The sequence below is a fragment of the Leguminivora glycinivorella genome, chromosome 18, assembly GCF_023078275.1.
Source record: "Leguminivora glycinivorella isolate SPB_JAAS2020 chromosome 18, LegGlyc_1.1, whole genome shotgun sequence".
NCBI lineage: Eukaryota > Metazoa > Arthropoda > Insecta > Lepidoptera > Tortricidae > Leguminivora > Leguminivora glycinivorella.
In genome coordinates, this window is record NC_062988.1 from 5,617,714 (window position 1) to 5,672,671 (window position 54,958).

The 54,958-nt window shown below is 39.5% G+C and overlaps 2 protein-coding genes across 2 annotated transcripts; both read right to left on the reverse strand.

Moving 5' to 3' along the window:
* Positions 1 to 2,659: 2,659 nt before the first annotated feature.
* LOC125235927 lies at positions 2,660 to 7,109 on the reverse strand. Its single transcript, XM_048142568.1, has 2 exons — positions 5,899 to 7,109; positions 2,660 to 2,831 (listed from the first exon to the last, which is right to left on the reverse strand). Exon 1 carries the CDS (start codon positions 6,306 to 6,308, stop codon positions 5,919 to 5,921), a length of 390 nt encoding a protein of 129 aa, XP_047998525.1. The 5' UTR covers positions 6,309 to 7,109; the 3' UTR covers positions 2,660 to 2,831; positions 5,899 to 5,918.
* A 945-nt stretch (positions 7,110 to 8,054) lies between these two features.
* On the reverse strand, positions 8,055 to 16,773 carry LOC125236106. Its single transcript, XM_048142801.1, has 9 exons — positions 16,612 to 16,773; positions 15,946 to 16,029; positions 15,446 to 15,646; positions 14,737 to 14,877; positions 14,053 to 14,136; positions 13,553 to 13,753; positions 13,053 to 13,233; positions 11,666 to 12,007; positions 8,055 to 8,309 (listed from the first exon to the last, which is right to left on the reverse strand). Exons 2-9 carry the CDS (start codon positions 16,020 to 16,022, stop codon positions 8,055 to 8,057), a joined length of 1,482 nt encoding a protein of 493 aa, XP_047998758.1. The 5' UTR covers positions 16,023 to 16,029; positions 16,612 to 16,773.
* Between the last annotated feature and the right edge of the window lie 38,185 nt (positions 16,774 to 54,958).

Genomic DNA, 54,958 nt, shown 5'->3' on the forward strand with positions numbered 1-54,958 from the left:
GTGGTTAGCCATAGACTACAACAGGAGGGGCGGCGCAGACAGCGCTTTTTAGCACACGGGGCATTTTTTGTTCACTTGTAACCAATTTTCTCCAAAACTACTGATTGTCGCCTGGGTGATCTGCGTCGCTGATTTGCCTTCGGGGATTCACGGGCCGATGATGATGGCGACGATGACGAGATGGCCGGCATAGCCACTCGTGGAACCGGACTAGGTGCGGCACTTCGGTGGTAGGAGCCGAGGGCACCCGTGGGTAACTGGCCCGTGACGCCTGTGCCCCGAGTGCCATCATTGATCACTCGTGGTTGTCGCCTGAGTGCGGCATCACTAAGGGAGGACCGCAGGAACGGCTCTGTTACTGTGCCTGCAGCGCCTGTCCCCTAGCGCCGAGGCTATCCGGACGGCGCAGACGGCGTTTTTTAGCACACGCGGCATTTTTTGTTCACTTGTAGCCAATTTTCTCCAAAACTACTGATTGTCGCCTAGGTGATCCGCGTCGCTGATTTGCCTTCGGGGATTCACGGGCCGATGATGATGGCCACGATGACGAGATGGCCGGCATAGCCACTCGTGGAACCGGACTAGGTGCGGCACTTCGGTGGTAGGAGCCGAGGGCACCCGTGGGTAACTGGCCCGTGACGCCTGTGCCCCGAGTGCCATCATTGATCACTCGTGGTTGTCGCCTGAGTGCGGCATCACTAAGGGAGGACCGCAGGAACGGCTTTGTTACTGTGCCTGCAGCGCCTGCTCCCCTAGCGCCGAGGTTATCCGGACGGCGCAGACGGCGTTTTTTTAGCACACGCGGCATTTTTTGTTCACTTGTAGCCAATTTTCTCCAAAACTACTGATTGTCGCCTAGGTGATCCGCGTCGCTGATTTGCCTTCGGGGATTCACGGGCCGATGATGATGGCCACGATGACGAGATGGCCGGCATAGCCACTCGTGGAACCGGACTAGGTGCGGCACTTCGGTGGAAGGAGCCGAGGGCACCTGTGGGTAACTGGCCCGTGACGCCTGTGCCCCGAGTGCCATCATTGATAACTCGTGGTTGTGGTGTGTGGTGGTTCGAATTTCTGTCGCCATTTTCTCCATTTTTCGGCGTTGGAACAAGCTGTACCTGCGCCATCTTGTTAGCAGTAGCGGTTTGATATTTCCTGCAATTATTACCTTGTTCTCCATATTTTTTCTTCGTTTTTCTTTTTTCTTCTGACACCATGTATTATTATTCCTTGGCGATGGGCGGTGACCATGGATGGCTTTAATTTAATTATTTTAATGTTGGGAATTGGGAGCGCAGCTATTCAAAGTATTCAAACACCGGTTCAGACCAAAGACAATTTTTTTTTTCATCATGCGAGCACAGAACTAACCAATAACCATAGACTACAACAGGAGGGGCGGCGCAGACAGCGCTTTTTAGCACACGGGGCATTTTTTGTTCACTTGTAGCCAATTTTCTCCAAAACTACTGATTGTCGCCTGAGTGATCCGCGTCGCTGATTTGCCCTTGGGGATTCACGCCGTGGAGATGGGCCGGCATCGCCACTCGTGGAACCGGACTAGGTGCGGCACTTCGGTGGAAGGAGCCGAGGGCACCCGTGGATAACTGGCCCGTGACGCCTGTGCAAGTGTGCACCGAGTGCCATCATTGATCACTCGTGGTTGTCGCCTGAGTGCGGCATCACTAAGGGAGGACCGCAGGAACGGCTCTGTTACTGTGCCTGCAGCGCCTGCTCCCCTAGCGCCGAGGCTATCCGAACAAGGAGACCGTCTATCTTCGACGTGACGGACGGAGGTCCGCAGGGACGGCTTTGTTACTGTGCTTGCAGCGCCTGCTCCCCTAGCGCCGAGGCTAACCAAACAAGGAGACCGTTAATCTTCGGCGTGACAGAGGGAGGGCCGTAGGGACGGCGCACACGGCGTTTTTTAGTACACGGGGCATTTTTTGTTCACTTGTAGCCAAATTTCTCCAAAACTACTGATTGTCGCCTTGGTGACGCGTCGCTGATTTGCCCTTGGGAATTCAACGGGGTGGAGATGGGCGGGGATTTGGCGACGCCACTTGTGGGACTGGTCTAGGTGCGTCACTTCGGTGGAAGGAGCCGAGGGCACCCGTAGGTAACTGGCCCGTGACGCCTGTAAAGTATTAGGGAACACACAATGAAACCACCTCAGCTGATTATAGACTGATTTATTATTTTCGCTTGCATGCCGTTACCGCCTACCCTACATACAAATCTACCCACATAGTAATATGTGACAACTCCCCTTTGAAAAAAGAAAACAAAAATATAGTAAGTTTACCCATGCAAATTACACACATTTTCCTTCCTTACAAAAAATGTTTCTTTGATAAATTTCTTACCCAATTAATTTAACAATTTTACCATTTATATAATTATTTAATTTTCTATTTTCGTCTAGATAAGAATAAACTTACGCATGCAAGTGTATCTAATATCTAGTATATATTGATCTCATTTTTGTTTTTATCTTACATTCATAACATCACAAGCATAATTATTTAATTACATTATATGAATACATGCATTTTGCAATTAATTACATAATTCACTTATTTACCGTACCTATTACATGACATAGACAGGTTTTTTATTTTTAAACTATTTAATTTATTTTTGACAATTATATAAACATTGTATATAATGTGCGTTCATTAAGGAGATTTATGTATTATATTTATAACATCCATTCATATTTTTATTGTTTACAATCTGGGAAGGTAAGTTAGTTGGTAAGTAGGTACTTAATCTAATTTCGACGAGATTCGGGAACGGGGTAGGTCCACCGATCAGGAGGTCTCACCATCCTGCCAAAGCGAGTAACATAATAATTAGTATTATTCATTTGTTCGCGGTTTGGACTTGGGCCCCGGGAGCCGACGGGACATTGCGGCACAGGCAGACGGGACATAGTTACATTTATATCATCGTAAGTACGTACGCTAGGTAGATCAGAGCGCTGAGGTGAGTCAATTATCAGCTGTCTGCGATTACGTCTTAGAATTCTACCAGATGTCATTTTTATAAGATAAGACCTCGTACCTACAGTTCCATGTATAGTTCCATTATTCCATTCATTGTTTAATCTTACTTTAACTTTTTCGCCTACTTGGAGTTCTCGCAGGTGCTTAGCTCCTTTATCGTAATAATGTTTTTGTTTACTTTGACGCGATTTTAGGTAGTGTTCGACATTTCGCGGGATTTTAGGAGCTAGTAATCTTGGAGAACATGGTAAAAAACTGCGTAGTTTCCTATTATTCAATAATTCAGCGGGTGAAGGTAAATTGTTGTCAAGCGGAGTATTCAAAAATTCTAAAAAAGCTATGTTAAAATCAGATTTGTTGAATGTGGTTTTCTTTAACATTTTTTTTATTGTCTGTATTGACCGTTCAACTTGACCGTTAGACTGGGGGTAGTGGGGGAGGAAGTGACATGTTGGAAGAACCACTCTCTAGAAAAAGTTTTAAATTCAGTTGATGCAAATTCAGGCCCATTATCCGAAACTATAATTTCCGGTATGCCTTGACGTCTAAACACTTCTTTTAATTTCTTAATGACCTCACTAGAACAGAGGGATTTCACTTTCATTACTTCTACAAATTTGCTATAGTAGTCAATTACTATCAGATAAGATTTCCCATTAAAATGAAATATATCTATACCTAATTTTGACCAGGCTCTTTTTGGAGGTTCATGCTGCATTAAAGTTTGTTTAACGTTTTGTTTTCTGAACGTCAAACACGCTTGACAATGCGAAAGGTAATCTTGCAGCTGTGAGTTCATATGGGGCCAAAACATGATGTCGCGCGCTCGTAGCATGCATTTTTCTATTCCTAAGTGGCTACTGTGTGCACGTTTCATCATTTCTGGCCGCATACATTTAGGTATGACCACACGATCCCCTCTCCAAACAATTCCATAAGCAACTGATAGTTCGTTTTGATATGCAAAGTAAGGTTTTAATATATCATTAACGTCTTTTTTGTGATTAGGCCATCCTCTTTTTATAGTTTTAGTTAGTTCTTTTAATTCGTCATCATCTTGAGTACATTTTTGTATTTGTAAGAAGTGCGTATCAGTGAGCGGGTTACTTGCTGATATCGCACACACCTGCGCGCGCACGTCGAGATCGCACTCCCGTGTGTTTTCATCGTCGCGTACGCCCACCTGTACTGCACGAGATAACGCATCCGCTATATATAAGTATCTGCCAGGCTTGTATACTAGATTAAATGTGTATGGCTGTAATCTCAACAACATCCTTTGTAATCGAGCGGGAGTGTTAACTAACGGTTTTTTAATTATGCTCACTAAAGGCTTGTGATCTGTTTCGATCGTAACATCATTTTTTCCATATATATATGTATAAAACCTTTCACAGGCGAAAACACAAGCGTATAATTCCTTTTCGATCTGTGCGTAGGCTTGTTCTGTTTTTGTCAGCGATTTAGATACATAACAAACAGGTAATCCATCTTGCAGTAGGCATCCACCTAATCCATTCTTACTTGCGTCTGCCGAAATCGTAACTGGTTTTTTAACATCGTAATACTGCAGAACAGGAGGACTACACAAACATTTTTTTAAAGTATTAAAACAAATATCATGCCTCGAGTCCCAGTGCCAGTGTACGTCTTTCTTTAACAACTCGCGTAAAATATGAGTTTTCTCGGAGAGGTTAGGTATAAAATTCCCTACATATGTTATTAATCCGAGAAACCTTTCTAAGTCTTTGACACTTGCAGGGGTAGGCATGTTCATTATAGCGCGAGTGCGTGAGTCATCGGGACTCACTCCGTGTTGCGTAATCTTGTGACCCAAATATTTTATCTCCGATAAGCCTATTTTGCACTTCTCTCTGTTTAGTTTTATATTGATTTCCCTACATCTTTGTAACACTTTTCTTAGTCTAATGTCGTGTAATTCTTTGGTGTCGGCGTAAATCAACAGATCATCTATGAATAATTTTACCCCTTCTATATCGTCAAAATGTTCATATAATTTCCTATGGAAAATTTCAGACGCCGAGGAAATTCCATACGGCATGCGTAGAAATTTATACCTACCAAAGGCAGAGTTGAAAGTGCAAAGGTCACTACTAGCTGGGCTCAACTTAACTTGCCAAAACCCTTGCTTAGCATCAAGAGTGCTAAAGTACTTTGCCCCCGCTAGACTCGAAGTAATTTCATCTAGAGTGGGCAACTTAAAATGCTCTCGCTTAATTACTTTATTTAAATCTTTCGGATCAAGGCATATTCGAAGGTCTCCGTTCGGCTTTTTGACGACAGTCATGCTGTTTACCCAGTCGGTAGGCCCTTCGACCTTAACGATGATGCCTTGATCCTGCATCTCTTTCAATTTATTCTTAACTTGTTCCACTAACACAAGGGGCAATTTTCTAGGGGCGTGAATTACCGGTTGAGCATGGTCTTGTAATTGTATTTTGTATTCTCCCGGTAGGCACCCTATGCCATCAAAAACATCAAGGTACTCATCTAGTACAGAGGCAACATTATTTGGTTTACCTATCGATAGCTCATGGACTCTTTTTACTAAGCGCATTTCTCTACAAGAGTACCTACCTATTACTGGATTCGAATCAACGTCGGCTATAATAAACTCTAAAATGTAAGTATTATTTTTATACACAACTTTTAAATTGCACTTTCCCGCTATAGGTATCAAGGTTTTCGAATAACCATAAATCCTTAATGAGGTTGTGTTAAGCGAATGCTTGTCTATACCTAATAATTTCAAGTACCTTTCAGGCAAGACATTTACCTCAGCTCCCGTGTCCAGTCCAAACGTAATATTCTTATTATTAATGGATAAATTGACAGACCATTCATTATCATAATTATGTTTATTATTTACCTCATCGGTGGATTCCCCTCTTATTTCATACACGCGACACATTCTCGAGTAGTGATTTCGTCCATGGCACCTGTCACACAGCTGACCAAATGCCGGACACTGGAATCTTCTATGTGTGGAGCCACATCTCGAACAGCTATGGCCGCCAGTCCTGTTGACCTGTGACGACCGCTGCCACCTGCCGCGCGCTGGCTGGTTGTCGTGCCCGGGAGCCGCGTGCGCCGGCGCCGGCGCGGGGCGCCCGCCTCGCCGCGCTCCACGGCGCCGCCCGCGCCCTCTGGCGCTGAGCGCATGCACCGCCTTATCCTCATCTGTATCCTCATGTTCTTGTCTACAACAGCTCGGACGACCTTGGCGTTCCATCGCGATTTTGTGTTTGGAGTTGATTTCATGCACATGATGTTCCGCATTCTCCTGCTTTATATGACCGGCTTGAGCACGGGATATCTCGGCTAGCCTACATATTTCTATAGCTTTTTGCAGCGTCAAATCATTTTCTCGTAAAAGTCGTTCTCGTAAGGTTGTCTCCTGAATACCACATATTAACCTATCCCTCACAAGGTCACTGCAGAGATCTTTAAAGTCACACTTTGCCGCCATAACATTTAATTCAAAAACATATTGTTCAATAGATTCAAATTCCTGCTGGTTCCGTGTGAAGAATCTGTGCCTTTCTACGGCGAGGTTCTTTTTGGGTTCAAAAAATACGTCAAATTTCTTTAACAACTCATCAACTGTCTTTGATTCTTCTGAAAACTGGTCATATACCTCGCGGCATTTATCACCTATTATATGAAGTAAAATATTAATCTGGACCTTTTGTGATTTTTTCGAAATTTCGCAAGCTTCGTAATAAATTAGAAAAGCTTTTTTCCATTTTTCCCATTCTTTACATAAATTTCCCGATGTAACGTTTACTAGATTGTTCTCGAATTTGAACGGCAATGGCGGCTGCAGCACTGACTCCATTATAGCGATAAACGATTCTCACTATCACTCAGTACGTATTTATTAATAAGTAGCGACACACAATTTTATTACAGTCCGTACATAGTTTTACACTTTATCCGTAATTTTACATTATATAAGTCTTTTTTCCGGCTGCGCCATGTAAAGTATTAGGGAACACACAATGAAACCACCTCAGCTGATTATAGACTGATTTATTATTTTCGCTTGCATGCCGTTACCGCCTACCCTACATACAAATCTACCCACATAGTAAATATGTGACAACGCCTGTGCCCGAGTGCCGTCATAGGTCACTCGTGGAGTGCGGCATCACTAAGGGAGGACCGCAGGGACGGCTCTGTTACTGTGCCTGCAGCGCCTGCTCCCCTAGCGCCGAGGCTAACCGAACAAGGAGACCGTTAATCTTCGGCGTGACAGAGGGAGGGCCGTAGCGACGGCGCACACGGCGTTTTTTAGCACACGGGGCATTTTTTGTTCACTTGTAGCCAAATTTCTCCAAAACTACTGATTGTCGCCTTGGTGACGCGTCGCTGATTTGCCCTTGGCAATTCAACGGGGTGGAGATGGGCCGGGATTTGGCGACGCCACTCGTGATGGGACAGGTCTAGGTGCGTCACTTCGGTGGAAGGAGCCGAGGGCACCCGTAGGTAACTGGCCCGTGACGCCTGTGCCCCGAGTGCCGTCATAGGTCACTCGTGGAGTACGGCATCACTAAGGGAGGACCGCAGGGACGGCTCTGTTACTGTGCCTGCAGCGCCTGCTCCCCTAGCGCCGAGGCTATCCGAACAAGGAGACCGTCTATCTTCGACGTGACGGAGGGAGGGTCTCAGGGACGTCGCAGACGGCGTTTTTTTAGCACACGAGGCATTTTTTGTTCACTTGTTAAAGACAGAATTGCCGATGAAGATGATCTATAGACTGTAATCATAGGTCACATAGGTGTACCTTGTGGTCGTTGATTTTTAGATTTATTAGAGGCACAGACACAGCAGTGATGCAGCCAGGTGGAGCAATCAGGTGAAGCAGCCAGGTGGAGCAGCGTGGTAATCAATTATTTTGATGGAGCAGTGGGATAACTGATTGGCAGGTGTAATAATAATTGGGTCTTTATTTTACTTATCTTGTTTTATTTGTATCTGTGAATGTCCATCCGTTGTATTTGGTTGTTGTTGTTATTGATGCAACTACTCCTCCTCGCCCTGTATCGCGCCTGTGTACAGGGCCTCCAGCCACTCCCTGTCCGTCCCGGTGACTGCATTCACCAGCCATTTTGGAGGTAGATATTTTTGTGGGCAATATTTCTTGGCCGGTGTGTAAGTTTCGAAAAATCCATACTTCTCAAATGCTCTTCTTCCGGACTCCACCATCAGCCCTCTGTGTTTACTTATCTGGTGTCGCATCATATGCCCGCTGCGCGTGGCATACCCGCAGAGGGTGCACTGTTTGATTTTATGTTGATTTCGTTGATTTCGGTGCTGGTTCTGGTTATTGCGGGGTTTTGGTAATGTTATTACTATTTTTGGATTTGGTGTTGGAGGTGACGGTGATTGTGTTCGTTGTGACGAGGAGTGTGATGGTGGGGTGGTGTCGATGGCGATGGGCGAGGCTGTAGTACGGGAGTTTTAGTTGACGATGATGGTGATGACGTGGACGAGGAGGGCGAGGATGAGTGTAAGTGGGAGAGCGAGGTTGAGGATGTGTTCGTTTTTGTTGAGTTATCACTTTGTGCGCATGTCCGCCTGTGACTCCTGTCCCTTCGACCCCCTCCCATTCCCCTCCCCGTGTGTCGTTGATGAGGCTGTATTCGCTGTTGTTGTGGATGATACCACTTCTGGCTGCATCAGTCTCTCCTGCCTGACCTCCCCCCCTTCGTCCGCTTGGTTTGGTTGGTTCGTCTGGAGGCCTGGTGTCTTTCCCACCTCAGGTGTGGGGATAGTAATTTCTTGAGTTCCTCTAGCGGAAGGGTTGATGAGTCCTGCGGTAGGCCCAGATTTGGAACTATGGTGACTTCTTGTTGCTTTTCTGCATGGAGCTGGGGGCTTTTTGTGAGCGGTGAGATATTTTGTGCTTTGTTGTGTATGACTGGCGGTGGTGGCGTCGGCGTTGCTGTTCGTAAAAACAGCTCTGATGCTGGTGATAATCTTCTTATTTTTCTTTCGTTTGATGTGGCAGACGGTGTCATTTGCACCGTTGCTGTGTCCTCAAATCCCAGGTCAGACGGATATATTAGGTTCCTCGCCGCCACCTCGTTCGTCTCGCGCTCCTCCCCTCCCTTGAGATCCAGCTCGGAGTCTCGGCCGGTTGAAGTGTGGGGTGCTTCGGGTGTAATGATAACTCAAAAGTCGAGTCAATACTCTCCCTTTATTCAATAAAAATCGTGCTTAATATACTATCCTGGTCACGGTCAATAGTCATTCCCATCTGTTTTAACATTACATTTATTGTATATTTTATGACCCATAATCATTACTTTATTTTATTTTATTTTATTTTACTTTATTAGGTACACCAAACAGATTTCGTACAAAATCTTGATAACAATTAAAACTTATACTAAGTGGCTTAAAACTAGCACGAGATCCAAAACAAGTGTACTCAGCATGTTTTACAATTCAGCGGAAACAATACATATTTTAGCACTATCTAGTAAGTAAAACTACAATAGCAAACATCAGAGAACTATTAGGTAACAATTTAGCTAATACCAAATAAGGGAGTAATTAACTTAAGCTAAGGGTATACGCATTTAAACTATACGAGTGAGACAAACTTAAACATATTTAAACGGTAGAAGGAAAATTTAGCAGTCAGTGACAGAAGAAGATGAAGATGAGCATGAGGAGCATGAGGAGGAGGTGAAGAGGACGCCAGCCAAGCGCCTCTTAAATCTAGCAATGTTGGGGTCAAAAATGTCAAAATGAATATGATTAGAAGCTAACTCGTTATATTTATTTATTTATTTTCTTTATTGGAGAAACAACAGAAGTAAGCACAAACAAAATTACATTAGATACGATATACACTGTTCAAGAGATGTGCACCTACCTCCTAAGACGCTCTCACTGAGAACTCTTCAAAATATAGATAAGACACTTATATTACTACAGTAAATTAAGCTTAACGCACTTAACGGCTAAGTAATGATGGAACTAATGACGTATCTCTATTCCTACAGCTTGTATATAAACACAATAAAGTGATAGTGTATTGGCGGCACATTCTAGTAATGGGATTATAGAAAGAAGTATTGTTTTTATATACTCTAAGAGCGAAAAGTTTAGTGTTGCGACCTCTAAATCTAGGTGTATTGAAAGTAATGGATGATAATAGTGGTGCAGAGTCAATTCTAGAGTGAACTATTTTGTGTAAATTTAAGAAGTCGCACATCTTACGACGTGCTTCAAGAGTAGAGATATTAAACTTGATTAGTCGACTGGTATACGATCTGTATGTACGTCCCAACTTGAATCTAAACGCAAGAACCTTCAAAAACAGCCTCTGCACCGCCTCTATGGCATTGATGTGTACAGAGTAATGTGGGGTCCATATAGAGGAACCATACTCCAAAACGCTCCTCACCAAACTAAAGAACAATAAAATTAGACTATTCGGGTTCCTAAAGCCCTTTGTCGTTCTAAAGATAAAACCTAGCAGTTGCCTGCCCCTACTCACTATATATTCATAGTGTGGTCTAAAACTAAGTTGTTCATCGAAAAGTATACCAAGATCCTTTACGACTGTCTTTCGGTTAAGACTCTGACCGGTTAGTTTATAGTCATAGTTAAGTTTAAATTTCTTGTTAGAAAATGTTATAACATGTTATAACACAACTTTAATTATACCATAAACTTTATGATTACTTATAATTACATCGTAAAACTCTATGATCCATAACACACAGCTGCATGAGCATAGGGTTGTCGCTCTGTATGAGATGAGTTATATATCATCAGGGTTGTCACACTACACTACAACTTTCCCCTTTTTTTTGAGTCAAAAATAGTTTGTGTGCAGACTAAATGCATCACAAACGGTAAGGGTACACAACGCATTTTCATTTATGGCTATTACTCAGCTCAATACATATTTATTTGCTCAGGATACAAGAAAAAAAATTATCGCTCACACTGGCGATTACAATATACTCTAGTATATTTCATACATTCAGGCATTGCTTTTAAACGCATCACACAATACTATTTGTGTGTGTCCATAGGTCTCCACAATTGATTCTCGATCGAATCATGGTCAGCCGTCAAGGATATCGTACCTGCTTGTATCCTGGCGTACCCTGGCTATGTATCGCCCAAAGCCTCTCGGGCTACCGATGGTGCGATAGACATACCTATTTTTAATAAATTACCTTCATTTTTTCCTTTCATAAACAAATACCTAATTCAAAAACATCCATATACAAGAAGATTTCAGAAACTTAAAGTGGATCAGGCTAAGCGTTCTTGAAAATCCTGTCTGTCTTAGTTTACAAAACACTAAGTAGGTAATTTAATCTGGATGGCATTATATTAAATCAATTTGAAGTTAGAAAAAAAAAATCTGAACATTGTTATGCCGAAAAACGATTTTTTCATGACATTAAATTGAAATAACTCAAAGGGTCTTAGCTAAGATTATAATAATATATTAATATAGTATTTTTTTGCAGTTAAAAATTAAACTTTTATTTAAATATAAGAACTTATTAAAAAAGTATATAGAAAACTTAATAAGGAAAAAAAAGAAACATTGTTAGTGTAAATTGTACGCTGGTGACGTAATAATACAGATTATATTATACCGTGTGGTCCATGGCTGGAGCGGGTACGGTGCGCGGTGCTGCGCTGCGGGACGTGGGTCGACGATGCTGCGGTGGACTGGCTCGGCACGCATAATCACTTGTCGTCGGCCGCCTTGTTGTCGGTGCTGCTGGTATACTAGCTGCGGCGAGGCTTAGCGTGGCTTGGTGACTTAGCGCAGCTGGGGCGACGTGGTAGCTGGCTGATACAGTCTCAGAGCGTGCGCCGTGGAGGCTGAGCTGGCGCGGTTGTAGTTCGGAGTGCGCGGGCGGGGTGGGCTGCCTCGAGCAGATGGTTAGTGCTCGAGCAGCCCGACTGGCAGGGTCGCCATGAAGTGTGGGGTGCTTCGGGTGTAATGATAACTCAAAAGTCGAGTCAATACTCTCCCTTTATTCAATAAAAATCGTGCTTATATACTATCCTGGTCACGGTCAATAGTCATTCCCATCTGTTTTAACATTACATTTATTGTATATTTTATGACCCATAATCATTACTTTAATTATACCATAAACTTTATGATTACTTATAATTACATCGTAAAACTCTATGATCCATAACACACAGCTGCATGAGCATAGGGTTGTCGCTCTGTATGAGATGAGTTATATATCATCAGGGTTGTCACACTACACTACACGGTGTTGGTCGGTTGAGGCCAATGCTGGGGTTGGGGTTGGTGTTGTTCTTCAATTATGGGCATGTCCATGCATACGTATTCTCGATTGAGCCATATTTTATTGTTGTTTTCCCTTTTCTATATTTATTAGGTTAATTACTATATCCCTGAGTTCCCTGACCGCCGTCGCTTCGGTTATGATTAGCCTGCTCTTGAATAATGTTTTGAATTCTTCGGTGTGCTTGAAGTAATTCCCTTTTAATATTTATTCTTCCCTCTTCCATATTTGAGCCGGTTTGGATATGTTGATCCTGGGTTCTGTTGTGTGTTTGTGTACTTTCATTTACTTTCAGGTAGGTCATTAAGATATGTTTGCAATTTTTTACAGACAGTATTTATATTTTTGCCGTCGGAACTGTTTGAATGTAGTTCAAAAAACTTTCCATCGAGTAGTAGTAGTATCGAGTAGTAGTATCTAACACACCACTGCTTTCAGAGTTCTTTCTATTAGAAGCTGATGCTTATAACCGGGGGCACAGTATTTTGATCGTGACAATTATCACAACTGTCTGTGTCTACTGTCATAACAGAATCACTACTTAATTCATCCATGATTACAGAATGATCATAATAATATATTCACTAAAAGTCCCGATAAGATGCTAACAAGTGTATTAGCAATAAGCAACTGAATTATCTTATCTGATCTCTGCGGGGGCCCTTACGGATAACTTCGACCCATCGGGATCTTTTGTGCAATTACCCCCTACGATCCTAAGATTCTTCAGCTCTCGACCATCTCCACGTATCGGATGATGACTCGATCGCTTGTCCCTAGGAGCGCTGTCGGCAAAGAAAATTGTTGCCAGCTTAAGTGTGCCCCCCCTGGTAAGGGCCGTCTTGTTGGGTTGGTCTGTGATAATGTCACTTGCCGACAGAAGCTCCTGGAACCTGGAAAAAATGGAAAAGTTGTAAAACTCTCTAAGCTTTTGCTATAAAACTAAAATCACTCTTGTTACAAAACGCTATTCCGTCGCTGTTCCTTTCTTCGCTAAAAACGCTATTCCTTCTTGAGCTTACCGTGGGCCTCAGTCAATCTGTGTAAGAATGTCCTATAATATTTATTTATTCATTTATTAAAAAAAAAATGTTATAAATAATATAGATTACTGAACCGGACCGGTACGGGCGGTAACCGAAGATAATGTCATAATGTTTGTTTGACAATGTACTGAATCAAGCCAATATGAGTATGAATAAATATAAATACCCGGGCGCGCCCAATAAAACAGCCTGGTCCCCGCCTGCTTCCACCATGCCGATAAAGTGGCTGGAGTATTGGGCGTGATTTTGCAGTGCATCTGCTAGTTGGGTTAGTGTCCGCGGCACTGACGGTTGGTTTGTTCGCCTCCAAGTACGCATCGAGGACACTTTACTTTCGTATAAGAGATGTGGGGCGGCATCTGGGTATCTGAAAAAATCATGAATTCATGTTACATTCACTTGTGCAGTCCCTTTTTCAATTTGATGCAATACAAAACTTGTTTTTATTTATTTAATTTAATTTATATGTATAAGCTGAAGTCATAGGAACTTATTACAGCCATAAATAGGTGTACCTCATATTATATGTGCAGTTTCACTACAATCCAACACGCAATTTAAAAATAAGTCGTATACATTTGAATGTGAAATTCAACAGAGATTACTGTAGACCTTGTATTTTAGGCACTAATAAGGCTAAATGTAATGTATAAAGAATGTGCATACCTTGCCGCTTCCTCCAAATAAATGGTCATTAATGGGGTCGGCTCGTCCCGACAGCGTCGTTTCAGATTTTGGAACATTTGGTTCCTGAAAAAAAATTATAAGTAGATAGATACACGTTTTAGTGAGAAATAGGCTCGTCAATAGGTAATAATGTTGGAAAAGACCATCGATCGTGGCGCGCGATGCACCTGTCTAGTCGCCGCCAATATGCATGATCAAAATGTATATAACATAACCCCTCTCCTGGACTTCTAGGAGCGGCGAGCCGCCGCCGCCGCCGGGCCACCAAAAAGGTCGCGCGGATCTCATAATTTCAAGACAAAGTTTGTTAAATTGTATATTATAGTTTGTCAGGTGCGTGAAGAGCATAGATACCAGGTGACGTTGATTTTTTTTTACGAAAATCCATTGTCGGTGCGCTTATCTTAGGCGTGAGCAACGTAATACAAAGGTAATACTTTGCATATAACCCATAATTTACGAACGTAAAAACAACATTTCTATGTACTCTCTGAGAAAAACCTATTGTTTTTTCATTTTTTTAAACAATGATCTTCACGCCAGCGGCGCTGCGTCCCGCTGGATACCTACAAATGTCGGCGTGACGCCGCCGGCGTTTTTCTTGAGACACGGCGCGGACCTCTATACCGATAGATAGATCCTGTGATCTTAATATCTTCTTACCTGTTTGGAATCCATGGTTCCTCTTCATGGTCGTGTTCTCCGCGGACTGGTCCCAGGACGTCGTCATGCACGTTGAAGCTCGCTCTGCATGCTGCCGCCGTACAGCTGTAGGTCGTGGTTCCCCCTCGCCTTCGCGATGCCCTGTAAAAAAACTGTCTCTCTTAACCCACTCAAATTCACCACGGAGTTTACTTATTATTTCCATAGTATTATCAGGGAGATTAGTTCTAACTAATGGAAAAATAAACTGAATATTATGTAGAATAATAGTATCTCAATATTAAAATTTAAAGAATCTAAAAAATCTAGGGATGAGATCAAAAGTAGGGAAGAATGTAATAATTATAAGTTTCGAATGTTTCGATAGCTTATAAGGCCGTTATAGTATTGCCGAAGCAAATGAGCGAGTTTCAATTTTTCGTCTATATTTATAAGAAAAACCACAGTCACCACAGACTATAGTCCAGACAAGGGTAAATAAGTAGACTACTAAGTAGGTACTGGTAGTGGGAATACTATCGCAGCGCTCATGGTGACCATATTTGGAAACAGCACGAGCTATATAGAAACCAAGGCCTGTTAATTCTCTTAGTAAGATAAGACCCCTTGTATTGCGCATGTAGTAATCGGTTCGGTCGTTCGGCCGTGTATACCAGGAATATTTAATTGAATCAAGTCAATATGAGTATGAATAAATACATATAAATACCCGGGCGCGCTCAATAAAACAGCCTGGCCCCCGCCTGCTTCCACCATGCCGATGAAGTGGCTGGAGTATTGGGCGTGATTTTGCAGTGCATCTGCCAGTTGGGTTAGTGTCCGCGGCACTGACGGTTGGTTTGTTCGTCTCCAAGTACGCATCGAGGACACTATACTTTCGTATAAGAGATGTGGGGCGGCATCTGGGTATCTGAAAAAATCATGAATTCATGTTACATTCACCTGTGCAGTCCCTTTTTCAATTTGATGCAATACAAAACTTGTTTTTATTTATTTAATTTGATTTATATGTATAAGCTGAAGTCATAGGAACTTATTACAGCCATAAATAGGTGTACCTCATATTATATGTGCAGTTTCACTACAATCCAACACGCAATTTAAAAATAAGTCGAATACATTTGAATGTGAAATTCAACAGAGATTACTGTAGACCTTGTATTTTAGGCACTAATAAGGCTAAATGTAATGTATAAAGCATGTGCATACCTTGCCGCTTCCTCCAAATAAATGGTCATTAATGGGGTCGGCTCGTCCCGACAGCGTCGTTTCAGATTTTGGAACATTTGGTTCCTGAAAAAAAATTATAAGTAGATAGATACACGTTTTAGTGAGAAATAGGCTCGTCAATAGGTAATAATGTTGGAAAAGACCATCGATCGTGGCGCGCGATGCACCTGTCTAGTCGCCGCTAATATGCATGATCAAAATGTATATATAACATAACCTCTCTCCTGGACTTCTAGGAGCGGCGAGCCGCCGCCGCCGCCGGGCCGCCAAAAAGGTCGCGCGGATCTCATAATTCAAGACAAAGTTTGTTAAATTGTATATTATACTTTGTCAGGTGCGTGAAGAGCATAGATACCAGGTGATGTTGTTTTTTTTTTACGAAAATCCATTGTCGGTGCGCTTATCTTAGGCGTGAGCAACGTAATACCAAGGTAACACTTTGCATATAACCCATAATTTACGAAAAAAAAACATTTCTATGTACTCTCTGAGAAAAACCTATTGTTTTTTCATTTTTTAAAACAATGACCTTCACGCCGGCGGCGCTGCGCTGCGTCCCGGCGTGACGCCGCCGGCGTTTTTCTTGAGACACGGCGCGGACCTCTATACCGATAGATAGATCCTGTGATCTTAATATCTTCTTACCTGTTTGGAATCCATGGTTCCTCTTCATGGTCGTGTTCTCCGCGGACTGGTCCCAGGACGTCGTCACGCACGTTGAAGCTCGCTCTGCATGCTGCCGTCGTACAGCTGTAGGTCGTGGATCCCCCTCGCCTTCGCGATGACCTGAAAAAAAAACTGTCTCTCTTAACCCACTCAAATTCACCACGGAATTTACTTATTATTTCCATACGTCAACTTTCTCTTTGACCTCTTTTAAAATATCTTTGCTGTCTTGTCTGGGGTCAATCGACTCTAGAACGACAGCAAAGTTAGTCGATATTGGTGGAGGAGGAGGAGGGGGCGCATTAGAGCGATTTACTCTTGGCTTATGTGGTCTGCCGGGGGCTGGCGATGTTAAATCATCATCGAGAATTGTGCCAGAGGCGCCGGTTGCGGCTGCTATTACGGCTTCACTTTGCTGCTTTCTCTTGTTATTTTTCTTGTTGACAACCATGGCATACGTCTCCTCTTCTCCATTGTCACTCTTCTTCCCCTTGTTCTTTTCACATCCCAAGGCCTCCGTAACTACCCTTCTAAATTCTCTTTGCTCAGCGCGCATTATCGACATTTCTGCCTAAACGCCATCCATAATCTCTTTTTTCAGATCTGTAGTATCCATAGTTGGGCGGTCATCCGCTCGCCCCCCGCCGAGTACCTCCAGCTCAGCGGTGAACCTCATAGTGGCATCGCGGATGGCCTCTACAGCTAGAAGTATGCATTTTTTGTTTTCCTTGGTAACACTCTTGTTTTGCCGTAACTGTGTCACTATATTTTCTAGGTTGTGGACAACTTCTATACAATGCCTGCCAGCACGGGTTTTCGTTCCTGGGCTGCGGCTGACCGAGTCCCTGCTCATTCATAATCGATCCATGTCTGTCGTTCCTGAGCTGGGACTTTCCCCGGCTTCCGTTATGTCAATCGTGGGGGCGGTCGACAGCGCCGCCCCAACGTTAGCACTCTCTTTGGTTGCGAGCGGGGTGGACGTGCTGGCCGCATGCCCTCTTGTGTGAATGTCGGCTATCACACGGATTTTATTTTGTATATTTTGTGAGCTAGTACCTGGGGCATCCGGTGCCCGTGATTGGACAGCCGGTGCCGCCCCCAGGTCTGCTTGTTCGTTTGTGGGCAGAGAAGTTGGTGTGTCGGCCATGTTCCTTAAGGCCCGGGTCTCTGCATATTCGAGTGTGAACGTTTTATTTTGTACCGAATGCTGTGCCGGTGTCAGTGAGCTATCGAATTCAATTAGTTGATCACTCTTCTGTACAGTGTTTGTCACCTTCACGTGCTCTGTCGTCGGGATCTTAGCCTCCTGAGAGAGCAGGCTCTTTTTAGGAGACTGCGGAGGTGTGCGCACCGTTTTCATGATTGATTTGATTCAGAAACTAATGTTCTTAAAAAGTCTACTGTACTTACTATTTATAAGTCCGGTTCAATCCAATAGTATCACTGAACTGTGCACTAAAAGACTGAAACTTTTCATGTATAATAATAATAATTGTCCATTCACTGAAAATTTGGCCTGTTTCTGTTTCACTTTTGCACTGTTTGGTTCAATTATTGAGTTGTTGAGATGGAGCACACAAACTGGCGCAAGGATGGAGCACGCGAACTGGCGCGCAGTGGAGCACTGGCGCGCGGTGGAGCACTCGAACTGGCGCGCACTGGCGCACTGGCGTGCACTGGCGCGCGGTGGAGCACGCGAACTGGCACACTGGCGCGCGGTGGAGCACTCGAACTGGCGCTGGCGGTGGAGTACTCGAACTGGCGCAAAGGCGCGCGGTGAGCACTCGAACTGGCGCGCGGTGGAGCACTCGAACTGGTGCACTGGCGCGCGGTGGAGCACTCGAACTGGCGCGCACTGGCGTGCGGTGGAGCACCAGATGGAGCAGGGCACCGGTGCTCCAATGGAGCAGCAGTGGCGGAGCTACTGGAGTGGACGCGTCCGCTCTGCTCCACCTCCCGCGGCCGACTATACTACCCAGGTTGGCTTCACTTTGCGCTAGGTCCCATTGGTACCAAGTTGGGGTCTGATAATGGGATCTTGGTTTTAGTGTATTTTTCAAAGGTACACCTGTATTTACGCCTGATGGTAATTTTATGTGGCTGAGCTGATGATGTAAGGTCAACTCCTCAATGGTTAGGAGTTAAAGGATAATTCTTTCACTACTGTACGCATACTCGGACTGAAACCAATAATATCAATAGGAACCACTAAAAATCAAGAAATAAATAAACTTAAAAAAAAATCGCCTTCAAAAATAAGCGCATTACAAAACACGGAGAAACTAAAAAGCAAAAAATAATAAACCTTTGAATTTCTCATCAGATTGCAATAATATAAACATCTAAATTATAAATAAATCAATTATTTTTGGAGTCGGGGCCAGCCTGCGTATGGTTGCGTGGGGCAAACAGGCAATAGCAAGACGAGGAACAGGGCTGGTACCGACAACAAAAATAATTGATCTAGAGTAGTTTAAGTAAGAAGCTGGTGATGATGGGATTGAAGAGAACAAAGAGTCTGGCGATGAGGGCATGGGGGAACCGACGGTGTGGGAGATGGTTCTCGGTTTTCGGCTGTAGTAGATTCTTCGATGGGAGCCCGCCTGTTCATCTCCACATCACCCTTGGATCGCATGCTGTGGCATCCAGCAACGGCTCCAGATGCACCCCGACGATTTCCTTCGGGTAGCGCCCTCGGACGTAAAGTTCTTGATCGTATCTGCATTAATCTAGAATGGGAGGTAGAGAGACGAAAAGGAGGGAAAAAGAAGACACAATAGGACAGTTGGAATCTTAGTTTGGGAAGGGTAAAGAGAGAAATAAAACTCTTGATTATCTGTTCAATCGGACTTTATTGGAAAATCACTTCGAGGAAGGTCCTGGCATGTCTGGGGAATTCTTCTTGGACGATGATCCGCCTCCGCGAGAAGCATTCTGGTCCGCCAGAAGCATCTCCAGCGCCGCCTGCCTCAGTTTCGGGTCCCGAACTCTGAAAGGCTTCTGAGGAAAGCATCCCCCTCCAGAGACGTGGTGGAGAGGCTACGGTGGGAGACCGACGACCGGTCCCTAGTGGCTGACGGAGTCTTCAGGTGAGCCGTCTTCGCAGGTGGGGTGGAAGAATCAGTTGCCTTCCTTTTCTTCGGCTTAGGCCCCCCACTGGATCTGTAGAAGGTCCCCCCCGCCCGTGCCCTCGGTCCTGACGCGGGGCTTCGCTTTCTTCTTCTTTGACAGCAGCCCCTTCACATTGCTGAGGAACAGGTTGGTCTTCTCCAGCTCCTTCAATGCCCGCCTCTTTTTCTTCACCTTTCCTCCAGCAGGTTTATCTCTTTTCGGAGTCCCGCCCACTCCGCGACTACTTGAACCTTCTTCGCGTCCAAAGCGTCCATTGTTTCCGCTCTCCTTTCGACCCTCGTGGCCGAAATCTCTTATTATTATTATCCTCTTTATTTATTTTAACTCTTAGGCTGGGGTATTTTATAATATATGATTATAAAAGTAAAATACAAAACAACTTACAAAACAATACAAAATATATAAACACATAAAAAAACCTAACCTAGGGTTCCGCCAGCAGCGGGGATGGGCCCAAGCTGCCGGTGGTTAGGGCTGCAGATAGAGGAACCGTCAGACCATCCGCGCCGTGTCCAAGATCACCGCCTTCTGCATCCGGCCCTTGATCCATCCACCTAGCGAGAGTCTCTTAAGATGTTGGTCGAGACTCTTCGCTATGAGACCGTTCGCTGAAGCGACTCTCGGAACAATGATCGTTGAATCAACATCCCACATGGCGGTTATCTCGTGAGCCAAGTCTAGGTACTTACTGGACTTGTCCTCGGCTTTCACGAGATTCTCATCATGGGGGATGGTGATGTCAACAAGCACGGCCCGGCGTTGCGGTCGATCTGGGTCTATATTAATTCGCATAACTGAATACTCCTAATATGAATTGGCATACCGTTTATTACGCATAACGTTTAATACGCATATCATTATTTCGCATAACAGATTTCGTATAATGCTAATGCGCATAATGTAAATTGTTATAACGATGAATTGGTATAAGTATAATAAGCATAACTTTGTTTCGTAGAATGTTTAAATGGCATACAAGAAAATTATATTTTCACCACACTAACGGGTAACGGCTTAGTTTTCTGTTCGAAAACAGATAGCAAAATTGCATTTTATCCACAAGAGTGCAAAGTAATTTCATACAAATTTTAACTTGATGTCTTAAGCTAGCTGATAGAATTTTACCTATAAATGATGAAGAAATCGATGGATTTGATTTAGTTTGATGTTTTATAGTCAGTATTTTGTTCGTGTTGGGGTGGTGAAAAATTTGGTTTTCAAACTCGGTGGAAATGTTTAACGTGCCGTACGAAGGTTAATGTGCCTTGAAACCCTCGCAACGCTCCGATTCCGTGACTCTGCGATTCCACTTTTTGAACATTGGAATTTTTTAATATTGGAATCTTCCGCTTGCTCGGGTATCAGTATCGGCACGTGCGATCAGCGATAATCTGAACGATGAAATAATATTATTTAAATACTATCCATTTTCAATTTCTTTAGTAAGGTACCTACAGCGGGGCAAATCTAGACTAAAAGGCAATTGTAACTAATCCATTTTTTCCATTATTACACTATTTCCATTATTCCATTATTACATGTACCCACTGAACACGCTTACTACATAACTGGTAGACACTCTATTTTCTGAAAAAAACTTAATAAGTATTGTATAAATAAAATAAAGACTCCTTAACTCAAATAATCTTTTTAATTTAAGATTAGCAGATAAGTTCATAAATCCATGTATGTTTCTTAAAAATAAACAGTTTTTTTAAATAATGCAAACATTGTAAAACAAGGAAGAAATTGACCAGTCGAGATTTGCCCCGCTGTACCTTTCTTATCCCTATTTTTTTCATGCTTAATAAGTGAGACAGTATAAAATTAAACACTCAAAATCGAGCGCTCGAAATTGGAAAATCAGCCCCTGATTGATCCAATCGCTTGCTCCATACAGTTAGTAAGTATGGCAATTCATTTTAGGATAATTAAAGTTATACGAAATAATAGTATGCAAATTTCAATTATGCAGATTCATTGTTATGCGAAATAAGAATTATGCATTTTTAATATTATGCTTATTCAATGTTATGAACAATTATGTTATGCCAAATCTGTTATGCGAATTCAAATTATGCGAATTAATGATAGGCGAAATAGAGGGCACCCGGTCGTCTATTATCACTATGTCAGGCTACAATAGTCCTGTCAGTGATAATAGATCGATCCCAATAGAGCGTGGCATGATCATTTTCGAGAACTCGCGCCGCAGTAATAATATTTTTTATTATCAGTATTTATTTTCCTCCTTATTATTATTATTTGTATCTCCGTTTGAAACTCGTCATTTATAAGGCTTGCGTGGGGATATAGATCCTGATGCATTCTGGCTTACTGGCCATATTTATCTATGGTTTTTTAGAATAACGTTTGAATGTATTTTTTAAATAGACGTTTTTATTTAAGTTTAGTTGTGGACACTTGGAGACCTTATACATCTCCAAGATTATGTGTTTAATGTTTAATGTTTATCTTACTTTAATTTTATTGTATAAATCTATATTTCCTTCCTTTGTAACATACGAGCACAGAATATAGTGTCTTACAGCTATGTTTTATTATTTGAATATTTAATTTAGCCTGGCAGCTTAAACATGTCATGCACACTTAAAAGTCTTTGCTGCGGTGGCGTCGTTGATCGGGTCGCCACCTTCCCGAATAAAGGTTGAGGGAGGCGATGGCTGAGATATGCGTCATACTCGTGAACGGGTGCCGTCTGTGAAGACCGGTCTGTTTAAGCTTACTGGGGCTGTTATAACTTAGTAACTTTAATTCTAATTTTTATTAAATTAGGACACTTTGTTCGGTTGTCGTTTGTTTCCTTTCTTTTAGTGAATATTTTAAATATATGATTTTGACTCATGGAGACCATATACATCTCTAAGGAGAATTAGATTAAGTAGATATACATTTTATTTTTAGTTGTGACATTTAGAGTCATTTGCACCTCTAAAGTAATTTTAGACTTTTTTTTTTTTGTATTTGTACTTTTTATATTAAAATTTAGTATAGTTCTTGGTTGTAATTCGACATTTAGAGACCTTCTACATCTCTAATTAATTGTATAGAGTTAACTTTAGTTAGAACTTAGAATTAGTATATAATAGTATCAATTGTAATTTCAACTCAATTTTAAATATTTTTTTAAATACCTATGTACATGTGACGTGTAAAAGTGCCCCTGTGGCCTATTTGCTGAATAAATTATTTTGATTTTGATTTTGATTTTGACAGAACTCTGTATGAAGCCACTTCCATAATGATCTCTTGAATAAACACACGTCTCAATAAAAACGGTCTTCTCAATTAAACATGGTGTCAGAAGTGGGATTTAAGAGTCCGTTTGGAGAGCTTTGATGTCATGTAGAACGCCTGCTCGAACCCATTCACAGGTACATGAATTGATATTATAATTGATACCCGTGAACCGGTTTCAACACGCACTGGAAGCTATTGTAGATAATATGGATATGAGTATTGGTCTATGGTTTAAGTTTGGGTGAAAAAAAAACTGGGCTATTGCAAAGAAATCGGACACCTGCCATAACATTGTTAGCACAAGTTATCGAGGCAGGTTATTATTATTTGTATGTCTTTCGTTTATCTCGGGACCAGGACCAGACTGGGGCCGAAGCCAACAGCGCAGTTTAAGACAATCTAATCTAAAAGTTATTATTATTAAACTACACTCTCCCTTCCTAGTGTGACGTCACATTCAGATTGTTAGTTTAGGAAGGTAAAAATCACAAAATCACTTTGAAATTGTTTTAATAACCGTCACATTTCACTACCTAGGTATGGAGATTGAGATTCACGGACGTGAATTGCGTACCAAGTTACTGAAGTTACGTCATTTTTAAGTTATTATTTGGGCTGTTCAATGTCCAGATTGGTGTTTGTTGGTGAAATGTATACGGTCAACATTGAAATTGAACACAAACAATTGATGGATGAGTCCTAAGGCCCTAATTAATTATAAGTAATATCTAAATTATTAATTATAAATAACTTCATCATATTTTTGCGCCTCTTTTTCTTAATTCCGCTTTCAAAGCGTTCACATTCATCGCCAAAAAATATTGGCTATAATTTCACGAAGGAGATCACTTATCAACAGGTAAATTAATGAAATTATAATTTATTTCACGAAACCCGCCAAAACCAGTTGTAGTAGTACTAGTTTTTTGGACCTCATGCGGTGTCATGCTGATATGTTGCTCTATTTCAGTTATTTGGTAAGCAGTCACTTGCAGTTCCCTTAAGCTTTCCTTGTAGAAGAAATAAAAAGAATAGTTTTTTTTTTATTTCTTGGCTCATATCGACATGATCTCTCGCTGTGGATATTTTTGTCGTCGCACCGGGCAATATTCCTTTTTTTATTTCAAATACGGATGGAAATGTTGGCCAATATTAGGTATTGTTGAGGTTTTAATACTCCGAACGAAGATTAGATATTATCTTCAATATACGTGTGCGCTCTTTTTGCATCCATTATTAAACTATTTTGTATTGATTTAATTTATGTTACTTTTGTAATAATTACATTTTACTAATCAGTTAAAACATTAATTTGTTCTACAAATTAAATAGTTCCATAAATCTGTCAGTTGCAATCAATATCTTGATTTGACTATTAATTGTTCTGACATTTGTCGAAGATTCATCGCACACGGTTCCTAACACAGCCAAACCAGTAGCTTGTACATTTGTTATATTTATAAGAACATGTCTTTAGGACTTAGAAGTAAGTTACTGGTTGTCAAAAAATTCTAACCGATTTGGCCATGTTTGACTAAACTAAAACATGGTTGGCAAATTTTGCCGTTTTCACAATTCCCATAGTTTTCAAATCCATAACATCGTCTGTGTAACAAAACGAATTTGCGGGGAAATAACCACTTCATTAAATGTCAATGTGCAAAGACTAACATTTTTGACACAGTCTCGTTTACCTCCTTAAGTGGCACCCCACTGTGGGGATGCCTGACACCAGGCATCTATTTTAGAATTTCTGCCCTGATATGATAGAACGCAAAATGACTAGTTTGTTGTTTTGCCTAGACTGCAGTTTACCCAACGTGCAATCGGTCTAAATCTCAAATTGACTAAAACGCAAAATGCCTACTTCGTATACTGCCTTCATAGCACTATGACTAAAACGCAAAATGTCTGAACAGTTGAGTGCAAAAGTTTAATGATACAGAATCAAAAGATGAACCAGATGGCGTAGGTCATTAGTTATTAATCACCATATTGATGATTCCTTTTCAGATAATAAGTAGAAAATATATTTTTTGCATACAATTTGGTCACCCTAATCAATGAGACGAACTTAAAAAGATTAAACGGTGATAAGGATGCAAAATAATATCACCTTCTCTGTCTGACGTCTTAGTCTCATAAGGCCATCTCATTCGGCCTTGGTGTTATATTAAGTACCTTAGCCTGTGTATTGAATCCTACCATTATGACAAAGTATTTTTTAAAGTAGATTACAATTATTGTTTTTAAACCACGGTGGACTAAAAACTAATGGAGGCTGTAAAGCCACAAGTTACAAGTGATGAAAATGAAAATGAAAAATGAAAATGAAAAATGATTTATTGGTTACACAGGTTGTACATAGAAACAAAACAAGAACCTTCTTTTAAGTAATATAAAATACTTGTGCCAGAAGGCTCCGCTCTTCCATTACTTTGTAGGGAAGTTAACCATTATTATTATTACATTTATTACTTTGAATCTTAAGCTTATACAGAATATAAGGTGATAAAGTAATAAATTAATTAGATAATTTAATATTTTGTGTAGGTACAATGTCATGCCTATTTACAAAAAAATAAAACAATCTTAAGCATGCTTGTGGGTGAGTGAGGAGTGAGTGACTGTGTGTGTGTGTGTGTGTGTGTGTGTGTGTGTGTGTGTGTGTGTGTGTGTGTGTGTGTGTGTGTGTGTGTGTGTGTGTGTGTGTGTGTGTGTGTGTGTGTGTGTGTGTGTGTGTGTGTGTGTGTGTGTGTGTGTGTGTGTGTGTGTGTGTGTGTCTTAGCGTGTTATATTTAAATATGTTATTATTGTAGTATTGATTCAATTTCGGCGTAGTTTAATAATTTTAGCCATTCGGTCACACTTTTTTTACAGTCATATAGTTGTTTAGGATATATGTTCAGTTTATCATTTATAGTGTTGTATATTTTAACCGATTGATACTTAAATTGTCTCTTGGCAAATTTTGAGTTAGTTGGGGGGACAGATGCAGCTTTGCGCTTTCTCCTACGAGTTACACTGTTATTATTATATTTGATTGTCATGTGGAGTTTAGTGACACATCCCAGGACATAGAGCTTTCTAATCGATAAAAGATTGCATTCTTTGTATAGTTCATATGTCGGAAATGTGTATGACCTAGAGAATATTACTTTAAGCAAGCATCTTTGTGCTCTCTCTACCTGTAGGAACTTGCTTTTGTATATAGTTCAATTCATAAGTTAGTTTTGTCATTAAGAAAGTGGAAAGTTTTCAAGTAATTCTAACAATCAGAAAGTAAAAAATAAGCCGTTAGCCATACAAAACAAAGTAATCTGATCGACGAAGACGGTGCGTCGAGTCTCGATTTATTATGTAAGTACATTATGGTAAGTACCTAATTAAGCTTACTTATTGCTTTGGTTTGACGGTTGCTATTTATGAAATATCTGAACCGTTTAACCGCTTGATATAATAATCGGTTAAAATGTTAAAGGATGACTAAAAAAAAACAAGTTTATAATTCAGCGATTTAATTGTATTAAAACGATTTATATTCATTACAATGTAATTCGAGCAAAACAATTGTATAAAAAAGCAAGTGGACCACCGTTTCTATCAAGACGTGTTAAAAGGAGTGTCACATTTGTAATTAGCATTAGAACCCGCTCCATACGGAGGCCATAGTTTTATCAGGAGAGTATCATTAAAATCTCTTGTAATGCTCACGGCCACCTTGCAGTCCTTGCACTCAAATGTAACACTATGTTATACAAGCCCACAGAGAACCTCCTATAGAGTGGCAGTCTTGTATATTTGGTTCGCGATACGAGTCACCAGTGTTTGGGGTGCGAGGAGCGGGCGGGGAATGTGTTAAGCGCGCTGTGATTGGCCGTTTCAAGGACGGCGGGCAGTCGCGCCAGATGAAAAGGGACAGAAGTATGACTGTCCCTCTACTGACGCGTAAGTGGCCAATGTAAGTTGACCTATGCCGGCTCTGAATAAATTATAAATATGACTTATTTGTGGAATGTAATGCCGTCTGTTTTTAAATTTGAGCTTCTTGTTACCTTTCCACACCATTTCACACTACAGGTGGACATCTTTAAGGCATCAAAATACCCTTTTCCAATTTTTTTGTGCGAAAAACACGCGCTGCTTTCGGGTCTGTTACTTGGTCGATACTGATCGGGCACGGCGAGCGCCCGCGCTTATATCAGTGCAAATACTAGGAAGGCTGGCGACCGCGAGTCGTCTTGTAATAGATGTCTATAGGGGTTGGTCTGTGTACAAGCCATAAAATAAACATAAGGAAATCCACCGCTTATCATCAGACGGGTCGTATACTTGTTTGCTACAGTCCTATTATAATCGTAAATCGCAAAAGTTACACGTTATCGATGTTATGGTTACTCGACTGTTTGTGACTGTACTCGCAAAAACAAAAGACAAAAGTAGGCAAAATGCGTTCTTGTCGTTCTGCGTGTTGGGTAATTTGATTTGAAGTCGATCTAAGGTTTTGGCATAATGCTCGATGGTCAAACTGCAATGTAGGCAAAACAACACACTTGTCATTTTGCGTTCTAGACCATCCGCGAATAACCAGCAGTCTTTGGCGTTAGCCTGGAAATACGTACCCCAAGTCTGGAAATACCTGGTCCGAAATATGTCATTATTTGGGAAGAATTCCATTCTGGGACTGTAGATTTCAGAAGTTTAATTCAGAGATTCATAGGTATGTTTTTGCTTTTTTGTCTGGCAGTAATGCATATACCGCCGGAATGATAAAATCTATCGTACTTCCAAGGTCGCAGTGCATTGTTACCAGCTGAGTGAACGATTTAGGGCTGATTTTGAAATAATTATTCGTACGTCATTGATTTACCAGTCGGGCCACTTGTGGCTGATTAATGCGCCTCCAACTAGAAGAAAGCTGATGAGCTTCCTCGATACTTTTCAGGAACAACATAATTCTGAAAGCAAACCATTTTTTTTTCTTTTTAAACTATATGCTCAGATTCTTCAATTTCTTTGCTGTTTCCTTGCTCCCTCCGGCAGCACCGGTTTAACGCCAGGATGAAATTTAAATTACCTGACTGTAGTGAAAGTAGCACCCCACTGTGGGAATGCCTGACACCTGCCCCATTGCCGCCTGCAGGGCCAGCTCGTAGTCCGTTACGATATGCTCGGGGTGAGGGCGAACCCCCACTGGTGCCGGAACGGAAAGCTTCATATGAGATTGCTGCCGGTTGCTCATGAGAGCAACTACTGGGTGGTAATAGTGCACGTTTACTGTGAGTACAGTTAAAATTTGGGCGGCAGGTAAGTCTGCGGGTATGGTTTTAAATGTTCCGTCGGCAAGTATTGTGTCACTTGCCGGCAGAAGCTCCTGGTACCTGGAAAAAAATTGCCACTTGGGCCATAGTCCGTGGCACGTGACTACATCATCTTCCTCGACACCTTTCAAAATCAACATAATTCTGAATGCGAACTATTACGAGAAAAGAGGTGAGTAGCTTTTTAAAAAAGGATATTTTTAACAAACACGACTTTATTGGATAAACTTAAAATAATACAAAGTCTCGCAAGAGTCCAATCCGATCTGAGGGGTAATATAATTTATTGAAATAGTGTTGCTTGTGCTGATGTTGCATTGTCGCACTGAAGTCAATGCGGCAGCAGCATTCTGATCTGTACGGCCAACCCCTGCATGGCACGAATATAATAGAACGATGTGCTTTCTGGGGAAGCACCATTTCTTCTTTTTTGCTTCTTATAATTATAGGCTTATATTACTTACATATATAGGCGTCTCATTTCCCGAGTTTTTATTATGAACCCGCTCATACAGGCCAATGTACACGCCTTTGAAACAACATCTGTAACATTATTACTATCTGAAGGTTCAGTTTGCTCATCATCATGTCATAATCATAGATGTTTACGTTCTGATCACTTGGTAAATAGGGTACTGGTTTAGTCTTCTGGTGGTACTTAATGACAAGATTAAAAGAAGTTACCTGAAGTGAAGTTTCATAATATTCATACATTTCCGTTGCCATGTAAACACTAAACGCTGCACCGTATTTTGCACTGTTATCACCATTTGAGACATAATTGTATTGACTAAACTAAGAAAAATGGCTCATACTGACGAGAAGCTATCTAGTTGTAGCCCCTGTGGCTACAAGACTAAAACAAAAATAGATTTACAGAGGCACCTGATGACTCACACAGATGAGAAGCCTTTCAGCTGTAGCCACTGTCAATATAAATATCCTCACGGCATACTCAGATATGGGTACGACAGTTTTTTTTCTTTAGGTATTGAATTATATTCCCTTTCAACAATTTTCGCATATATATTGTTTTCTGACTAGTCATTTTTCATTCGTTGTAAATCTACGCTCTTTCAATTTTTTTGGGCGCCTGTTTTGCATCCAAAATAAAGTTTTCGCCAAGGAATTCATCTTTGATGTAAATTTTCAAATGCGTCACTATCAACAAATTTACCTAATTGCGTCGCAAAAATGTATGCACGTGGCTTTTAATTTCTGCGTTTATTCTTTGAGATGCATAAGTATGGTAGCCCTGAATCTCTTTTCTTTAGTGTCAAATTATTAAATTCTATTCAGTATTGTGCATTACAGCAATACGCGATGTAGTGATGGAGTGTACAAGACGGGGTAGCATGCACATTAGGGCTGTACCGCAATTTTTCCCTTGGAAAACGCTGCACCGTATTTTGCACTGAATATCACCATTTGAGACATAATTGTATTGACTAAACTAAGAAAAATGACTCATACTGACGAGAAGCTATCTAGTTGTAGCCCCTGTGGCTACAAGACTAAAACAAAAATAGATTTACAGAGGCACCTGATGACTCACACAGATGAGAAGCCTTTCAGCTGTAGTCACTGCCAATATAAATATCCTCACGGCATACCTACTCAGATATGGGTACGACAATTTTTTTTCTTTAGGTATTGAATTATATTCCCTTTCAACAATTTTCGCATATATATTGTTTTCTGACTAGTCATTTTCCATTCGTTGTAAATCTACGCTCTTTCAATTTTTTTGGGCGCTTGTTTTGCATCCAAAATAAAGTTTTCGCCAAGGAATTGATGATCAATCTTTGATGTAAATTTTCAAATGCGTCACTATCAACAAATTTACCTAATTGCGTCGCAAAAATGTATGCACGTGGCTTTTAATTTCTGCGTTTATTCTTTGAGATGTTGCATAAGTATGGTAGCCCTGAATCGTACAAGACGGAAGAACCCTGGAGTGTACAAGACGGGGCAGCATGCACATTAGGGCTGTACCGCAATTTTTCCCTTGGAAATCTTGAGGAAAAACTCTTAAAACGTTGCTTTGTTTCACGATTATCCTTATTAAGTATTCTCTGATCGCTGGTTTATCGAATTATCGATGTATACTTTTGCTTCATAGTGCCTCATAAAAAAATCATGAGTGTAGTGAAGTCCGGTGAACGAGGCATTGTTCATGGCATGCCATGGTGCTCGTAAATAATTCCGTACATCTCTTGCAAAGTGTGGGGGAGCTTCGTCTAGTTGCAAGATCATTCTTATTATATAATCAATGTGTATAGTTCCATTAATGCGCTCTGGAACTGCGTTTGTATTTCTCATTGGACTATTCAAGTTAAAATATCATCGATCATTTCTGTCAAAACATTGACCGAAAATTGATGCTTGAACGAAATTTCTCTTATTGCATGAGGATTTTCCATTTGCCACAGATGCTGGTGTGCAATGATTTGTAAAGCCCGATGTCCACATAATTTTTTATATTCTCCATATTATTCACAAATTTAAATTAATGGTTGGCTATCCCTCTGATAATAAACTTAGTCGAGGCTCTCTGGTTATCATCCTTAAAATTTCTTCTTCCTCCTGAAGTGCCACGAGTCGAACACGTTCATAGGCAGGTTGTCTGCCATGAATTAGGAGCCGGGCCTCCCATACATCTTGCTAGAGTGCGATGGTAACTTTCTGCGATATTAGTTCTGTGTTGACGTCTATACACAGAAGAACAGTCTGGAGTAATCTGAAAAAAAAACCTATCTTTAAATGACTTTTTTCTTTTTAATTCAATAGGTATATGACCAGTGACCATCCATCCTTGATTTTGTACAAGGGCAGTAATGGAACGCTGTTGGTAGAGACGCTGTTACTATTCGTCTTAGTTGTTTATTTTGGTTAATTTTAGTTGCCTGGCCATTTTTCATAGAGCTTTTGTGAAATTATAATAACAGCAGTCTATTTAATGCCTGGAAATACGTACCTCAAGTCTTTGGCAATAGCTGGTTCGAAAATTTTCATTATCTGGGAAGGATGCTGGGACTGTAGATTTCAGAAGCTTAAACGTAGTTTCATAAGTTTTTGTTTTTTTGTCTGGCGTAGATATAGGCGTTTAATTTCCCGAGGTTTTATTATGAACCCGCTCATACAGGCCAATGAACACGCCTTTGAAACGGCTTCTGTAACATTATTACTATCTAAAGGTACCTCAGTTAGTTCATCATCATATCATATTCATAGATGTTTACGTTCTGATCACCGGGTGCAATAGGGTACTTGGTTTAATCTTCTGGTGGTACTTAATGACAAGATCATAATATTCATACATTTCGGTTCGGTTAAACACTAAACGCTGCACCGTATTTTGCACTGAATATCATTTGAGACATAATTGTATTGATTAAACTAAGAAAAATGATATCCTGACGAGAAGCTATCTAGTTGTAGCCCCTGTGGCTACAAGACTAAAACAAAAATAGATTTACAGAGGCACCTGATGACTCACACAGATGAGAAGCCTTTCAGCTGTAGTCACTGCCAATATAAATATCCTCACGGCATACTCAGATATGGGTACGACAGTTTTTTTTCTTTAGGTATTGAATTATATTCCCTTTCAACAATTTTCGCATATATATTGTTTTCTGACTGTGACTAGTCATTTTCCATTCGTTGTAAATCTACGCTCTTTCAATTTTTTTGGGCGCTTGTTTTGCATCCAAAATAAAGTTTTCGCCAAGGAATTCATCTTTGATGTAAATTTTACCCTACTCATACATACCTACTCAGATGGGTACGAAAGTTTAGGTATTGAATTATATTCCCTTTCAGCAGTTTTCGCATATATTTTTTACTGACTAGTCATTTTTCATTCAAATATTCTTTGCACTCTTGTGGATAAAATGCGATTTTGCTATCTGTTTTTAAAGAATCAAAAAGTTCTTTCCGAGCTAGTGCGGTGAAAATTGTAATACACAATAATTATAAGAGCTAAATCTGGGGGTACTCCGTACTTCACAGGACAATTTTTGTGATACAATAAGAAAAGAGCTAAAACTAGGGTAGAAGGGGGCTAGGGTAGGGTATAAACGAATAACGTACATTATGCTGTTGGTGTCATGTTTTTCTGTTATCATTTGAGCAGCTGGTATTCTATGCTCTGTGGCGGACTATTATGCTGTTGTATTAACCAGAATATTATGCTGTTGGTGTCATGTTTTTCTGTTATCATTTGAGCAGCTGGTATGCTCTGTGGCGGACTATTATGCTGTTGTATTAACCAGAATATTATGCTGTTGGTGTCATGTTTTTCTGTTATCATTTGAGCACTAGTTTGTTGAGACTTGTAACGAGCTTAAGAGACTGTTTTTCTGGTGGTTACCCGAGTCTCCAGCTAAAACGCATGGCTTAGGCCGCAGGGAGAAGAACCTTGAATACCCACTTTTATGTCCGGGTGCTCTATTTTCCACCATCCACATCACGTGCATCGTCATCAGACTTCCCTAGTAAATCATTAGATTTCCATCAGCTGAAGCACTAAGAGGAAGGGTAAGGTCTTTTTTCCATTATTGCCGGATAAACACTTTTTTTGCCTTTATTTGCTAACACAGCTTGACCCCTGGGCACAAGAAGAATGCTGATTCGTGACAATTAAAAATTCGAGACGGATCCTGCAGGATATCTAGATAGTCGTTATCTTCCAGGTGCTTATGAACCCTATCAAACCAGTGTCGTATTTTTTCTTCACAGTTGCACCGACTGCTGTGGTTAAGGCTTGACCTACTGTAACCGGCTTAAGAGATCCAATTCCAATAAAGGTTTACAAAGGTGTACAAAATTCTTAAGAAGGTTCCCGGCTCCTGAAAGCGACATATGAATACGTTAATCTAATGTGTCTCAAGACTAACAAGGCAAAATAAAAGACAATTTGGATTATTAGCTCACCGCTTAAAGCGGAGCGCTCGTAACCCAATAGCAGAAGACAGACCATCTCTGTGAATAACCAAGGACATGATCAGGAACGAACACATAATGTTTCACACCATTATGAAGTTTGATCTCAACAATTCTCAAATACTCACTCAATTTGAGGATTTCCTTTATTTGCTGTATCCCTAATATATCAATAAAATATCCAAAGAACAAATCAATCGGATACTACGTGGTTTTGAAGAAAATAAAACTAAATTTGTTATTTAAATTTTTTTCTCAAATGGTAATCATTTATTCACCAAAAGTATATGTAATAATAAAACGAATAATCGTGCATAACTAATATCTCAAATAAGCCAGATGCGATTTTGCTATGACAGTCCGGCTACGTGTCATAGCCTACTTATTTCCTTGCGTAAATAATACAATATGCTATCATTTCTTTTTCACTTTTAGTAATTCTATTTTTAAATCGTCATAGCACTGCCAATTGTGATTTCTCAATACATGAGCTCTGTAATGACCCATACTGTTAAAATCTATGTTAGGATTTGAACTCGAAGGTATGAATTCAATCAGTCCTAGAAGGTCATTGAAGATATCGGACAAGTTAAGTCATCAGAATGAATAATTATGTATGTATCTCACTATATTCACTATTGATTAAAAATAACCAGGTGTCAAATATTGTTTTAAGGATTTCTTGTTGTGAACAGCTTCCCATTCAGCGCTACGCCCAAAGCACACTGTGCCCAAACCACAGACCAACCCCTATAGACATCTATTACAAGACGACTCGCGGTCGCCAGCCTTCCTAGTATTTGCACTGATATAAGCGCGGGCGCTCGCCGTGCCCGATCAGTATCGACCAAGTAACAGATCCGAAAGCAGCGCGTGTTTTTCGCACAAAAAAATTGGAAAAGGGTATTTTGATGCCTTAAAGATGTCCACCTGTAGTGTGAAATGGTGTGGAAAGGTAACAAGAAGCTCAAATTTAAAAACAGACGGCATTACATTCCACAAATAAGTCATATTTATAATTTATTCAGAGCCGGCATAGGTCAACTTACATTGGCCACTTACGCGTCAGTAGAGGGACAGTCATACTTCTGTCCCTTTTCATCTGGCGCGACTGCCCGCCGTCCTTGAAACGGCCAATCACAGCGCGCTTAACACATTCCCCGCCCGCTCCTCGCACCCCAAACACTGGTGACTCGTATCGCGAACCAAATATACAAGACTGCCACTCTATAGGAGGTTCTCTGTGGCCCAAACTCACTAAGCAAGTACGGCGCGCTACCATACATTCAAACTTGTCGCAGTGTCACGACATTGTGGCGTTACGCGTTACTCAGTGGCTCTGTGGTGCGCAGTATCGCGCGCTCATGAAGTGGTACATATTGGATGGCGTCATGCATGAATTTTGTTTAACCAATATTCTTTTTGATAGACTTTTGTATAATATTTATTTTGTTAAAATAAATATGGAAAGGTAATTGTAAGTTAATTCTTTTTGTGGGACATAAAATAAAAAAGGTAAAGTTTCATTAAAATTATTTATTTTTAAGCACTTAAGTACATATAACAACACACATACTAATACCTAAAAATTAAAAGTATATAAATAAAACTAAAGCTACGATTATGTATCTACTTAGGTAACTAAAACTCTTATAACACATTTTTGTGAAACTCTACAAAGCATAACCCCTGACAATAGACGACATAGTCCTGGCTGTTTTGGGCACTTTGGGCAATAGTCTCTCGAATCTACTCTCACCTTCTTGGTTTTCCAACACTACACACATCTTTTCCTTTTTCTGTTCTTTGATACAGGATCCAGGGGTAATTTGAAATATGCGTGGCGGTCGACAAGAGTAGGCGGGAGTCTGTTACACCTTTGTTGGCTCGAAACCAATGCCCGAATAATCGTTTGTCTAAAATCGTATAAGGGCAATGGTTTCTCACCATACCTATTGTATAGAGTGCGCATTACACATTATGGTGCTGAATATATCTACTCCCAATTTTTTATACCATTTTAAGGTCTTATCGGCTCGGGGTTATAATAGGGTAATAGTCCATCATTTGGTCGTGCTTGTCGACCCCGCCCATATTTTTATTGTACCGACTGAAGTACGACCCGGGAAAGTCTTGGTCACATTATTTGAACCCGTGTAGTTTTCAAATTCACTATTATGTTCCGACGAAATCATTAAAACATCTCGGCGGTCGTTCCACTTTGTAACACATACTCGTATGCCACTATCATTAAACATTGCCAACTTTTCCTGCTTTTTTAATTTCTTTTTTATTACTTCTGTTGGGTTACCCTTCCTGTTACTGCGTAGGGTCCTTGTGACATATATATTACGTTCTACTCAATATTCCGCCAATTCAACCGAATTATAATAGTTATCCATGTACACTGCATGCCCTACGCCAAGTTTCCTCTGTGAAAGATGTTTGACAACTTTGTTTACATGTGTGAGGATGCAGTGTCAGGACTGTCACGCCTGAATTCTTAGCCAAATCCAATGCTTGTATGCTAAGGTGTGACTCGTGGTTGTCCATGATTAAAAGAGACGGATTGTCTTTGGTTGATCCTGATCTCTTTATGAAGTACTCCATGACTTGCACAAATAGGTCAGTGTTCATCCATCCTGAAGGTGATGCAAGGATAAGAGACCCTGGTGGAGTGCCGATGGCCATTCTGGGATTTCTGGGGTTTGTCTTTACTCTGGGAAATATAACTGCGGGTGGCAGTGCATATCCATCCGCGCTTATAATGTTGCAAGTTGTGACTAGTGTTCCTTTCTCGCCACTTGTCACTCTGCACAGGTTTTTATGCCCTTTTGGTCCTAGTACTTTCTGTACCTTTTGTACAGTTGTGGTTCCGGTTTCATCCAAGTTGAAGATCCTTGAACCGTCACTGAAAGCTGGATGGCGTTGGATAACGTTTTCAAGGTTTTCAAAAAACTTATTTATGTTTTCTTTGTTAAATGCAGTAGCCCGGGCCAAACTACATGCCTCTGGTTTGCGTAAAGATAACTCTGGGTGTCTTTCGCGAAAGCCTCTTAGCCAATCAATGCCGGCCATTTGATTTTGTTCCCAGGGCCCCATTTAACCAACATAAAACATTCACCAACATAAAGAAAATATACCCAAACTGTAAAATACCAAACTAAAACAAATTCGTAAATTTATTTACCACTATGATTTATTTTAACTTCTGATTAGCAGAAACGTGTGCAATCGATGCCACTAGGCTTAGAATAAATTTAAAAGTGGAAAATGTCTACCTTGGGTGAGACTTGAACTCACGGCCTCTGGATAAATATTCCAGCGCTCTGCCAACTGAGCCACCAAGACTTCAACCAAGCCAGCGAAATTTTCCACTACTAAGGTCAATGGGACCCGTAGCGACATCTACCGTAAGAATGTTAAACTTCTTAAACGGCAACCGGAGTCATATTGGAAATAGAATAAATTCTGGATATCCAGAGGCCGTGAGTTCAAGTCTCACCCAAGGCAGACATTTTCCACTTTTAAATTCACTATGATTTATGTTTTAAAAATCATTTTAAACGATAATGCTACAAGCCGGATTTGGGCATGAAGTTAAAATTTGTATGAAATTACTTTGCAACTTTGACATTAGTCTTTGAAATTGGTGTGGTGAAAATAATATAATATGTGTCATGCATTAATGCAAACAAAGCATGCAAATGTTTATGTGAAGTAGCGTTTTACCAACCTTTAAAAGCGAATGTTAATGATTTAGCTTTTGACGTATTAATACAATTATACGTTTTTGCGGAGAAGCGACTTAGGAGGCTCATATTTAATAGCGCTTTTGATATGTTGCTTGGTAGCCATCAGTGCCGCAATTGTGTCTGTATTAAGCCGGTTACGAATATCGGTTTTGATTAATTTTAACTGGCTAAAAACTCTCTCGACGCATGCGTTAGAAAAAGGCAAGACAAGCAATAGGGACAGAACTTTTTTTTAAATTTGGGTACATAGACTCACCGCCCAAATTTTTCAAATTAAAAACGGCTTTCCAGTAATCTTCAGTATCTAAAGTTGGACTCAAATCCAATTCCTTGTGATCTAACAGGGCATGTTGACGCCATTCCGTGTGAAGGTCCTGTTCAAATATGACGTCCTGCAGTATTGGATACCTCTCTAACACGCCTGTTAGATCTTTAACTTTAAAAGACTGAGCCTCTTTAGGATCCAGAACAGACAACACCTCGAAAACAGGATCTTTAAATTCAAACCTCTGTTTGATCTGTTTTATTGTTTCGATGTAAAAAGCCAAGCAGTTTTTTTTTTAAGTTTTCAATATCGGTTCGTGTTTCCTGGGAAGGATTGCTGTTTTCTATTTCCTTTATAGATGAAGTTGCTAGAACTCCAAGATACAGATGTTCTAGAGGCATGAAGTTCCTTGGATTTGAATATTCTATGTGTAGGGCCGGTGTCGATTTAACATAATGGAATTGTAAATAGTTTGATGCTATTGTTTTTATGATCTTTTCAATTTCAGGCTTCACAGAATGTAGCAGTGGCTTTTCAGATTGAAACAATTTGTTAAAATCGTTTAATAGGTCCAAGGTATACGACATAAATTCCAAGTATATTTTAACCATTTGGTTATTCAGAGTTTCCAAAATGCTTTCTGTCGTTTTACTAGGTTCTTCAAAAACTTCAACTCGGAAGTAGGTATTCCTTGAGAGTATCGAATTGTGACAGGGTCCTGTCCACACATGCCTTGAGCGAGAGCCACCTGGTGTTAGATGGCGACAAAATTTTCAAGCAGTCAACCTCAAAAAATTGTTGAAATTCTTGTAGTTTGAGTTGTCGTTTGGTGCTTCTGCTAAAATGTGCGGCTATATTTTTGAGGACATCTTCCACCGACCTTGGAAGCATCAAACAGGCTTTGGATGCCACTAGGTGTATTAGATGGCAACTACATTTCACACACGTTATTCCTGGCACTTTGTCTCTTAGATGCGAGAACACGGAATTGTAGTCACCAACCATACTGTTGGTGGTATCGGATGCAAACCCAATAAAATTTGTCACTGGGATTTCATGTGCATTAAGCCAGTCTAACAAGGCGTGGCTTAAATCTTCGGCTTTTCCCGAACCAACTTCGTACATATCTAAAAACGACGTTACTACGTCTGTTCCATTGTGATAAATTATTGACAGCGCACATTGTTTTTTTATAGTGTTGTCGGTAGTCTCATCCATTATTATACTAAAAAAGTTTCCTGGTTCTTTTATAATTTTTAAGATCTCATACGTGCACGCTGGAGCAATCAGTTTAGTAAGCATGTTTGTTGCTTTGGTTCTACCTAAGGTGACTTTTTTGGCTATGGTTGAATCCGGGTATATATTGGTCATAAAGGGTACTATTGGTCATAAAGGGTATTCATCCACTAACGAGATAGGCAAGTTGTGTTCCGCCACAAATGCGCAAATCTTTACCTCGGCTCTTTTAACTGCGTCATCTTCTGTACTTGGAACAATCAACTTGTCTATTGGTTTGTGCGAAATCACAATATCCATTTTCTCCTTATGCTTGGTTGATCTCATATGCTTGTTTAGGGACCCCTTGTGGTTAATAAAACTTTCGTCGCAGATTTTGCAATATGGGAATGGGATCGATTCATTCGGAAAAGTTTTTTTTTACGAGCCATTTACGAAAAAAATTATTTCTTAGCCACTTATCGTTGAACCCTCGTGTCGAGGCCGTCGAGGGTTCAACGAAACCACCTTTAGGTTTTTTAGCAGGTGGCCCATTTTCGTCATCATCATCATCATCAGATGTATCGGAATCATATTTTTCAGATTCAATTGTTATCGGAAACTTTTTGGAAACATTAGGAGCGGCTTTAGAAGAAGACGCTACAGGATTATCATACGGAGACGACGTCACTTTCGTTGCAGGGGTTAATGGTGTTGTAACAGCAGAACATGCAGTAGTGGTGGTCACAGTGGTTGTAGTATTAGTAACTGTTGACGTCGTAGTAGTGTTAGAAGGGTTAGCTAGAGATTTAGTTTTCCCTCCTTTTATTATAAATTTATCCATTTTGATAAAAACACAAAGTCAAACTGCATGCAACAGGCATCGATGCTGCAAATAAATAAATAGAAGAACACTCAGTTGCAATCCAACAAATCACCAGTAAATGGAACAACAGGCCGTCCTAAATTCTTTAATAAAAAAAAATTACACTTGCATTACATTATCTTGCACGTACTTAACGAGTGCAGTGCATGTAGAGACTGGACATTTTTCATCCCCAATCCAATCCAACCTACTTCAATCCCTTCTACCAGTTCTCATTACATCTCCACAAATAACACAAGACAGCTATAAAAAAAATGTACCAATTAGAGATGGGTAACTACCCAGGTAAATACCCGACGGTGGGTATTTACCGGGTAAATACCCGATATTTACCTACCCGCGGGTAAATACGCGGGTATTTTCATTTTTCTTCTAAATTTGATGATTTAAATTGGTGTTTGGGCTAAAATATATTCATTTAAGTCAGTCTTTGTAATTGTACACATAATGTTTATGCAAATTGAGAACAAATAGGTTGCTATGAGATAAAATGTAATATCACTCCAACTTTAAAAATCGTGTAATATCATTCTCTGACATACGGAAATAATTTCAAATGCTTTTAATATAAATTATAAGTCTGATAAATTAAAACTGTAAATAAAAATATGTGAATAAAAAATATTTTAAATGTCTCTTTTTGAAGCTCATAACTCATACATAGTATGTTTTATGACAAAAATGCATATAAACTTTTTTGTAGGAAATTGTGTCTACTTTAGTTCGTACATACAATACTTTTCGATATTAATGATAGTTTCCATGAAATATGAAAAAAATACATTTTACCCCCCCTAACCCCACCATAACCCCCTCCAACCAGTACTAAGAAGTTTATCTTTATCGTATAAATACGACTATTTAATGCAATCTAAAAAGCACACATAAAACATTTTTTCTTAATTATTTTTAAAAATATACATAAAAACTTCTGTAAACTTAATTGTATATTTGACTGAACAGTTTCGTTTTAAATTGTGTATAATAATTACAACCACTAACTTAGTATTTATCTCCATTTTAACACAAATCAGCATGTGCAACATGAAATGAATCTACCCGTCAATTTGGGTAGATACGGGTAAATACCGGGTAGATAGGTATTTACCGGGTAAATACCTGGGTGGGTAGATTGGGTATTTACCCACGACCCATCTCTAGTACCAATCAATCCCAGTATGAAATGATTGCCAAATAATATCAAATTGCTATATATTATCATCTGCTGTCATAAATATACAAGTTGTTAGGCTCTTTAATAAAAGCTACGTAGCTAGCTTACCTAGTAAATATCATAAGTTTAAATTAAATAAAATCTTTATTTCATACACAATGAATATACTAATATTATAAATGGGAAAGTGTGTGTCTGTTTGTCCGTCTTTCACAGCAAAACGGAACGACGAATTGACGTGACTTTTTGAAGTGGAGATAGTTAAAGGGATGAAGAGTGACATAGGCTACTTTTTGTCTCCTTCTAACCCTCCACTTCCCTAAAATGGGGGGTGCAAGTTTGTATGAAGCATTCCGCAATTTTCGAATTTAACGCGAGCGAAGCCGCAGGCAAAAGCTAGTAATTAATAAATGAATTATTAACATTGCAAGAACCTCAACATAAAATTTAGTGTCAAGTAGGTATATGACAGCACATGTCAAAATTAATCATGCTCATGCAGCGCCGGCCCGTGCACTCGATCAGGGTAGAGCGAGTTAGAGTTTCGGCGCCTTTGGGAAGAAGTTTCACTACGTAGGAAAAGAAATCGCGAGCGCAGCGAGCGCGAATTTTTTTTGAAAATTGACGCAATACAGAATTTATGGATTTCATCATACAGAGTGCGAAAGGGACAAATGGTTGAACTTTCGTAGTCGCACCCTAGTATACTTACCTAGAGCACTATAGTGGCCAAGTCAGGAAAGCAGATTCGGAATTTGTCCTAACAAAAAGAGAAGATAATCATAAATAGTAAGCGCGAGCGAAGCGAGCGCGATTTTTTTTCCTATTGACTCGATTAATTAAGACAACCCGTCGGAGGGGAATCCGCGAACTTTCTAGCTTTTAGGTATCGTTTGCAGAGCTGCGGTCTTTGACATATTTTGGGGTATTTTGACTTCACGGGGCGCCTATGTTCTCGACTTTTAGACCTTATATTTCGCCATCACTATTATTTTTATAATACTAAGAGTTAATTAAGAGATTAACCGCGGACTCGATCGTCACCGTCGGGATGCCTTTTTCGGCATTTTGCCACTAAGTGATCTGAGTGCTTTGAAATTCGCTCACCATCTGCTGCGACTCACAGAATTGCGCCTCTCTGAGACGTTTTGCGCCTTTGGCTTTATGAGGAACTCCGCTTTGGACTATCGGGTAGACTCATATTTTTGCATTTGGATAGCGACGTAACTTTTCCGTTCGCCGCACAACAACGTGGTTCGTCAAGGGCTAGAATCCTCCTTTTTCGGCGCCCTAGCAACAGCGCCCTTATGAATGGCAATGTGGTGCAACTTTCCACTTAATCTGAATTACAAATCTAGATTTTCAATGGGTGGATTCATTCGGACTCCTCTCGCCATTTTGTGATATGTGCGTGCCCACGCAACGTATAATTTTTTGTATGGATTTTTCCACATTCTCGATTTTGGCGCCCCCTTACCATGTGGCGCCTAGAGCGGCCGCTCCACTCGCTCTACCCTTAATCCGGCCCTGTGCTCATGAATGTCATGATGCACTTGTTCAGTTATGAAACTTATTTTAATGACGCGTTTAACTCAATGACAGTAATTGCATGACATAAAATTGTACAAATGGCGGATTTAATGCCGTGAGGCATGCTCTACCACTCAACCATTGGATCAAACAGAAACTATAGTTAGTGCATAGATTCTTAGAAAAAATAATTGTATCTCACCTAAGGAAGCTTCCCTTAAATATAACGGAATTTACACTGAAATAGGTATCTTTTTTGTTCTAATATTCATATTTATTAGTAAATTATTGCAAATTTTATTGTCACTGCAATCAGTGTGGATCAATTTCTTTCAACCCGTTAATTGCTGAGGGTGGCGCTGAAACTTGAGCCACTTCAGATGTTCTGTCTACCTCTTTTGGGAATACAAGCATGAATTTCCGTTATGTTGAGCAAATACACAAATATGGACACAATTTGATAACCATTTAACCCTAGGATTGGTGCAAATTTTGTTGTGGTTTGTGGGGTCAGTTAAGATATGTCTTGATGGGGGTCGTTCTACCGTTTCGTGCCGATTTGGCGTTATTTTGAGAACTTTTTTTTTTAAAGTTATGGTCATTATTTTTATATCGCGAATGTATATACACTTAGTAACTATGTTTTAGTGAAAGGCACCTCTGTACTAGTATTACTTTAAAAAAAAAAGTAAGGATGGTAATGAAGCCGCAGATGGAAATGAAAACCCTTGGGAAGGTAATGAACCACGTAAGGATGGAAATGAAATTCGACTAGATGGAAATGAAAATGAATGGGATAAAAATGAAAGTGATTATATTTTCTAATATGGAGGCTTAAAATAAAACGAATAATACTTGTTTTATAATATAATAATCAACTCAACTTTTTGACAAATTTTCAGTCTCCGTCCTCAGTCTCATTATTTATTAGTGTTTAGACAAATTAACAGAGATGTATGTAATATTAAAGTAAATGAAATAAAATCACATCACATGTTAGCTAAAGTTATTACAATTTGCCGAGCCTTAAATGATAATTGTAACAACAGCAAATTATTTTACAATTTTAAGGCTTACAATAAAACATTTAGAATGTCATAGTGTTACAAAAAATGTCTCCTTCGACGTAAAATAATCCAAAAAATTAACGTAAGTAAAATCAAAGCAATCATAACAATCTTCTCAATTATTAGAGAAGTTTCGAGTACAATTCCTCTTTATTTCTTTCAAATCTTAGGCTAGGTTATTTATAATACGAATATAAAAGTAAAATACAAAACCACTTACAAAACAATAAAAAAATATAAACATATTATAAAAAACCTAACCTAGGGTGCCGCCAGCAGCGGGGCAGGGCCCAAGCTGCCGGTGGTTAGGGCTGCAGAGAGAGGAACCGTCGGACTATCCGCGCTGTGTCCAAAATCACCGCCTTCTGCATCTGACCCTTGATCCAACCACCGAGCGAGAGTCTCTTAAGATGTTGGTCGAGACTCTTCGCTATGAGACCGTTCGCTGAAACGACTATCGGGACAATGATCGTTGAATCAACATCCCACATGGTGGTTATCTCGTGAGCCAAGTCTAGGTACTTACTGGACTTGTCCTTCTCGGCTTTCACGAGATTCTCATCATGGGGGATGGTGATGTCAACGAGCACGGCCCGGCGTTGCGGTCGATCTATTATCACAATGTCAGGCTTATTGGCTACAATAGTCCTGTCAGTGATAATAGATCGATCCCAATAGAGCGTGGCACGGCCATTTTCAAGAACTGGCGCAGATAAGTACTTGTAGTACGGTACTTCGCGGTCCACAAGGCCGTATTGAAGAGCAAGCTGCTGGTGAATGATCCGGGCTACGAGATTATGCCTGTGCAAGTATTATTAAAAAACTAAAAAAACTCTTTGTAGTTTTAACAATTGTAAATTAAGGTTGCTTCATGTAAACAAAACCTTAATATCTAGTCGAAAATGTAGTGCAACGACATAAATTATCTTACGAGATAAACAATCTAATACGGCGTTGAGAACTACTAAACATAAAACAAAAGAAATCTTTCTCGAATTAAAATTATTGTAAAAACTTTAAAACAGTAAAACCTGAACAAGTGTTAAATCTAATTAACTTTTTGACATTTGCAATTTTTTTGTCTTAGTCCTCAGTCTCATCTCATTATTTATTAGTGTTTAGACAAATTAATAGAGATGTATGTAATGTTAAAGTAAATGAAATAAAATCACATCACATGTTAGCTAAAGTTATACATTACAATTGCCGAGCCTTAAATGATAATTTTAACAACAGCAAATTATTTTACAATTTTAAGGCTTACAATAAAACATTTAGAATGTCATAGTGTTACAAAAAATGTCTCCTTCGACGTAAAATAATTCAAAAAATTAACGTTAGTAAAATCAAAGCAATCATTAACAATCTTCTCAATAATTATTAGAGAAGTTACGAGTACAATTATTATTAGAAAACTAACAAACTTCCTTGTAGTTTTAACAATCGTAAATAATTTAATAAAGTTGCTTCATGTAAACAAAACAAAATCTAATCGAAAATGTAGTGCAGCGACATAAATTATCTTACGAGATAAACAACCTCATAAGGCGTTGAGCACTACTAAACATAAAACAAAAGAAGTCTTTCTCGAATTACAATGATTGTAAAAAACTATAAAATGTTAACTAGTGTTAATCTAGTTATTTTAACATTTATAACATTTTACATAACCTTATTAAGATGGGCATTACGTGAGATCAATTGATTCATCGTGAGATCAATTTCGACTTATTGCAGGTAGCTGTTTACTTAAAATTAAGTTTAGGTAAATCCTTAAAAGTGAACGGCCCGTCCTATTTTCCTGGGGTTCCTCTAAACTCTGTACGATCTGGGATTCAGTTATCGTATCCTCATCACTAATGACAGGCCAGCCAAATAATCCACCTCGAACTTTCCTCACGAATATTAGTGTATATTCATTAGGGCTCAGGAACGCTTCGGCCCCAGTTTCATTTCGTCATCTCCATAAATCGTCCGCAGTGTTATGTCGTCACCCTACAATTCCTAATTCGTAACCTTCCTAACTCGTCCACTTTCTTATATCGTCAATACCACATTTTGTCTAAATTCCTATTTTGACCATAGTGCCAACTCGTCCAACATCTGATATCGTCAATATACCATTTTTGTCTACGTTCCTATTTCGACCAAAGTGCCAACTCGTCCGCGTTCTTTTATCGACCTAGGATAAACGGGCTCAGGACCGCTTCGGCCTCAGTTTCATGTCGTCAACTTCTTAAGTAGTTCTCATTCGCATTTGGTCTACTGTTCCGATTCGCTAGCATTCCTATATCGTCACTTTCTTATCTCGCCCGCTTTCTTACGTGGGCCACTGTAGTAACTTGGTTATATTCCTGATTAGACTACAGTGCCGATTCGTCAACACTCCTAATTCGTCCATAGTGCTTACTCGTCAACATTCCTATTTAGACCACAGTGCCAACTCGTCAACTACATAGCATAGTAATAGTACATCATCATTATCATCAAAGTTATCTTTGTGGTTGAGGTCAAGTGTGACAACAGCAAATACTAATTGTAACTGCCGCATACTAGCTGGAATATAGCACTTAAGAAGATATGAAGTGCACATTGACATTAATTTTATCTATGATTCAATGACACACATAAGTCAATTCAGTCAGATTTCCAATGAAACACTGCCTTTAGACTTTACCTTTTAGTAGTGGAAAACGTTTTGATAATTTTGCCGATATAGAATTGAGACGTTTTCTTTAACTTATATTCAGCTACAACCCAAGTGTCAGTATTATATTTTAAGCTATGTTCGTTATCATCCAAAGACGTTACCGACAGTTCATCTAACGCAGGGTCATTATTACTAACAGGTAACTTCAGAAACTTTTCAAATTCGGTTTGATCAATTGAGCCAAATCCCACGGCCTGTTCACGAGCTAAAAATCTCTGATAATTGTAGGGAACATTAGAGATAATTTTCACAGTCTGATTCGTTGTTTTGGCCGAGTTTTGTTTAGGTTTCGGAACACTAACGGGGTTGACAATGCTGCTTAACTTTTTTTCAAAGGTCGGGGTTTTTATTTTGGGTGGTGATACTTTAATAATTGGAGTATCTGACTCGAGATTGTTTTATAGGACAAGGTCAGTGAATTCAGAGTTATTTAATTTGGAACTTAAATTTCGGGGGGTAAAACATTTTAATGTGTCAGAAGTCCTCTTCAACGTTGGTTCAACTTTTTTGATTAAATTGTTACATAATGTTGGGGTATCAATTTGTGGCGGTGATTCGAGATTATTGATGAGGGAGTTGATATCATGATGAGGGTCTTGTTCAGGTAAATCAGAAGTATTTAACAAAGTACTTATGTTATCTTCTAATACTAAGTGTTGCTCAGCCGTGAATATGTCGTCATTTAGTAGCAGATTATCAACTGGAGTTAATAAACTAGGCTGGCAAATTTCATCAGTTGTAGATCTTGTCCTACACGTAGCCATATCGTCTACTCCCGTGCTCAAAACTCCGAGGTGTTTATTGTGTTCGCAGGGTAAAAAGCTGCCTCGACACTGAAAGCAGCTCAGAGTCCTGAAGGCAACTGAGTAAGGCAATTCTGATGACCATATGGCCTGATGAACTTTAGTAGTACCTTTAAATCCAGGTATATGACCCAAAACTCGTTTTTTTGAAACTTCGTCTTGTGGTATTATTATAGTTTCAACGTTTTGGATGTTTTGTTTAACTGCTTTTACAAAGTCATCAAAAGACCCAACATCGCCCCCGTATTTCACATAGTTATCAGCAGCAGTTTTCACAGTTGCACCAACCCCGTCGGGAGCACCTTTGCCATGGCCCGATTCTGAATAAGACCATGTCACTTCCTGATGCGAAACGTATAAACGGAAGATCTTTTTGGTCAAGACTTCGGGTTTAATCCTATAAAAAAAGTTGTTACGTAAAACTACCTCTCAGGGTCTCCGTCAACCCGATCATAACAGAATCTAAAGTAGAAATTGTATTACTTAGATACATATATAGGCGTTTCATTTCCCGAGTTTTTATTATGAACCCGCTCATACAGGCCAATCTACACGCCTTTGAAACGGCTTCTGTAACATTGTTACTATCTAAGGGTACCTCAGTTTGTTCATCATCATATCATATTCATAGATGTTTACGTTCTGATCACCGGGTACAATAGGATACTGGTTTAATCTTCTGGTGGTACTTAATGACAAGATCATAATATTCATACATTTCGGTTGCCATGTAAACACTAAACGCTGCACCGTATTTTGCACTGAATATCACCATTTGAGACATAGTTGTATTGACTAAATTAAGAAAAATGGCTCATACTGACGAGAAGCTATCTAGTTGTAGTAGTTGTAACCCTGTGGCTACAATACTAAAACGAAAATAGATTTACAGAGGCACCTGATGACTCACACAGATGAGAAGCCTTTCAGCTGTAGCCAATGTGAATATAAATATCCTCACGGCATACCTACTCAGATGGGTACCTACGAAAGTTTTTTTTCTTTAGGTATTGAATTATATTCCCTTTCAACAGTTTTCGCATATAGTTTTACTGACTAGTCATTTTTCATTCAAATATTCTTTGCACTCTTGTGGATAAAATGCGATTTTGCTATCTGTTTTTAAAGAATCAAAAAGTTCTTTCCGAGCTAGTGAGGTGAAAATTGTAATACACAATAATTATAAGAGCTAAATCTGGGGGTACTCCGTACTTCACAGGACAATTTTTGTGATACAATAAGAAAAGAGCTAAAACTAGGGTAGAAGGGGGCTAGGGTAGGGTATAAACGAATAACGTACATTATGCTGTTGGTGTCATGTTTTTCTGTTATCATTTGAGCAGCTGGTATTCTATGCTCTGTGGCGGACTATTATGCTGTTGTATTAACCAGAATATTATGCTGTTGGTGTCATGTTTTTCTGTTATCATTTGAGCACTAGTTTGTTGAGACTTGTAACGAGCTTAAGAGACTGTTTTTCTGGTGGTTACCCGAGTCTCCAGCTAAAACGCATTGCTTAGGCCGCAGGGAGAAGAACCTTGAATACCCACTTTATGTCCGGGTGCTCTATTTTACCACCATCCACATCACGTGCATCGTCATCAGACTTCCCTAGTAAATCATTAGATTTCCATCAGCTGAAGCACCAAGAGGAAGGGTAAGGTCTTTTTTTCCATTATTGCCGGATAAACACTTTTTTTGCCTTTATTTGCTAACACAGCTTGACCCCTGGGCACAAGAAGAATGCTGATTCGTGACAATTAAAAATTCGAGACGGATCCTGCAGGATATCTAGATAGTCTTTATCGTCCAGGTGCTTATGAACCCTATCAAACCAGTGTCGTATTTTTTCTTCACAGTTGCACCGACTGCTGTGGTTAAGGCTTGACCGGCTTAAGAGATCCAATTCCAATAAAGATTTACAAAGTTGTACAAAATTCTTAAGAAGGTTCCCGGCTCCTGAAAGCGACATATGAATACGTTAATCTAATGTGTCTCAAGACTAACAAGGCAAAATAAAAGTTAATTTGGATTATTAGCTCACCGCTTAAAGCGGAGCGCTCGCAACCCAATAGCAGAAGACAGGCCATCTCTGTGAATAACCAAGGACATGATCAGGAACGAACACATAATGTTCACGCCATTATGAAGTTTGATCTCAACAATTCTCAAATACTCACTCAATTTGAGGATTTCCTTTATTTGCTGTATCCCTAATATATCAATAAACTATCCAAAGAACAAATCAATCGGATACTACGTGGTTTTGAAGAAAAAAAAAACTAAATTTGTTATTTAAATTTTTTTCTCAACTGGTAATCATTTATTCACCAAAAGTATATGTAACGAATAATCGTGCATAACTAATATCTCAAATAAGCTAGAAGCGATTTTGCTATGACAGTCCGGCTATACCCTTTAAAAACGTGCCATAGCCTACTTATTTCCTTGCGTAAATAATACAATATGCTATCATTACTTTTTCACTTTTAGTAATTCTATTTTTAAATTGTCATAGCACTGCCAAATGTGATTTCTCAATACATGAGCTCGGTAATGATCTATACTGTTAAAATCTATGTTAGGATTCGAACTCGAAGGTATGAATTTAATCAGTCCTAGAAGGTCATTTTTTGAGATATCGTTAAGCGGTATTTGTTTTCGGACAAGTTAAGTCATAGGAATGAATAATTATGTATATATCTCACTATAGTCACTATTGATTAAAAAAATAACCAGGTGTCAAATATTGTTTTAAGGAGTTCTTGTGCACACTGTGCCCAAACTCACTAAGCAAGTACGGCGCGCTACCATACATTCAAACGGCTCAGGAACGCTTCGGCCCCAGTTTCATTTCGTCATCTCCATAAATCGTCCGCAGTGTTATGTCGTCACCCTACAATTCCTAATTCGTAACCTTCCTAACTCGTCCACTTTCTTATATCGTCAATACCCCATTTTGTCTAAATTCCTATTTTGACCATAGTGCCAAATCGTCCAATATCTGATATCGTCAATATACCATTTTTGTCTACGTTCCTATTTCGACCAAAGTGCCAACTCGTCCGCGTTCTTTTATCGACCTAGGATAAACGGTAAGGTAAAGTCTAAAGGCAGTGTTTCATTGGAAATCTTATAGGCAAGTGCGAGTCGGACACAGCCATGAAGGGTATCGTAGTATAAAAAAAATACTTACTGGATCTCGTCCAAACAAATTTTCGCTGGAAGTTTGCATGATAATATTGATAATGTACATCATATATTTTTTTAGATTTTTCATTCTCTTATTTTAAAAGTTACTTCAATATAATTTTTGAAGACCTATCCATACATACTCGTACATAGGTTCACGAAAAAAAAATTGCGAGTCTCTGTTTGAAGTATACTTCAAACTGAGCCCTAAAATACAGGGTGTTTGGTCCATCGTTAGCCAAATTAAAATGGCGGATAGGTGGGGTCGTTCCCTATCTCACCACGTTTTTCAAAAAAATTTTTGACCGATGTGCATTATTTTTTTATTTTTTTGTTGTTTTGAAAAGAAAATCAGGACCAACTTGTTTAAAATTAAATTTTAATAAAAAATAAGTGCTAGAGACATGCAATTGTTATTGCATCGTGATGTGCAACGTTGCACTGCTTTATTAAAGTGAAAATTTCGGACATCTAACGCTTAGTTTATTTTTTATTGGCCCTCGAAGGTTTTACAGCACGTAAAAATTTTGCCAAAGGTCAACTTTGATTTGCAATGAAAAAAAAATAAAAAAGATTACATTCTTAAAATTCTTCTACTAAATCCTCTTTCTAATGATGTAAAATAATCCCGGAAAACCTTTCATAAACTTGATTTATCCGCGGTTATTGTAACGGACGCGACAAGCAAATCATCATTGCCCAAACATTGACGCCTCTTTTTTGAAATCCCGTAAGTAACACCACCGCTTTACATCAGGCGGGCCGTATACTTGTTTGCCACCGACGTAGTATAAAAAAAAAAAAAGTAACAAGCGGGTTTTTTTTCTCGATGACCGATGAGGTTTGCAGGTTATTAAGATTTAAAACTTATCTTACGTTAATCTGGCCTTGGAGTTGAAGGTCAACTTTCACATTTCAGTGTGATAAGATAAGGAAGTGTTTTTGAAAACAACACGTGCAAAGCCGGTAAAGACTGCTATCTCCCTCTTACACAGCACAATAAGTGCAGTTGTCTCTCTCTTTCATGGGTTAGACGTCAAACTGATCTACCTGGCCAGCAGTAGGGCTAGATAAGAAGACTACACTTTACTTAGGTAGTGACATCAGATTAGACTTGAGACGTGATTTAACCATCTTATGGTACATTAATCCTGAACCTTTCCTGAAATAATTTTTTCCCCGGTTCTTGTATGGAAGCATCAGAAAAGTATCGACATGCAGGTTAAAAAAAAAACCATTTTCTTTTTAAATTTTTATTACACGTTATTTTTACAAATTTTGTTCAAACTGGCGACCTCCGTTGCGAATGCATGCATAGTACCTTTTTCTTATTTCCACTGTTGTTATTCGCAATCGAACTTCTCCTTTGATCACCTCGAAGGCCGCCAATATTCGTTGAGACAAATCTTCCCGCGATTCCACCTCCGTTTTGTAAACAAGTTCCTTCGCCCGTCCCCAGATGTAAAAGTTCAACGGAGCTAGGTCAGGAGATCTGATCTGATGCCACTACCTAAGTAGAGTCTAGTCTTATCTAGCCCTACTGCTGGCTTTTGGTAGATCAGTTTGACGTCTAACCCATGAAAGAGAGAGACAACTGCACTTATTGTGCTGTGTAAGAGGGAGATAGCAGTCTTTACCGGCTTTGCACGTGTTGTTTTCAAAAACACTTCCTTATCTTATCACGCTGAAATGTGAAAGTTGACCTTCAACTCCAAGGCTAGATTAACGTAAGATAAGTTTTAAATCTTAATAACCTGCAAACCTCATCGGTCATCGAGAAAACAAACCCGCTTGTTACTTACGGGATTTCAAAAAAGAGGCGTCAATGTTTGAGCAATGATGATTTGCCTGTCGTGTCCGTTACAATAACCGCGGAAAAATCAAGTTTATGAAAGGTTTTCCGGGATTATTTTACATCATTAGAAAGAGGATAAAACACACAATTTAGTAAAAGAATTTTAAGAACGTAATCTTTTTTATTTTTTTTTTCATTGCAAATCAAAATTGACCTATGGCAAAATTTTTACATCCTGTAAAACCTTCGAGGGCCAATAAAAACTAAACTAAGCGTTAGATGTCCGAAATTTTCACTTTAATAAAGCAGTGCAACGTTGCACATCACGATGCAATAACAATTGCATGTCTCTAGAACTTATTTTTCATTAAAATTTAATTTTAAACGAGTTGGTCCTGATTTTCTTTTCAAAACAACAAAAAAATTTAAAAAAAATGCACGTCGGTCAAAAAATTTTTTGGAAAGCGTGGTGAGATAGGGAACAACCCCACCTATCCGCCATTTTAATTTGGCCAACGATGGACCAAACACCCTGTATATATATATTTTTTTTTTTTGTGTGAAAATCTTAAAGCGGTTTACAGAATATGTCTACTTACCGTTTTTCAACACTGCACTTCTTATAGTTTCGGAAAAAAGTGGCTGTGACATACGGACGGACAGGCAGACAGACAGAGATGACGAATCTACTAAGGGTTCCGTTTTTTGCCATTTGGCTATGGAACCCTAAAAATCGCTCTATAGAAAAAAACACGACAACACTAACGCAGGTTTTGAAAAAGTGTAATTTACTAAAGTAAATTACATTATTTAAAAAAATTACGCTTTAAACTTAAAAAAAGAACTTTTCTTAGCTAAATTTCTTATGAAAATAAATAATCCTTCAATATTTAAATAATAATACGTACAAACCTACTTCATACACAGAAGCCTTTCGGCGAAGGAGGTCAGTTTCTACTTGTGTCAGTTTCGCACCACGTCTTATTACTTTACCGGATTCTTAGTTGGTTGGATTCTTCTTTGGTCGGTTTCTAAGCATGTCATTTTATTAGATTATCAAATTTCTTATTTGATTATCAGAATCTTAGTAGGTCTGTTATTTGACAACCTAACAAAATGACCTGATTAGAAACCGACCAAAGAAGAATCCAGCCAACATCGATCTAAAGTTTAAATCGAATCCAGCCAAGAATCCGGTAAAGTAAGAAACAGACGTGCTGTGAAACAGACACAAGTAGAATCTGAACTCCTTCCCCGAAAGGCACAAAAGGGTCAACACCATCTTAATGTATACCATTTTTTTTTAGGAAATCTATAGCAGATATCTCTGTCACCGTGAGTTTCCTCCGCAACGACATTATTTTTTTATCGAAGTAAATGTCTTTACTTCTCCTATTTTTTGGAAACGGCCCAAATGCACTCTTCATAATTTTGCAGTCAAAATGACTGGCCTCTTGCATCATCAGCTTGCAGATAAAAAAAAAATTGGTTTTTCACTGCCATGCAACTTTGAATTTAGTCACCGATGGTAGCCTTCTGCTGAATTGGTCGTCCGGTGGATATCGTTAGAGCAACTCAAGAAATTGTGACTTTTTTTATACCATTGGTCAAGAAAATATTTTTTGAAATTATTACATTCTGTGGTATTTGGTGCTTCGCGTATTATAGCATCCCAAGCTTCTGGCATGAAGTTTGGTGGAAGTAAAACAAAATTCGCACACCATCGTGTTACCTTTCTTCCTTCAGGTGTTGACGTGACCTTTTTTTTATCAGCCCACTTCCACACAGCTCTATTAAAGTGGTAGTAGCACCCTGTGATCACGGCGTCCGGAAATACTGCTCGAGCTGCATTAAACTGTGCAATTTCATAGTCACATTTAAAACTACCAATGGAAACGCCAAGTTCATTTTTAATTAAATGAAACAAGCGTATGTACGTATCTTGCCTTTTGTTGGGCAACATGGCGTATATTATTGGAAATATATACACGCGTTTCTCGTCCGAACAATAGCCTAAATGAATGATGTACAGTTGAGAAAAGGGCTTTGGGGTAGATTTGAACGTACCGTCCCCGAAATAGGAACCATTTACTTTCGTTTTATAATGGTTTTTGAAAGAAATGAACAAAAGATGATATGTAATTTTATCATCATCACCATCCTCTATCACGTGAAACTTGCTATCCATTCCTTTTGGCACTTTTACCTCGCTTAAATGTCTAAAGATAAGTTTATCAGTTTCCAGATATTTTTTACGCATTCTATATAAACTGCTTTTTACGGACATATATGGTGGAACATGCTGCGGAGAAATGTCGTGTTTCGTTTTTTCCACTATCTCTTCGTAGACTGCTTGTACAGACTTTAAATTCTGGCAAACTTCTTCTCTGGCAGTTGCAATCATTTGTCGCACCTTTAATTTTGTTTTATCTGGACGACACATATGTAGGCTTTCACGCAAAATTCTTTTTTGATCTCGATCTAAAGTTAATGACGCTGAACATTCCCATCTATTTGTGCATCTCCACCTTGAAGAATTTACATTCTCTGAACTTTTAGTGTACGTGTATTTATTGCCTACAACAAGCAAATTACGGCCTCTCTGAGATTTAGTAAAATGTAAATTCGACATTTTACTGTTGGAAGTTTTTGATTCAGTGACTGACTGAATTGACTTATGTGTGTCATTGAATCATAGATAAAATTAATGTCAATGTGCACTTCATATCTTCTTAAGTGCTATTTTCCAGCTAGTATGCGGCAGTTACAATTAGTATTTGCTGTTGTCACACTTCGGCTGCCCTAAGCAGAAATCAAGTATCTGGATTTTGTCAAATTTTACAGTAGAGCGAAAAAACGATTTTTTTTTAATTTTCCTGATTATATGCTTATTAATTAATTGAAAGCCTTTAAAACAGACGAACTTTATTATACTAGATATCATTAATAGTGTACTATAATTATTTTTTCAAAATTATTAGCACAATCATTTTAAAATACAAAAACAGCTTTCTGCGTAGAATGCGATAAGAAAATTTTAAAGCTTTTCTACAAGAAAGCAAGTATCTTGAACTGTTTTCATTTAGCTTTGGTAGGCTTGTTATTTTTAACTGTAAGTATCTAAAACAAAAACTACAAACCGGATTTTCATTCAGTTTTCACCAATTAATAGAATGATTCTTGGGAAAGGTTTTGGTATATAATTTGTTGAGATCTTGTTTGTATTGGTTGAAATATGTCAATTTTTGCTAATCAAGTCGGACAAAATTCTGC

What these genes read in the sequence shown, in the direction of transcription:
- LOC125236106 (XM_048142801.1), bottom strand. Translation starts at nt 16,022, where the DNA reads ATGTTCCAAAATCTGAAACGACGCTGTCGGGACGAGCCGACCCCATTA. An exon ending in GTTTTATTGAGCGCGCCCGG is followed by an intron (nt 14,878 to 15,445) that starts GTATTTATATGT and finishes GTTTTTTTACAG; the next exon opens with GGCATCGCGAAGGCGAGGGG. An exon ending in TATTTGGAGGAAGCGGCAAG is followed by an intron (nt 13,754 to 14,052) that starts GTATGCACATTC and finishes TGATTTTTTCAG; the next exon opens with ATACCCAGATGCCGCCCCAC.
- LOC125235927 (XM_048142568.1), bottom strand. Translation starts at nt 6,308, where the DNA reads ATGCGGAACATCATGTGCATGAAATCAACTCCAAACACAAAATCGCGA.